We start from the raw sequence: 69,187 nt of genomic DNA, 5'->3' as shown, positions 1-69,187 counted from the left end.
AAAGGAGATAATAAAAATACTGAAGGAATTAAGAAAGGCTATTGATAGAAATGCAGATTACTGTAAAAAGGAACTAGAAACTATAAAGAGTAACCAAGTAAAATTAGAAAATGCATTTGCCAAGACAAAAGCTGAGTTAAAGGCAATAAAATAGCAAACTGAATAATGTAGATGAATAATTGATCTGCAAGATAGAATAATGGAAATCACTCAATCAAAAAGCAGATAGAAAGACAAATGAAAAAAAGCAGTATACGAGACCCATGGGATAATATAAAGTGTTCCAATATATGCATAATAGGGATGCCAAAAGGAGAAGAAAGAAAAAAGGGGATCAAAAATGTATTTGAAAAAAATTATGGCTGAACCTTCCTGAAATCTAGAGAAGGAAACAGATATCCAGGTACAGGAAGCACAGAGGGTCCCAAACAAGATGAACACAAACAGACCCACACCAAGACACAGCATAATTAAAATGGCAAAAGTTAAAAGATAAAGAAAAGATTCTAAAGACAGCAAGATAAAAAGAGAACTCAGTTACAAGGAATCTCCCATAAGACTATCAGCTGATTTCTCTGCAGATACTCTGAAGGGAGTGGCATGATATATTCGAAGTCCTGAAAGGGAAAACCCTATAACCTAGGATACTCTACCCAGCAAGATTATAATTTAGAATAGAAGGGATCAGGAATTTCTTAGACAGGAGGACCTTCAAGATGGTGGAGGAGTAAGACATGGAGATCACCTTCCTCCCCACAAATATATCAAAAATACATCTACATGTGGAACAACTCCTACAGAACACCTACTGAACGCTGACAACAGACCTCAGACTTCCCAAAAGGCAAGAAACTCCCCACGTACCTGGGTAGGGCAAAAGAAAAAAGAAAAAACAGAGACAAAAGAATAGGGATGGGACCTGCACCTCTGGGAGGGAGCTGTGAAGGAGGAAAGGTTTCCACACACTAGGAAGCCGCGGGCGGAGCCTGCAGGTGGCGGAAGGGGGGAAGCTTCGGAGCCGCGGAGGAGAGCACAGCAACAAGGGTACAGAGGGCAAAGCAGATTCCTGCACAGAAGATGGCTGCCAACCAGCACTCACCAGCCCGAGAGGCTTGTCTGCTCACCCGCCAGGGTGGGTGGGGCTGGGAGCTGAGGCTCGGGCTTGGGTCGGATCGCAGGGAGAGGACTGGGGTTGGCTGCGTGAACACAGCCTGAAGGGGGCTAGTGCACCACGGCTAGCCGGGAGGGAGTCCGGGAAAAAGTCTGGACCTGCCTAAGAGGCAAGAGACCATTGTTTCAGGGTGCACGAGGAGAGGGGATTCAGAGCACCACCTAAATGAGCTCCAGAGATGGGCGCGAGCCACGGCTATCAGCGCGGACCCCAGAGACGGGTATGAGATGCTAAAGCTGCTGCTGCAGCCACCAAGAAGCCTGTGTGCGAGCACAGGTCACTCTCCACACCTCCCCTCCTGGGAGCCCATGCAGCTCGCCACTGCCAGGGTCCCATGATCCAGGGACAACTTCCCCGGAAGAACACACAGCACACCTCAGGCTGTTACAACAACATACTGGCCTCTGCCACTGCAGGCTTGCCCGGCAGTCCATACCCCTCCCTCCCGCAAGCCTGAGTGAGCCAGAGACCCCTCATCAGCTGCTTCTTTAACCCCGTCCTGTCTGAGTGGGAACAGACGCCTTCAGGCGACCTACACGCAGAAGCGGGCCAAATCCAAAGCTGAGCCCCGGGAGCTGTGTGAACAAAGAACAGAAAGGGAAATCTCTCCCAGCAGGCTCAGGAGCAGCGGATTAAAGCTCCACAATCAACCTGATGTACCCTGCATCTGTGGAATACATGAATAGACAACAAATCATCCCAAAATTCAGGCAGTGGACTTTGGGAGCAATGGTTTGTTTTTTTTTTCCTTTTTCTCCTTTTGTGAGTGTGTATCTGTATGCTTCTTTGTGTGCTTTTGTCTGTATAGCTTTGCTTTTACCATTTGTCCTAGGGTTCTGTCTGTGCGGTTTTTTGTTCTTTTTTTTTTTTGTATAGTTTTTAGCACTTTTTATCATTGGTGGATTTGTTTTTTGGTTTGGTTGCTCTCTTCTTTCTTTTTTATTACATTTTATTTTTTCTTATTTTTAATAACTATTTTTTGGTTATTTTTATTATTTTATTTTTCCTCCCTCTCTCTCTCCCTCTCTTTCTTTCTTTCTCCCTTTTATTCTGAGCCGTGTGGATGACAGGGTCTTGGTGCTCCGGCTGGGCATCAGACCTGTGCCTCTGAGGTGAGGGAACTGAGTTCAGGACACTGGTCCACCACAGACGTCCCAGATCCATGTAATATCAAATGGCGAAAACTCTCCCAGAAATATCTATCTCAACACTAAGACCCAGCTACACTCAATGACCAGCCAGCTACAGTGCTGGACACCCCATGCCAAACAACTAGCAAGACAGGAACACAACACCACGCATTAGCAGAGAGGCTGCCTAAAATCATACTAAGGTCACAGACACCCCAAAACACACCACTGGACGCGGACCTGTCCACCAGAAAGACAAGATCCAGACTCATCCACCAGAACGCAGGCACCAGTCCCCTCCACCAGAAAACCTACACAAGCCACTGAACCAACCTTACCCACTGGGGAGAGAACCAAAAACAATGGGAACTACGAACCTGCAGCCTGTGAAAAGGAGACCCCAAACACAGTATGTTAAGCAAAATGAGAAGACAGAAAAACACACAGCAGATGAAGGACCAAGGTAAAAACCCACCAGACCAAACAAATGAAGAGGAAATAGGCAGTCTACCTAAAAAAGAATTCAGAGTAAAGATAGTAAAGATGATCAAAAATCTTGGAAACAGAATGGAGAAACTACAAGAAATGTTTAACAAGGACCTAGAAGAACTAAAGAGCAAACAAACAGTGATGAACAACACAATAAATGAAATTAAACATTCTCTAGAAGGAATCAATATCAGAATAACTGAGGCAGAAGAACAGATAAGTGACCTAGAAGATAAAATAGTAGAAATAACTACCGCAGAAGAGAACAAAGAAAAAAGAATGAAAAGAATTGAGGACAGTCTCACAGACCTCTGGGACAACATTAAAAACACCAACATTTAAATTATAGGGGTCCCAGAAGAAGAAGACAAAAAAACGGGGCTCAAAAAATATTTGAAGAGATTACAGTTGAAAACTCCCCTAATATGGGAAAGGAAATAGTCAATCAAGTCCAGGAAGTGCAGAGAGTCCCATACAGAATAAATCCAAAGAGAAACACGCCAAGACACATATTAATCAAACTATCAAAAATTAAATACAAAAAAAAATATTAAAAGCAGCAAGTGAAAAGCAACAAATAACATAAAAGGGAATCCCCATAAGGTTAACAACTGATCTTTCAGCAGACACTCTGCAAGACAGAAGGGACTAGCAGGACATATTTAAAGTGATGAAAGGGGAAAAACCTACAACCAAGATTACTCTACCCAGCAAGGATCTCATTCAGATTCGATGGAGAAATTAAAACCTTTACAGACAAGCAAAAGCTAAGAAAATTCAGCACCACCAAACCAGCTTTACAACAAATGCTAAAGGAACTTCTCTAGGCAGGAAACACAAGAGAAGGAAAAGACCTACAAAAACAAACCCAAAACAATTAAGAAAATGGGAATAGGAATATACATATCAATAATTACCAATAATTATATTGGTGATTATGTTACTTACCAATTAATTGGTAATTATACTATTAATTAACTGTATTACCAATTGATTGGTAATCAATAATTATCAATAACTGTATTGTAATGAAATACAAATGGATTAAATGCTCCAACCAAAAGACATAGACTGGCTGAATGGATACAAAAACAAGACCCGTATATATGCTGCCTACAAGAGACCGACCTCAGACCTAGGGACACATACAGACTGAAAGTGAGGGGATGGAAAAAGATATTCCATGCAAATGGAAATCAAAAGAAAGCTGGAGTAGCAATTCTCATAGACAAAATTGACTTTACAACAAACACTATTACAAGAGACAAAGAAGGACACTACATAATGATCAAGGGATCAATACAACAAGAAGATAAAACAATTGTAAATATTTATGCACACAACATAGGAGCACCTCAGTACATAAGGCAAATGCTAACAACCATAAAAGGGGAAATCGACAGTAACACAATCATAGTAGGGGACTTTAACACCCCACTTTCACCAATGGACAGAGCATCCAAAATGAAAATAAATAAGGAAACACAAGCTTTATATGACATATTAAACAAGATGGACTTAACTGATATATAAAGGACATTCCATCCAAAAACAACAGAATACACATTCCTCTCAAGTGCTCATGGAACATTCTCCAGGATAGGTCATATCTTGGGTCACAAATCAAGCCTTGGTAAATTTAAGAAAACTGAAATAGTATCAGGTATCCTTTCTGCCCACAATGCTATGAGACTAGATATCAATTATAGGAAAAAAACTAAAAAATACAAACACATGGAGGCTAAAAAATACGCTACTAACTAACCAAGAGATCACTGAAGAAATCAAAGAGGAAATCAAAAAATACCTAGAAACAAATGACAATGAAAACACGATGACCCAAAACCTATGGGATGCAGCAAAAGCAGTTCTAAGAGGGAAGTTCATAGCAATACACTCGTACCTCAAGAAACAAGAAAGATCTCAAAAAAACAACCAACTTACACCTAAAACAATGAGAGAAAGAAGAACAAAAACAGCCTCAAAGTTAGCAGAAGGAAAGAAACTATAAAGATCAGATTAGAAATAAATGAAAAACAAATGAAGGAAATGATAGCAAAGATCAATAAAACTAAAAGCTGGTTCTTTCAGAAGATAAACAAAATTGATAAACCATTAGCCAGACTCATCAAGAAAAAAAGAGAGAAGATTCAAATCACAGAATTAGAAATGAAAAAGGAGAAGTAACAACTGACACTACAGAAATACAAAGGATCATGAGAGATTACTACAAGCAACTATATGCCAATAAAATGGACAACCTGGAAGAAATGGACAAATTCTTAGAAAAGCACCACCTTCCAAAACTGAACCAGGAAGAAACAGAAAATATAAACACACCATTCACAAGCACTGAAATTGAGACTGTGATTAAAAATCTTCTAACAAACAAAAGCCCAGGACCAGATGGCTTCACAGGCAAATCCTATCAAACATTTAGAGAAGAGCTAACACTTAACCTTCTAAAACTCTTCCAAAATATAGAAGAGGGAGGAACACTCCCAAACTCATTCTATGAGGCCACCATCACCCTGATAAGAAAACCAGACAAAGATGTCACAAAGAAAGAAAACTACAGGCCAATATCACTGATGAACATAGATGCAAAAATCCTCCACAAAATATTAGCAAACAGAATCCAAGAGCACACTGAAAGGATCATACACCATGATCAAGTGGGGTTTATTCCAGGAATGCAAGGATTCTTCAATATATGCAAATCAATCAATGTGATACACCATATCAACAAATGGAACGGTAAAAACCGTAAGATAATCTCAACAGATGAAGAAAAAGCTTTTGACAAAATTTAACAACTATTTATGATAAAAACCCTCCAGAAAGTAGGCACAGAGGGAACTTACCTCAATATAATAAAGACCATATATGACAAACCCACAGCCAACATCGTTCTCAATGGTGAAAAACTGAAACCATTTCCACTAAGATCAGGAACAAGACAAAGTTGCCCACTCTCACCACTATTATTCAACATAGTTTTGGAAGTCTTAGCCACAGCAGTCAGAGAAGAAAAAGAAATAAAAGGAATCCAAATCGGAAAAGAAGAAGTAAAACTGTCACTGTTTGCAGATGACATGATACTACACATAGAGAATCCTAAAGATGCTACCAGAAAACTACGAGCTAATCAATGAATTTTGTAAAGTAGGAGGGTACAAAATTAATGCACAGAAATCTCTTGCATTCCTATACACTAATGATGATATATCTGAAAGAGAAATTAGGTAAACCCTCCCATTTACCACTGCAACAAAAAGAATAAAATACCTGGGAATAACCCTACCTAAGGAGACAAAAGATCTGTATGCAGAAAACTATAAGACACTGATGAAAGAAATTAAAGATGACACAAACAGATGGAGAGATATACCATGTTCTTGGATTGGAAGAATCAACATTGTGAAAATGACTCTACTACCCAAAGCAATCTACAGATTCATACAATCCCTATCAAACTACCAATGGCATTTTTCAGAGAACTAGAACAAAAAATTTCACAATTTGTATGGAAACACAAAAGACCCCGAATAGCCAAAGCAATCTTGAGAAAGAAAAACGGAGCTGGAGGAATCAGGCTCCCTGACTTCAGACTATACTCCAAAGCTAAAATAATCAGACAGTATGGTACTGGCACAGAAACAGAAATACAGATTAATGGAACTGGATAGAAAGCCCAGAGATAAACCCACACACATATGGTCACCTTATCTTTGATAAAGGAGGCAAGAATATACAGTGGAGAAAAGACAGCCTCTTCTATAAGTGGTGCTAGGAAAACTGGACAGCTACATGTAAAAGAATGAATTTAGAACACTCCCTAACACCATGCACAAAAATAAACTCAAAATGGATTAGAGACCTAAACGTAAGACCAGACACTATAAAACTCTTAGAGGAAAACATAGGCAGAACACTCTATAACATAAATCACAGCAAGATCCTTTCTGACCCACCTCCTAGACAAATGGAAATAAAAACAAAAATAAGCAAATGGGACCTGATGAAACATAAAAGCTTTTGCACAGCAAAGGAAAACATAAACAAGACCAAAAGACAACCCTCAGAATGGGAGAAAATATTTGCAAATGAAGCAACTGACAAAGGATTAATCTCCAAAATTTACAAGCAGCTCATGCAGCTCAATATCAAAAAAGCAAACAACCCAATCCAAAAATGGGCAGAAGACCTAAACAGACATTTCTCCAAAGAAGATATACAGATAGCCAACAAACCCATGAAAGAATGCTCAACATCACTAATCATTAGAGAATTGCAAATCAAAACTACAATGAGGTATCACCTCACACCGGTCAGAATGGCCATCATCAAAAAATCTACTAACAATAAGTGCTGGAGAGGGTGTGGAGAAAAGGGAACCCTCTTGCACTGTTGGTGGGAATGTAAATTGATACAGCCACTATGGAGTACAATATGGAGGTTCCTTATAAAACTAAAAATAGAACTACCATAGCAATCCCAATACTGGGCACATACCCTGAGAAAACCGTAATTCAAAGAGTCATGTACCACAATATTCATGCAGCTCTATTTACAATAGCCAGGGCATGGAAGCAACCTAAGTGTCCATCGACAGATGAATGGATAAAGAAGATGTGGCACATAAATACAATGGAATATTACTCAGCCATAAAAAGAAACGAAATTGAGTTATTTGTAGTGAGGTGGATGGACCTAGAGTCTGTCATACAGAGTGAAGTAAGTCAGAAAAACAAATACCATATGCTAACACATATATATGGAATCTAAAAAAAAAAAAAGGTTCTAAAGAATCTAGGGGCAGGACAGGAATAAAGATGCAAACATAAAGAATGGACTTGACATGGGGAGGGGGAAGGATAAGCTGGGATGAAGTGAGAGAGTGGCATTGACATATATAAATACCAAATGTAAAATAGATAGCTAGTGGGAAGCAGCCTCATAGCACAGGGGGATCAGCTCAGTGCTTTGTGACCACCTAGAGGGGTGGGATAGGGAGGGTGGGAGAGAGACGCAAGAGGGAGGGGATATGGGGGTATATGTATGCATGTAGCTGATTCACTTTGTCATAAGCAGAAATTAACACAACATTGTAAAGCAATTATACCAATAAAGATGTTAAAAGAAAGAAAGAAAAATTTAAAATCCAAAGGGGGAAAAAAAATTTCTGAGACAGGCAAAAATTAGAATAATACTAAACCTATGCTAAAAGAAATATTGAAAGACCTTCTCTAAATAGAAAAGAAGTAAGAATCTATAGGAAAGAGATAAACACAACTAGAAAATAAATCACTTAAATAAGCCAGTATACAGATTAAATAGAAAAAAATTTTTTTAATTTGTATATGTGAAAGTGATTATAACTACAATGAATAGCAAAAGGATCAATATGAAGATGTAAGAGGACATCAAAATCATAGAATGTGGGGGAGAGAAGTAAGAAAATGTAGATTTTTTTCTGAGATTGTATTTGAGCCTATATGACTACCAGTCTAAAGCAAGTAGATATAGTAATGGGTTAACATTCTTGAAAATCAGGGTAACCACAAATCAAAAACATAAAATATATTCACAAAAACCAAAAAGAATAGAGCAAAAGCATAATATAAAAGAAAACCATCAAACCCCAAAAGGAAAAACAAAAAGAAAAAGAAAGGAATAAAGAAGAAATACAAAATCAACTGGAAAACAAGGTTTAAAATGGCAGTAAATTCATAACTATCAATAATTACCTTAGGGACTTCCCTGGTCGTCCAGTGGTAAAGAATCGCCTTCCAATGCAGGGGACGTGGGTTTGATCGCTAGTCAGAGAACTAAGATCCCACATGCCGCAGGGCAACTAAGCCCACGCACCACAACTACTGAGCTCCTGGGCCTCAACTAGAGAGCCTGCGTGCCGCAAACTACAGAGCCCATGCACTCTCGAACCCGCGCACCACAACTACAGAGCCCACTCACCCTGGAGCCTGCATGCCATAACTAGAGAGAGAAAACCTGCACGCCACAACTAGTGAGAAGCCTGCGTGCCACAACGAAAGATCCCACGTGCCTCAACGAAGATCCCGCATGCCGCCAAAAATAAATAAATAATAGAAAATCTTTTTTAAAAGTAGCTTAAATGTCAATAGACTAAATGCTCCAATCAAAAGACACAGAGTGGCAGACTGAATAATAAAACATAACCTATAATATGCTGCCTACAAAAGCTCACTTTAGGGTGAAAGACACACACAGATTAAAGTGAGGTGATGGAAAAGGAAATTTCATGTAAATGGAAATGACAAGAAAACAAGGGTAGCAATACTCATATCAGACAAAATAGACTTTAAAACAAAGGCTATAAAGAAAGGCAATAAAGGACATTATATAATGATAAAGGGATCAATACAAGAAGAGGATATTGCACTCTTTAACATACATGCACCCTACATAGGAGCACCTAAATACATAAAACAAATACTAACAGACATAAAGTAAGAAATTGACAGGGATACAATAATAGTAGGATACTTTAATACCCCACTGCCATCAATGGACATATCTTCCAAACATCAAACCAATAAGGCAACAGAGATTCTAAATGATACAATAGAACAGTTAGACATAATTGACATTTTCAGGACATTACATCCAAACACACACACATACACACACACACACAGAATACACATTCTTTTCAAGTGCACATGGAACATTCTCCAGGACTGACCACATACTAGGATACAAAACAAGGCTCAACAAATTTAAGAGGATAGAAATTATTTCAAGCATCTTTTCTGACCACAATGGTATGAAACTAGAAATCAACCACAGAAAGAAATGAGAAAGAAACAATTACATGGAGACTAAACAACATGCTACAAAAGAAACCAATGGGTCAACAATGAAATCAAATAGGTATTTTTAAAATACCTTGAGACAAATTACAATGAAAACACAACCATACGAAATCTATGGGATGCAGCAAAAGCAGTCTTTAGAGGGAAGTTCATTGCAATATAGGCCTTCCTCAGAAAACAAGAAAAATCAGGAAAAATGATCAAATAAACACCTATCCTATTACCTAAAAGAATTAGAAAAAAGAGGAACAAACAAAACCTAAAAGTCAGCAAAAGAAAGAGAATAATAAAGACCAGAGAGGAAATAAATAAAATAGAAACAAAAAAGAAAAAAAAAATCAATAAAACCAAGAGCTGGTTATTTGAAAAGGTAAACAAAACTGACAAACCTCTGGCCACGCTCACCAAGAAGAAAAGAGAGAGGACCCAAATAAACAAAATAAGAAATGAAAGAGGAGAAATAACAACTGATACCACAGAAATACAAAGAAACCATAAATGAATACTATAAACAATTGTATGCCAACAAATTGGACAACCTAGAAAAAAATGGACAAGTCCATAGAAACATACAGCCCACCACAACTGAATCAAGAAGAAATAGATAGGAATTCCCTGGTGGTCCAGTGGTTAGAACTTGGTGCTATCACTTCGACATGTGGGCCCAAGTTTGATCCCTGGTTGGGGAACTAAGATCCCACAAGCTGCACAGTGTAGCCAAAAAAAAAAAAAGGAAGAAGAAATCAAAAGTCCAGGACCAGATGGCTTCAGAGGGGAATTCTACCAAATGTACAAAGAAGAACTTACACTGATCCTTCTCAAACTCTTCCAAAAGATCAAAGAGGATGGAACAGTTCCAAAGTCATTCTATGAAGCCACCATCACCCTGATACCAAAACCAGACAAAGACACTACTGAAAAAGAACATTATAGGACAATATCTTTGATGAATGTAGATGCAAAAATCCTCAACGAAATATCAGCAAACAAATCCAACAACACATAAAAAATGTCATACACCATAATCAAGCTACATTCATCCCAGGGTCACAAGGAGGGTTCAACATATACAAATCAATCAATGTGATACACGACATCAACAAAAGAAAAGACAAAAGCACACGATCATCTCAATAGATGCAGAAAAATCATTTGATAAAATTCAACATCCATTCGTGATAGAAACTCTCACCAAAGTGGTACAAAGCGAACATATCTCAACATAATAAAAGCCATTTATGATAAACCCAAGCCAATATAATACTCAACGGTGAAAAGCTGAAAGCCTTCCTGTTAAAATCTGAAACAAGACAAGGATGCCCACTCTCACCACTTCTATTCAACATAATAGTGGAAGTCCTAGTCACAGCAATCAGATAAGAAATAAAAGATATTCAAATTGGAAAGGAAGAGGTAAAATTGTCATTATATGCAAGATGACATGCTACTATATATAGAAAACCCTAAAGACTCCACACAAAAACTATTAGAACTGATAAACAAATTCAACAAGGTAGCAGGATACAAGATTAACATACAGAAATCGGTTGCATTTCTTTACACGAACAATGAAGTACCAGAAGTAAAAAAAAAAAACCCATTTAGAATCACATCAAAAAAAAAAAAAATACATAGGAATAAACCTGACCAAGAAGGAGAAAGACCTATACACTGAGAACTATAAAACATAGATAAAGGGAACTGAAGATGATTCAAAGCAATGGAAAAATATTCCATGCTCTTGGATTGGAAGAATTCATATTGTTAAAATGGCCATACTACCCAAAGCAATTTACAGATTTAATGTGATGTCTATCAAATTACTCATGACATTTTTGACAAAACTAGGACAAATAATCCTAAAATTTATATGGAACCATAAAAGACCCAGACTTGCCAAAGCAATCCTGTGGATAAAGAACAAAGCTGGAGGTACTGCCTTCCCAGACTTCAGACAATACTACAAAGCTACAGTTATCAAAACAGTATGGTATTGGCACAAAAACATACATATGAATCAATAGAAAAGAGAGCCCAGAAATAAATCTATACACCTAGGGTCAATTAATCTTCAACAAAGGAGGCAAGAATATACAATGGAGAAAAGACAGTCTCTTTAGCAAGTGGTGTTGGGAAAGCTGGAGAGCCAAATGTAAATCAATGAAGTTAGAACACTCCCTCATACCCTACACAAAAATAAACTCAAAATGGCTTAAAGACTTAAATATAAGACAATGACACCATAAAACTACTAGAAGAGAACACAGGCAAAACATTCTCTGACATAAAATTGTAGCAATGTTTTCTTAGGTCAGTCTCCCAAGGCAATAGAAATAAAAGCAAAAATAAACAATGGGACTTAAACTTATCAGCTTTTGTACAGCAAAGGAAACAATGAACAAAAAGACAACATGCAAACTGGGAGAAAATATTTGCAAATGATGCAACCAACAAGGGCTTAATTTCCAAAATATACAAACATCTCATACAGCTCAATATCAAAAAAACAACCAAATCAAAAAATGTGCAGAAAACCTGAATAGACATTTCTCCAAAGAAAACATACAGATGGCCAATAGGCACGTGAAAAGATGCTCAACTATGCTACTAGAGAAATGCAAATCAAAAGCACAATGAGGTATTACCTCACACCAGTTAGAATGGCCATCATTTAAAAGTCTACAAATAATAAAACACAGATGAACAATACAATAACTGAAATTAAAAATAGACTAGAAGGAAGCAATAGCAGAATAACTGAGGCAGAAGAACAGATAAATGACCTAGAAGACAGAATGGTGGAAATCTCTGCCATGGAACAGAATAAAGAAAAAAGAACAAAAAGAAATGAGGACAGCCTCAAAGACCTCTGGGACAATATTAAATGCACCAACATTTGAATTATAGGGGTCCCAAAAGAAGAAGAAAAAGAGAAAGGGCCCGAGAAAATATTTGATGAAATTATAGTCAAAAACCTCCCTAACACGGGAAAGGAAATAGTCACCCAAGTCCAGGAAGCACGGAGAGTCCCATACAATATAAACCCAAGGAGGAACACACCAAGACACATACTAATCAAAAAAGCCTACAAATAATAAATGCTGGAGAAGGTGTGGAGAAAACAGGAACTCTCCTACACTGTTGGTGGGAATGTAAACTGGTGCAGCCACAATGGAAAACAGTATGGAGGTTCCTTAAAAAACTAAAAATTGAGCTGCCATATGATCCAGCAATCTCACTCCTGGGCATATATCCAGAGAAAAGTCTAATTTGAAAAGATACATGCACCCCAATATTCAGAGCAACACTATTTAAAACAGCCAAGACATGGAAGCAACCCAATGTCCATCAATAGATGAATGGATAAAGGAGATGTGGTACATATATACAATGGAATATTACTCAGCCATAAAAATCATGAAATAATGCCATTTGCAGCAACATGGATGGATCTACAGATTATCATACTAAGTGAAGTCAGGAAGAGTAAGACAAATACCATGTGATATCACTTATATGTAGAATCTAAAATGATACAAATGAAAGAGAACTAGAGTCACAGACACAGAAAACAAACTTACGGTTGCCAAAGTGGAAAGGGAGTGGGGGAGAGATAAATTAGGAGTTTGAGATTAGCAGATACAAACTACTATATATAAAATAAATAAACAATAAGGTCCTACTGTATAGCACAAGGAACTATATTCAATATTCTGTAATAAACCATAATAAAAAAGATTAAAACAATATATATATGTATAACTGAATCACTTTCTGTGCACCAGAAACTAACACACTGTAAATCAACTATACTTCAATTTAAAAAATAAAAATAAAATAATAATAAAAAAATAACATAAAACACACAAGTAGGAAAAAAAATCTCAACAGTAAGAAAACAAATAGTTCATTTAGAAAATGGGCAAAAGACATGAATTGATATTTCACCATACAGAATATACAGATGGCACATAAGCCATGAAAAGATGTTCCACATCATTAGCCAGTAGGGAAATGCAATTAAAATCACAATGAGATATCACCACACTCGTATCAGAATGGCTATAATAAAAAATAGTGAGCACCAAATGCCGATGAGGATGCAAAGAAACTGGGTTACTCACATACTGCTGGTGGGAATTTAAAATGGTACAGTCACTCTGGAAAATAGCTTGGCAGTTTCTTTAAAACCAAATATATAACAACCATATGACCCAGCAATTGCTCTCTTGAGCATTAATCCCAGAGGAATGAAGACTTATGTTCACAAACCTACACACAAATGTTTATAGCAGCTCTACTTGTAACAGCGATAAAATGGCAACAATCCTTATGTCCTTCAATGGATGAATCATTAAACAAACTGGTACATCCATGCCATGAACTACTACTCAGCAATAATGAGGAATGAACTACTGATACACAAAACAACCTGGATGAGTCTCCAGAGAGTCATGCTGGGTGAAAAAAGCCAATCGCAAAAGGTTACATATGGTAACCACATTCTCGAAATAACAAAATTATGTAATTTGGACAACAGACTGATTGGCAGGAATTAAGGAGGGGATGAGGAAGGAGGAAAGTAGGTATGACAGTAAAAGGGAAACATGAGGGGACTGTTCTGTATCCTGACTATATCTATGGCAATATCCTGATTGTGTTATTGTTTCTTATTTTGTAATTTTCTGAAATTTGTCATTTCGCATTTGTTCATGATACTCTTTGCTATCTAATGTCTTTAGATTATATGAAGTTAAAACTTTTCCCTTTAAAAAACAATAAAGGGGCACAAATCCAGTTCTAGAACTGCAACCTGAGAAAATCCTCCATCCACTCCCCAGTGAGAATACCAAAACTGGTTTTTTTAAAAAAAATTAAAGTTTTTAGAAATTGTCCTAAGGGCACACAACAGGCGAAGAAACATTTATTCAAGAAAATCTACCAAATCTCAGTAAGAGCAGTGAGAGTTTGTGGCACTTAAGCCACAACCCATTTCTCCCTTCACCCCAGTTCAGCATGAGGGAAACTCCACTCTCCCAAGTGTGTGACCAAGGACACAGGAATAGCACTCCCACAGCTCCCAGTCAAGGGCTATGGTATCTCCCCAGGCAAGGCAGGCTGCTAGCATTTCTCATGCCCCTACCTTTATTTCAGAGGCTAAATTCCAGGAAAGTACAACCAAGAAAGAGGTCAGAGCCTCCCGTCCTCCACCCAACCAGAGGCCTGGGTGGAGGACAAGACAAAGGCTCTTCCCCAGATACAGCAGGCCAAGAAGCTGGAGTCCCAGTCACCTTTGCCCAAGCTTGTTCATAGGGTGGAGGTTCCATGCAGGGTAAAAAGACCAGCGGCTACCGCCCTACCCAGCACCACACTCAAAAAGCAGAGGTGTCGCTCTAGAAGTGGATCGCTGCCTCCACCCCCAGCTCCACAGCCGTGGCTCAGAGAGTTTGCCCCAGGAGGAGAGGCATTCCATAAGAACTAGGAGCTCTGAAGTTCTCCCTACCGATACTGATTTGTTTGGAGCAGAATGTGGAGAAGCTCAAGCCTAAGGGTGCTGTCAAACACAACAGAGACTTGGGGGGTTAGCAATTAAGAGGAGGCTAGTAGCTTGGTAAGAGCGACGAACTCTACTAGAGGACCACTATGTTGTCAGAGGGAACCAGTGAAAGAGACAGCTAAAAAGAGCCCTCCAAGGGTTAAAAAAAAAAAAATTAGACTTTCAGTAAAAAATGGCAAACTGGACACATATTTAGACACATATTTATCCTTTTTTTTTAATCCTTTTGAGAAGGACACACATGCTCCTTCTCAGAAACCTACTAAAATAACAATTTTATATTTTAAGACAAAGCTACAAGGATGAGACTAGGAGAAGAGGCCATTTTGGAAGCTAGAAAGCAGAATGGCTCTAAACTTCTCAACTTCTAGTGAAAGCTAGATGGAATGGAACAAGACTTTCAAAATTATAAAGGCAAATTATTTTTAACCTAAAATTCTATACTCTTCTAGCTTTGATCAAATTTAAGAATAGAATAAAGAATAGATCAAGAGGGCTTCCCTGGTGGTGCAGTGGTTGAAAGTCCACCTGCCGATGCAGGGGACGCGGGTTCGTGCTCCCGTCCGGGAGAATCCCACATGCCGCGGAGCGGCTGGGCCCGTGAGCCATGGCCGCTGAGCCTGCGCGTCCGGAGCCTGTGCTCCGCAACGGGAGAGGCCACAGCAGTGAGAGGCCCGCGTACCGCCAAAAAAAAAAAAAAAAAAAAGAATAGATCAAGAAAAGCTTCTGACACAGGAAATATGAGATCCAACATTGGACAGAGGCAATGAGAACCCCAGGATGGTGGTAGTGAAATGAAATACCAGGATGACAGCTGTGTATCAGCCCAGACTTGTTGGGAAGGCTCCAGGGGAGACTATCTTGGGAAGAGATCAAGTACCATGCCTACAAATTCCTTGAAAAAAGATATTATGAAGATTTAAGGGTTGGGTTAGTGTTAAGTACACAGAAAACCACGCAAACAAACAAAAAGTTAAGGTGAGTATCATCTCCAGAAAAAGACAAAAAATTATGCAGGAAAGGAAAGAAATTATCATTTTCTGTGTGGCTCAGCTACTATATATGGTATTTACACAGTTATAATATTGTAGACACTGAGTACCAATTTAAACAAAATAATAACCAATTTGGAAGAGGGAATTAGGACTTGTGGCACATGGGTCAGGAAGAAGAAAGCTACATCTTCATCTTCTACAGTTGAGAGTCAAAAGATTATGCCAGAAACTGAGAAATCAAGAAGTACCATTATCAGCATGTTACTTACAGAGCAGAGGTAAATACCTAAAGAATCAGGTAAAACAGACGAGGTGCTTACCCTGGAGAAGAAGAAGGTGCTAGTGCGGGACTACTGTTTTCTATAACAAACTTTGACAAATTCTTGACTCTTTAAAAACTATGTGCATTCTAACTTGAAATAAAATTCTTAAATGTATACTTCTATCTCTTCTATATTGTGTCACTTCATTCACCAGTGTTCGGGTTTCAGCGTGACTAGTTTATACCAGGACCAAAAAATTAATTTTATCTCTGCCTTGAAGGCATTATTATGAAGGCTAGACAAGATATTCAGAAATTCTGCTTTTAATAACAGCTACCATTACTGTGTGCCCAGTACTGTACTAAGAACCTTCATACATTATCTCCAATTTCCACAACAGCCATGCAAAGTAGGTATTGTTTCCATTTTACACATGAGACCCTGATGCTCAGAGAGGTTAAATAATTTACTAATCTGTAGCAGAGCTCCTTGATCCCAGAGTTTCTGTTCTTCCTTCCTATTAGATCACATCACCTACATCACCTCTTTCTAGGGTTTGAGTTTAAAAGAACTACAAAGGGGAAAAAATGTAGCAGTTCAAAGAACTCCTTTGAGGGAAGGCCAGGGAGGGGAAGAGGAACCCTGAAGGATTCAGCAATATTACTAGGTAGCTGTCTACTGACTTAACCGAGCTTAACCCCAAATTGGAATTTCCAGCTGGTCATGTGAGCATAGAAAGCAATTTTTAAACTCTGGCTAGGAGCCCCTATGATTACAAAAATAAAAGCTCCGTTCTGCTCTTATTTTGAAATAAGATATTCCAGCTGTTCCAGCATGGGCCTAAACACCCTGGTGAGGACACTAAGACGACAAGGTTTTGTGTCCAGGGATACCCAGTCATCCTACAAGGCTGATTTCCGAAAAGGAGGGGACAGATGCATAACTTCTTCCCCAGTGGTGACCTCGGTCTGGGATCTCAGACCAGATGATCTTGAGGGTCCCTTCTTAGTAAGATTCTAGGTTGTATTTATCTTGGTTTAAAACATTAGGAGTTTTGAGAGTGTCTTGGCCAGTTTCCTTTCTGGAATTGTGGTGTGATATAATCAAGACACTTGCCTGCCTCTTTAAGTCTATTGGTTGGTTGGTTCAGGTGTGGGTAAAGTGGCCAGTTTGAGGAACAACAATGTTGTTTACATTCTTTCTTTCTGAAAAGTCAGGAGCCACCGGCAAGAAATGAAAGTGAAATCAGGGGATAGTGTCATCAGTCAGCACAAATGTGACAAAGTTCAGAGAGCTGTTTACTTAGGCACAACTGCGCCTGCCAGCCAGTCATAAGCTCGGGGCTTATGCTCGGGGCTGCATCGTTCCAGTCTCCACCGGCCTCGTTTCTGGAACCTGACATTAGGACGCAGCGAGAGAGAAGAATCAAGCGAACATGATTTCCTGCTCCTCCTCTTTATGAGTGTTTTGTGGGTTCTGCATCTTCTTTTTGGTAAGTACCTACCCTACATGCCCCACAGCTCGCCCAGACGCCTGCCTCTCTGCAAGACAAGTCAGCTTTCCTCTCAGACCCTGCATTCTAGCCATGGGCCTGGGGAAACGACTGGTAGTCAGGATCTGGGGACCTTCCCCCCCATACAGACCCACCTTCGTGAGCTCTGCTCTTCCCTCCTTCTCCCTACTCCCTGCAGCATCACTGTGCGACTCTGGCCTCAGAAGGGGTGCAGGTAATGTCAGTATAACTGGTTAGAAATGCAGGGGAGAACTGTGGGCAGCAGGGTCTTGCACCGAGTCTGTACAAATAATGGTTTGTGACGCATGAAGTGGATTCTTCATCAGAAATAGGCCACCAAACAAAAGCAGATCACTGACTCGCAGTAGCTAAACTGGTAGTTACAGGAAACACTATGAGTTCTTAAAATACGCACTGTGGACTAAGATTGTCAGAAAGACCTGTGTTCTTGACTCAGAAAGAAGACAAGAGATTTTCAGACCCTGTGTTATTAGACTACATTGCTTTTCACACCTTGATGGAAATTCATGGCGGGATTTTAGTTCAGTTGGTGATCTTAAAAGATTTTTTTTTAATGTGGGCTATTTTCCTAATAATTTCCAATATGCTTCTTCACCTGTAAAATCAAAGGCTCTTTGGGAAGAGATAAATACATGTATTATGTGATTTGTCCTTCCTTCCTCCCTCATGACGGCTGAAATGCATTTTTCAGTACCTTCTTCCTAAACCTCATCTCTCCCAAAGTCCCGAATCCGTGCACATGACGTTCTCCTTTTGATTTTGTATATTCCCCTTTCTCAACACTCTTTCCAGCTAACCCCCTGCTTTATCTAGTCACTAAGATTGTTGGTTTTCTAAATTTCACTTTTACATAAATATAACACATGATTCTGGAAATATTTTTAATGTAAAAAGAAAGGAACTCTTACCCATGCCAGAGATATCAGGGCAAACATGAACATTTTAGAAAAATTCCTTAGTCTCTTTCTTGCAGTTATACTATAAAGTGTGATTTCAGACCTGGTTCTTCTAAAGGCTGCATAGAGTTTTAGTATCTTGATATGTCATAATTTGATTCTAATGTTGGGCATTCAAGTTGCTTCTCATTTTTTGCCAAAGTAATACTATGATGAACATTCCTGTATATAAATCATTGATTGCATTTCTGATTGCTGCCTTAGGGTAGACTCATAAGTGGAATTACTTGGCCAAAAGGTATGATGATTTTTAGGGTTTTCAGTGCCTTTTGCCATATTGCCTCCCAGAATGTTTCTAGGAATTTTCACATCCACCATCATTATATGAAAATGCTAGTTTTACTGCACTCTAGATATCAGTGTTTTTAGCTGCAGTTTTAATAGGGAAACTTATAGGTTATTTTACTTGGCATATCTTTGATTACATTACATGAGGTATATAGACTTTTTTCATGTTAGTTAATGTGATAGCGTGTTTTATAATAAGAAATATGTGTTTGGTCTCTGTCCCCATTTCTGGCACAGAGCTCCTAAAACCCTTGGAATTTCCTTAGTGATAACAGAGGTAAAGGTGTCTTTTTTTTATTCATTACAAACCCTTTTCAACCACATCTGAGTTGTTAACTTTTGGCAAGTCGCTAAGAATGGGGCCGGCTGCCAGGGAAAACCACCACCCCAGCCCCCAACCTCTAGGGAGGTGAGAGCGGCTGGAGACTGAGTTCAATCACCAGTGGCCAATGATTCAATCATACCTACGTAATGAAACCTCCATAAAAATCCCTGAAGTACAGGGTTCAAGAGCTTCTGGGTTGGTGGACACACGGAGATGCCAGGAGGGTGACAGGCCTAAAGAGGGCATGGAAGCTCCACGACCCTTCCCCCCACCCTTTGCCCTAGGCATCTTCTGGGTGGCTGTTCCTGAGTTGTATCCTCCTATGATGAATGAGTATTCTAGTAAGTAGGCTGTTTTCCTGAGTTCTGTGTGAGCCACTCTAGCAAATTAATCAAACCCAAGGAGGGGGTCATGGGAAACTCGAAGTTATCCTAGACTTGCACTGCGGGGGGCAGCGCTCGGCTTGTGGCACTGACCCCTTAACCTGTGGGATCTGATGCTATCTCCAGGTAGATAGTGTCAGAATTAAGTTAAATTATAGGACATCCAGGTGTCACAGAAACTTCCTTGGTGGGGAAAAACCCTCACACATGTGGTGGAGGGTACAAATAAACAGAAGAGCTTTTACAGTTAACTATTTTGCATTCCTTCTTACGTGAAATATCTCTTCATATGCCTTGTCCATTTTTATGGAGATTAATGTTTTTCTTATCTGTTTGCATGAACATTTGTTATATTAGGTATATTAACCATTTCATGTTTGTTGCAGATATTTTTCCATACTCACTGACTTTTTTTGGGGGGGCTGCATTGGGTCTTCTTTGCTGTGCTCTGGCTTTCTCTAGTTGTGACGAGCGGGGGCTACTCTTCGTTGCGGTGTGGTGGCTTCTCTTGTGGCAGAGCACAGGCTCTAGGCGTGTGGGCTTCTGTAGTTGTGGTGCAAGGGCTCAGTGGTTGTGGCTCACGGGCTCTAGAATGCAGGCTCAGTAGCTGTGGCGCACGGGCTTAGTTGCTCTGTGACATGTGGGATCTTCCTGGACCAGGACTCGAACCCGTGTCCCCTGCACTGGCAGGCAGATTCCTAACCACTGTGCCACTAGGAAAGCCCTCCATGATCACTGACTTTTAATTTTACATTTTGTTGTATAAAATGTATATTTTAATAGTTAAATCTGTACTGCTTTTTTCTTTGTAGTTTCAATTTGCTTTTAAGCTCAGAGCATTCTTTCTCATTCATAAATCAAATATTTACTTTTTTCTAGATCTTTTTTTTTCTTTTGTCTGTTTGTTCCTTACACTTCACTATCGGATCCATGTGAAATTTATTTTGGTATGTGGAGTGAGATGAGGCCCTAAAATAGTTTTCTTTTGTTTTAACTAATCAATTGCTTCAGCATTAGTCAATGGAAAACCCTTTCTTCCACTGAATTATAACACCAATTTTACGGTGTATTAACTTCATATACATGGCTTTTCTGAGACATTCTGCTCTCTGAGCTGTCCATCCAGTACCCCTGCCATTCTGTTCTATTGGGCCCACTTCCCCCTCAGTTATTTCTCCTTGGGAGCTGGACACTGCAATGACCTCAGTGACTCTAGCCTGCCTTAGGCCTCTTCAAGTGAACTACAGCTTAAGGTGAATTAATTAATATAATAAATACCTTTGGAAGTTTAATCTTCACATATGCATACACAGTATGTTCTCGCAGAAACTGAGACTTTTTGCAGGGCTTTATTCTATACCCCTAGGCTCACACCACCTCAGCTGTCTCAGTCCTGTCAAAATGACAGAACTGAAATAATTTAGTAATGAGTTTACTCATTCCTTCGTTCAAGGAAAAACAATCCACAGATCCAGGGAGTGTGGCGCCTCACAAGCGGTGGAGCATTCTTTCTAGGGATGTGGGACAGAGCGTTAGAAGAGGCAACGTGGCTTATGATGAAGCCTCGACCTCGTAGCCAGCAGGTCCTGTTTCCTGGGGAAGGTGAGCTGGCTCAGGCTGCTGGAAGACTGTGATTGGTGTATGTTAGGGTCCTTGACAGGTGTTTCCCAGGCAGGCTGACTTGGGTTTAGATTTGTGACCTGGGCTGGGCCACTGGGGCCGCCTCATTTTCTGAGTCCCAATATACAACTTAACTTTATCAGCCAAAAATCTAGACTTGAATAGACTTTGGGAGGGGACGCCCCCGATCCCCAGCTCTTCTGTGAGGACACAGATCTTCTGCCCACTCAGCAGCAGTAGGGAGGTGCAGGTACTAACAGCCAAGACCCTGGCAGAGCAGAGAACACAAAGGAGCAGCGACCTCGGCCCCTTCCTGCAGCATCCCGCCCACCAGGAAGCATCAGGCCTCAGTCAGCACCCCCCTAAGAGTGACCAGGGAAAGATTCACTTTCTGAGGGATGGAGGGAGAGGCCCCATAGCACCTGCTACTCAGTTTGCCTGTGATTTGCTTTCTTTGAGTTATTTTAGTGAGTTACAAAGCCATTTCATATGCGTTACAAACTCTCCAGGTAAGAACCGCATCCTCCTGTGTGGGGATGGAGGTGAAGTCCGAGAAAACTTAGCCTCCTTTCCAGCCAACTCTCAAAATAACTTTTGCAAAACTGAAGGTCTAAGCCTAAGTGACCATCTATCATGCTTTCCCTCCTCTTCTTTCCTTCTGACTGCTGGGGGCAAACTACGTTCACTAGTTTTCCAGCAGGGCTAGTGGGCAGAACCGCCAGAGACAATGCCTAGCACTGCTCCAACCCCAGCTCAGGAACTCTCCGCACCTTCAGCCCCGCCACCTGGGGCCTCGCGCCTTAGGTTTGGGGGAGCAGGGGCTCGAGTTAATGAAGCACCTAGTGAGGATATAATCCAAACCTCTCACCCTGGCCTCCAAGGTCCTCAGGGACCTGGGTCCGCTCACCAGTCCAGCCTCGTCCTGTCCCCTCCGTCACTGGGCTGTCACCCAGTGTCTGTTCCTCTCCCAACCCGGTATTTATAACCACTGCACTCTGTTTCTAGAAGCCTCTTCCCCTGGCTTTTTCACATCCCTCAGGCCTCAAATCAAATGTCTCCTTCACAGACAGGCCTTCCCTGACCCTCCAATGGAGACCCATCACTTCCTTCTACCAGGTTCTCTCCTTCACATCACCCTGTTTATTTGCTTCCCAAATCTCTTCAAAAATTATAATTATCTTTTTAAAAATACATGTTTGGTGTTTGTCTCCCCAACCAGAGTGCAAGCTCAAGGAAGGCAAGCCCCTGCTTTGCCCCGCATGTTACTGATTCCCCAGGGCCTGTGACTCAGGGAATCGTCTGGAGTCACAAGAGGAAACCCTGGCCTCATCAGTAGAAGGGGGGGCAGTGGCTCTCCAGGTGAGTGCAGGATAGAGGGCAGAAGCAGCATAATCGAGGGCGACAGCAAAGGCCGTCACTCTTTGCTGGTACTGTTATTTGTCTTCAAACTCTGCCTTGGGGCCTGTGAATCTTGGCCCCCCCGTAAACTGCACTGTGAAGTCCCCCCAGTAAAAACCAAACGAGGATGGGTCCCAAGGTGCAGGCGTTTTCTCATTTTTAAGGATTATTTTTCCCCGCGCTAAATTTTTTTTGACCTTTGTTCCCAGCTGGATCATCTGCTTACTAGCAGGGCTAATGAGCAACAAAACAACTGGACAAACAGCAAGTTAATATTAATGGAGCTGCTGAGACAGTCTATTGCGGTAGCTTGCTGGAGGTGGAGGGGGTGGCGAGTGCGCCAACTCCACGCTGCAGTCTCATGGTGTAGTCATGTTTCTGCTGGCAAAGCTGTTTTTATTTACATGGAAAAATTAAGTAAATCCAGACGTCACAGTGTTCCATAAAAAGCCACTGCTGGCCCGGCCATCCGTGCGGCATCTGAAACCCAGGCGGCTGCTTCCATCTTACAACATTTGGGAAACAGCGCTGTGGCCTCGTTTTCAAAAGTAAGAACCTGAGCTCACGTTTCTGCCAAAGCAAATATGACACATTTCCCTTTCTTCTTCCCTTTTTATTTTCGTCAGGAGCCACACCCAAACCACAAGCACAGTGATGGCTCAATGAGTTCAGCTAGACAGATTTTCGCCAGGGCTGGAGGCCCCCTCTGACAACCTGGCTCTCTCCTCTGTCAGATTCTGTTTTTCTGACTTTCTTCTGCTCGTATTTTCTTCCCTGGGCTTCGCTCCCCCCCATTCACGTCGCAGCCACGCCCTCCGCCCCTGTCCTGCTCTTCCCTCGTGTCCCCTTTCTCCCCTGGACCACAGCCTCCACCACGGCACCAGAGCAGGCAGCAGTCCACCTGTGCAGATCAAATTAACTCACTTCAGTCTCACAACAGCCCCCAGGGACAGGCCCGAAGGCGCGTTAAGGGCGGGGATGTAGACTCCGGCAAGCTCACTGACATGCCCAAGGTCACGCGCTATGAGCGACAGGACAGCAGCCTGAACCCCGGTGGTCTGGCGCTAAGGTCCACACTCTTCACCACCACATCCCTCACACCATCCCGGAGTCGTCCGCGCCAGCCACCAGTGAGGACAGCTTCCTGGAGTCCAGGTTCTCCAGGGAAGCTCTGTTCTGAACTCCAGTACTAGTGTCTCCTCAAGAATGTCACTTCTCTGAGCCTCAGTTTCCTCTCTATGATAATAATTTAAGTAACACTAGGTAACGTTCCACATGCTGCACATAAATCACCTCACTTAATTTCCATAACATTTACAAAACATGCTCTATTGTTATACCCATTTTGCAGATGAGAAAACTAGGCAGAGAGACATTCAGGTAGCTAGTAAATGGTAGAGCAGGGATTTGAACCCAGGACACACAGCTTCAAAGTCTAAGCTCAATGTCACCCCCATACAAGAGGAGAATAATGTGATGTCCACACACTGTGGCCGTGAAGATTAAAGGGGATGATGCACGTGAGGGCCAGACCTCGGGAGACAAGACTCAGGTTCTTACAGTGATTTCACAATTCTGCCCAACAGGCCTCACCAGGCTCACTTGGGGAAGTCACTGAGCCTCACTAAGCCTCAGTTTTCTCCTCTGGAAAGTGAAGATAATAACATTAAATGTGCTCTCATAGTGAAAACTTAAGAATACCTGCTAAGTGCTTAGTACAGGGCCTGGCGCAGAGTAAATGCTCAAAAAGATTTTGAGGTCAGTATTTGATCTTTAATAAGCCCTCAATCAAACTAGATTCTTTCTTAGACACCTCCAGTGATCATAAAGACTTCTCAAAGCAAGTTCTGCCCTCCAAGCTCCCCTATAGCTTTCTTAAGTCATTAATGAGAAGGAAGGCCGGGAGATGAATTTGTAGCCGACAAACTAGAAACCCATCCGTTTTTCTTTCAAGCTTCTGTTCCACAAAACTTGCACACTGTGTAGTGTCTGTCAGCAGCAAAATTATAACATCCAAGTTTTGCCAGGTCATGGCAGCAACTGCTCCTGCTGGTGCGGGGGCGGGGCGGGGCGGGGCCTCACCACACCTGAGTCCCTCCTTGCAAGGGGCCTCACAGTGTCCAACGCCTGAAGCTAGCTACAGGCTCACATACATGTCTGAGAAAGAGGGGACAAGCTTGAGGAAACTTACATTTAGGAAATGGGAAGCATAAAAAACAGAGAAGGAGGAGAACTAGGACAGAGATTCAGGTCAAAAAAATAGAAGCAGGGCTTCCCTGGTGGCGCAGTGGTTGAGAGTCCATCTGCCGATGCACGGGACGCGGGTTCGTGCCCCGGTCCGGGAAGATCCCACATGCCGCGGAGCGGCTGGGCCCGTGAGCCATGGCCGCTGAGCCTGCGCTCCGCAACGGGAGAGGCCACAGCAGTGAGAGGCCCGCGTACCGCAAAAAAAAAAATAGAAGGAGGCATTTACGAAGCTCTATGTGCCATGGCTGACGTTCACGAAACCATTCAGAGGTCACTCAGTGGATACTTACTACGTGCCCATAATGTGCCAGGTAGTCCTGGGTGTTGCGGATGTAACAGTTAAAGGCAGATTTTGAGAGAGACGGGCAGCCATAGATTTTTGTCTGATTTGCCTAACAGATAAAATTCCTTGCCCACGTGAAGTTTACATTCTACTGAGGGTTGTAGATGGAAGACAAAAGAAAACATTTAGCACGTTAGATGGTGGAAAACCGCAAGGAGGAAGAGCAGGGAAGCAGCACAGGGAGAGCGGTGCCGGTGCCGCGGAAGGGCTGCTGCGGCTTCAAAATGCCGACCAGGGATGGCGCCACTGAGAAAGGGACCTTTGAGCAGAGACCCAGGGGAGGCAGACACGTGATAACAGAGACCCAGGGGAGGCAGACACGTGATAACAGAGACCCAAGGGAGGCAGACACGTGATGACAGAAGAGCACTCCAGGCGAGGAATGCAAGTGCAAAGTCCCAAGCTTGCCTAAAGTTTTTGGAAAATGCGAAAGGAGCCAATGTGGCAGAAGCTGGGGGAGGGAGTGGAGAGCAGGAATAATGGGAGAAGAGGTCCAGGAGGTGACACGGGCACTAACAGCACTGGGGAGTCCTGATCCCAAAGAAGCAGGAGAAGGCCAAGTTATTGTTAATGTTGTCCCTGGAAAGTGGGCGCCCTTGGCGTCAAGAGTCATCCTTGTTAACAAGCTCCAGGACATTTACACACCTGCGGGCACAGCACACTGTACCATTCCCTGGCCGAGGAATTCAAACGTTCCAGAGTCTCGTCCCCACCCTCTGGAGCGGGAGCTCGGGCTGAAGGGGACACTTACAGGAACTTGCCTTCCTCTCCGATGGGCACCTATAAGGGCTCATTAAACACGTGATGAACGAAGCAGAATCTCCCGGTGGTGGACGAGTGGTGCCCTGATATGAGCGCCAGTGCAGGGTGCTCCAGGAGGCTACCCTCGGGGGCATCATTCGGGACAGAGGCGTGCAGGTGGTGAACTCGGGCAAAATGGCAAGAAACTAAATAAGCCCCAGCTATATAAAGTCTTGTTACTGAATATCATTAGACGCTCAGGCAGGAAGAATGAACTGAAGAAACAGAATGAGGTGGGTGATTTGGGAGTGGGTATTTTTGCTAAGTCAATGTAGAGAAAGGAGTTTTGTGGGGAATCTCGTATGTTGGGGTAAGATGAAAATGTAATATGTGAAGTCATGATTAGAGCAGTGACGAATCAGAAGTTATAAATAAGTGTGTGATCAACATCTGTATACAGCAGCCGCATAATGATTAAGCTGATAAATATTTTAGCATAAAAGAAAGAAGTGCTTGGGAGCTGGAGCTACAGACCTTCTCTAAAATGGAAACAAAAGGTCGACGGGCAGCAGTTTGCAAAGTCCACTTTGACCCTGGAACTCAAGAGAGCACGTGGTAGGCCTTCAGCCATCTGAAGTAAACAAGCCAGTGTCGGTGGCAAGAGCCGGCCTCCCCGCTCCATCAGCCCTTCTCAAGTGTCCCTTACAGTCAAGGGGCAGGCCAGGGGTGAAACCTATGCTGGGAAAAGCTCTCTGGTCACCCGTTCTCTGCCTGCCAGGTGTCCTACCCTCGGGGCGTGGGCGGCCGGAGGGATTTCCAGTGCAACAATCCGCCAGTGCTCCAACCCTCCCTCAGACACGACCTCATGCAAGTTTCCCTCTTTTAACATGAAGGTGGCAAGAACGTAATTTAGAAGATCAGGATACTATGTCTGTGCCTCTTTCAGCCATCATCCCATCAGCGTGAAAACTTCAGAGGTGCTTAAACTAGAAAACAAAAGCAGACAAACTGCCTCGAATGCACTGTCTGGGAGTGTTCTCCTTCTGCTTCTCTAACTGGGACCCTGCTGCCCTGGGCTCTCCGGTGACAAGCGTGAACACACTCCACACACTCACTCAGAGTCAAGATCTGTGTCTTGGTCCAGGGGCCCCACTGCCACAAAAGGGTTATGCTTTACGGTGACCGTTGTGACGACAAAAGGCTAGCAGCCTTTATTTATAAAGAGCTCATATACAGAAACCAAACAGAAACCAAAACTGAAAATGATAGAAAGAAAAAAAAAAAAGGAAATGACAGCACTCCCAAGAGAAGAAAACAGAGACGGTAAACAAACACTTAAAAAACGTTAAACCTTGCTCATTAAAAAGAAACAGTACAGCAATGCTGTGTCGTTTTTCATTATCAAAGATGAAAAGACAAGAAAATTCAATCTGGGAGGATGAGATGAGATAAGTACTCTCTTAAGCTGCTGGTGGAAGGATAAACTGACTCACAAACATAGTCACCCTGGCATTATTTTTAATATTATAAAACAACATCGTAAGACAGAATATATAAACCATACACAATAGAACAGCTAACGCAGCCGTTAAAAATATTGTTTAGGAAACACTTCTAGTGACAAAAGGAAATATTAATGCTATAATGATGTTTACAAAGCGGGATACAAGCACATATATTTACGTGGTCCCAACTATGTAAAACAACATTATAGAAGGAAATGTGTCGTTGACTGGTTACTTCTACAACCTTGAAATTATAGACGATTTTTAGTTTTGTCTCCATACTTTCGTGCATTTTTCTAGTTTTCTACAACCACGATGCATTACTTTATTATAAACAGGAAAACTTCACCTAAAAATAGCAACAGTGACTCAGCAGTGTCCCCTTCTGCCCTCTGAAGGAAGCTCAGGCTTATCATCTAAAGGGAACTAAAAAGCTCATTGTGGTGAGAACATGAATACTAGGATTGTTAAAAGCCAAAACAAAACAAAACAGGGTAAGCTCTTAGGAAGGCAGAGCAGAGTACCCTAGGGTTTTCCAACCAAATAACCATATCGTTTTACTGGGAAGTGTTTAGAAAAAAGAAGCTAGGACTAGCCCCTAACCTCTCTGTCCACATCCCAACAGGAAGCACGGAGGAGCCATCCCAGCACTGAGTATATATGAGACGTAAAACAAGGCCCCTCACCTCAAGAAGCTTTGCCGTCTTGTTAGATAAGTACATGCAGGACCTAAAGGGCGCTATATGTCATTTTCATTCAAAAAAAAAAAAAAAAAAGAGTTCCTACTGTGTATCACGCACCATTCTGGGATAAAACAGCGAGTGGGAGCATAATCTTGGCCTTCAGCTATAGCCGAGTGTGGGCTGAAGCAGTCTGAGAAAGCTGGTGAAAAATTAGTAGGACTCAGAGAGGCAGAGAACAGGGTAGGACTTGAGGAGGTGGAGTGCCTGAGCGGGTGGGCAGTCAGGAATGGGGACAGTGGGCAGGTGCTGGACTGAGCAAAGCAAGGGGGGAAGACCAAAGGGAGCTGGGCCTCACTGGAGAACCCAAGTTCAAGTTCTAAGCCATACCAGATCGTGGTGAGCCTCACGTACCAGGCATAGGAGTTGGGACTGAATTCTATGTGCATAAAGGGGTGAGAGGAAGTAAATCAGGGACTACCACCTTCTCCACACGCCTGCTCATGGGCTTCCTAGCTCCAATTTATTTTGTCTCACTCTCTGTTGAAAACCTCGAGAGAGAAGAGGAAGTCAGAAACAAAGGCCCTGGGTGCCTGGGGAGCTGCTGATTGACATGGCTCAGGCAGTCTCCTCTGAGAAGCCCCAGGAATCTTTTTGCATTAAGCTTAATATATATATATTTTTTTAGCCCAAGTGTAACAGGCTTGAAATAGGAGAAGTAAGAGGGAGCGTTTACACAAAGGCACCCCAACTCCCAACCTGGACCATGGAGGCAAGTCAAATCTCATTTCCCACTGCACCATGGTGTAAATCCGGATTCCAGTCCTGGAAATCCATCCTACACCCCGAAATACCTAAATGCATTAAAAATGGAGATACAGGCTTTTACAAACATTTGTTAATATGTAAAACCGTGCAAACTATGTTCCTGTTGGGAATTTTTCCCATCCCGTGGGCTGCACCGGTTAAAACTTACCGTACCAATCTAATACCGTGGACTAAACACACTCTTCTTATACCTGGTAAATCTTTCTGTCTCTGCCAAAGGAGTCACTGATAAATCTTTATTCTCATCAGCCACCTACTGCAGACTGAACATCTGTGTCCCCCCAAAGTTCGTATGTTGAAACCTAACCCCCAACGAGACAGTATTTGTAAGTGGGGCCTTTGGGAGGTGATTAGAATGGGATCGGTGCCCTTAAAAAAGAGGCCCCAGAGAGTTCCTGGTCCCTTCCACCATGTGAGGACACAGCAAAAAGCTGAGCCCTTACCACACTCCGAATCGGCCGGTGCCTTGATTTTGGACTTGCCGCCTGAACTGAGGAAGAAATCTCTGTTGCTGACGAGCCACCCAGTCCGCGGTAATTTGCTGTAGCAGTCTGCATGGCCTGACGCTGCCCTCCCCCTCAGTCTGTTCCACATCCTGCCCCCTCTCACCACGCTTTGTTTTTCCACGCGCAGGACAAGTGTGGGAGTGGTCAGGCAGACCCTCCAGCCAGCTCTGGGAAAGGTGAGGGGCTGCACCTCTCAAGGGGTCCCTCCAGAAATTGATCTCCAGGGCCACCACTGGCCACCACTCCCTGCACTGCCCACACCACGGGCAGCCCTGGCCGGGTGCACTGCAGGATACCACTCTGTGTTCTGGCCCTGTGCTCCTAGGCACTTCAGGATGGAAATGGCTGTTTTGTTCCATATTGGCAAATTTACAAATATGAAGGCATAGTATGCAGATTACTGTTTGAGAGGCCAATTTGGAGAAGTCCTTCTGATTAAAAACTTAGTGAAAACATTTTTCCAAAAAGATGACGAAGGTACATCCTATATATATCGATACTATATACTATGGAGGGACTAGAGAAGGCAAGTTTCCTGTAGATCAATTTGGCAAAATGCAGTAAAATCACTAAAAAATATTGCTACCCTTGACCCAGTGATTGCAGTTTTAGATATTAATCCTAAGGAAAAATCAGATTCAGCAAAGTCTCAGGCCAAAGGTCATTCAGTTATGATATTTCCCGCCCTCAAAGCTGCCAGGAGGGCCCTTCCTCCTGATCTCAACCCAGAGAGGCAGCTGAGGACTTAGCCCGTGGAGCCTGCCTGGAGGTTACCCCAGATGTCTTGGTTTTAGTTTGGCTGTCTTGAAGGGAGTTTGCCACAGGTTTTTATGGAATTCCAGAAGGGAGAGCAGGAGCTTGAGAAGAAACTGGGAGGGAGACAGGGAGAAATGGACACTCACGGCGTGACTTCCTGCAGGTACCCAGGAAGGCGCCCTGCGAAGCGCAGGAGAAGATGCCCGTCCTAAGGTCAAGGCGGAGTAACCAACTGCTGTTCCTGGGAATCATGACACTCACAGTCACAGTGATCTTCCTGCTGTTCTTTGCTCTCCTCTGGAAGGCCAGCAACCTTATCGACTTGCCCAACCTCAGAATTGGCTTCTACAACTTCTGTCTTTGGAACGAGGGCACTGGAGCCCTACAGTGTCACCAGTTCCCTGAGCTGGAGGCCCTGGGGGTGCCTCGAGTTGGCCTGGCCCTGGCCAGGCTTGGCGTGTACGGGGCCCTGGTCCTCACCCTCTTCGTGCCCCTGCCTCTCCTCCTGGCCTGGTGCAACAGTAACGAGGGAGAGTGGCAGCTGGCCGTGGGCTTCCTGGCCACGTCCTCCATGCTGCTGGCCAGCGGCCTGGGCCTCTTCCTCACCTACACATGGAAGTGGCTCCGGCTCTCCCTCCTGGGGCCTGGGTTTCTAGCTCTGGGTGTTGCCCAGGGCTTACTCATCCTCTTGCTTATGGCCACAGTCGTGTTCCCTCAGAGGGTAAAGGACAAGAACTTGAGAGCTGCTAGCTCTAAAGGCTTACGTGATTGCAAGGGTTCTGTTTGAACTATGCTCAGAGAAGGTGCCAGAGGATTCACGGGCTGCTGTGTCTTCTCGGCCATCCTGCTTCATAGCTAATGCTGATCTCAAGACTAGCAGACGGGACCCACCGCGGAGGGAGTAGGGCACCTGACATCAAGGACAGGCAGCAAGGGCGGCCAGGGCTCCCTCGGCCACTTAGTGTAGGGTTGTGCGTCCTTTGGGACTTTTAAGGTTCCCAAGGTCACCCTAAAACCACACAGCTCATTGTCACAAGAATTCCTGCTTTAACTAACTGATCTGAGCAAGCCATTCTTACTTTATCCTCAGAACAATGGGGAGATAAGGCTTCCTGTCATGGGGCCAGATTTCCAGTACAAGTTGCCAAACGCCAGACTGGAACCCAGTGAGGGTTTATGAAGAAACACCTCAGGGTCCCTGGGGGCCCTGCCTGGCAGGCTCCCCATCTCCATCCAAGGCGGGTAGAACGCGATGAGCCCCTCACCTCTGACAACGCTCCCAAAGGCCCAGGAATAACCTGAGGGATTCACCGAAGACAGAACACATGGGCACAAAGAGCAGCCTCGGTGGCTTTGACGGTTCCCCTGAAAAGGCTCCCGGCTCCCTGAAGGCTCCCTGAAGGCTCCCTGAAGCCCGACAGAGCAGGGAGTCAGCGGGCAGATCCCTCCCAGCACGTGACCTGGGAGTTCAGGAGCCGAAGACACCGGGTCCCTGGTCAGGAGAGGAAGGTGAACAGGACTGAACGGTTCCACATCCACGTGAATGCTGCATCCCCTCACCTCTCACCCCGGGCCCAGAAAGGATACAAGCACAACTCACGCACTGGGGAACTTTGTGTATTTTTCAGCACCTATATATTGAAATCCTGTACAGCACGTGATTGCCTCATCCTATGCCTGTCAAAAGCCACACTGAATACAGAAGCAGAAACACGGACTCTAGTGTGATGTCTTGTCCTTGGTGTCTCCTTTGGGTTCCTGTCCCACTCTTGCTTTCCGACTGTCCAGGGACCAAGGCTGAGGCCACCAAGTGGAAGAAAGGTGGCAGCTCGGGGGGAGGAGGCCTGATTGGTCAGGAGGCTTCCCAATCTGTACGCTGAGCCTCAGGTTCCTGGACGGAGCCCAGCACTGTGGCAGGATGTCTGGTTCAGGGCTGGATGAGCAGGGGCTCACAGACTGATCGAATGCCTCGTGATGAAGGCTATTTTTAAAATAGGCTTCCTCCTTAGGGAGGCCAAACAGTAGGAATTCCAGTGTACTTAGCAGCCATACTTGTTTTTCTTTAAACATTATTAAGTTGACTCTTTGGTTCCAGTAAATTGACCACCACAACCTCATCTCCCTGGAACCAGGTAACTGAACACAACAGACTGTGGGGATCCCAGACCCTCTGAGCAAGGAGAGAGCACAGTGCAGGGAGGATCTCTAACGGGAGCTCATTCTGATTCCTCACTTCCCAAGGTGAATCTGTGTAGCCCAGAGAGGCGCAAAGCTGGGAGCAGAAGCCGTGACAGTCTGAGGGCAGCGCCCAGGCCAAGAGGGAAACCCCGCTTCCTTCAGCCACTCTGGGCAGAAAGTCCTGGAAGTTTGTCCCTTAGCTGAAAAATATCTCTCTGACGTATTTTAGCGCGTCCTGGTCCTCCTCGAGTTCTCTGCCGCAGGCCGAGTCAGAACCCGCAGGCCCCGGAGGAGGGCCGTCTTCCCCACAGTCCTCGTCCTCGCTGTCCTCACTTCTGCTCCCGCGGGGACTCGGGGACGGCGGCGCTGAGCTGGCCGGGGACTGCTCTGGCTTATCAGCGCCTGCCAGAGGCAGCTGTTCCAACGGCTTTTCCTGTTTTCGGCCCTGCTGAGTAGAAGCAATGGCAGGCAAAACAGACGGGGGTTTACTTCCCTAACGTGCTGGTTTATCTGTCGGTGACGCAGAACATGCCCAGAAGCAACTGTGAAGCCAGCACCGGACGAGTCAGGCCCTGCCCCCAAATCACAGATGGCCCCTCCCTCCCTTCACCCGACCCCTCCCCTCCCCGCCACCCCTTCTCAGATGGTGCAGAAGTAGAGACCAGCTTGGGAGAGCAGCGGCAGGGGCCTGAGGAATAGCGCCACAGGAAAGAAAACTAGAATAAATGTACGTGGAAAGGCGGGGGGACAGAATGCAAGGAGCACAGGAGACGAACCCCGAGTGCGGGTCTTAGCCTCTCCCTTACTGGCACCAAATCACTTATTGTAACTAATAATAATATCTATCAGCAGGTTATTGCAAGGAATAAATGCGATAGGAATATATAAAAGTCCCTGAGCAACTATCAAGTACTATCAAGTACTACCAACTATCAAGTACAACTCTAAAGTGGGACAGTTATCATTCGCTTCCGGAAGCCAAGACACTCAGCGGCGTGGTGCTCCGTACGGCGCTCAGAAGTCACCTCGCCTGACTGAGACCCTCCAGAGAACATGAGCAGTTAACGACTTCTGTCCCGTCCACACGCCACCAGCACAAAGTCACCCAAACAGAGAGGGCTGCCCTCCCTCGCACAGCTGCGCCCTCCCAGGTCTCCAGCCCCAAGCGGGTGCCCACCAACCAGGGAGCGGGCTGCGGATGAGTGGGCTCCTGGCCACCCCAGCAGGCAGGGCTCCTGTTTTATTAGCATGAACCAGGCCCTGGTCTAGTTTCTGCCCACCAAGAGTTTCTGGTCATAAGAAAAGACACAGCTGACTTTACCTCAATCAGGATCCCCAGAGCAACGTCTACGATTTCAGCTTCATTCATGCAGTACACAGTCCTCATGGCAGGAAGTCTGAAAGAAAAGCACAAAGCTAGAGATGGCACGGAATCACCAGGAGGAGAGAACGAGAGCAAGAGCTGCATCTCAGGGCCTGCCCACCAGGGGTGAGAGCAGCAGCTTCCGCAGGGCACCAACGTGGCTTCTGCATCCTTGTAACCAGTGACTGGCACAGGGGGTTCTCGGGGCAACAGTGTGGGGCTTCCCAGCCTCCACCAGCTCCCCTGAGGATCTGGAAACAGGGCACGATGGCCGGCTTCTGAGAGTCAAACTCACACACACGGTGGATGCGAGCAGATCGAACAAGCCAAGACACAACCCACCCCCCTCCCACCGCAGTGCATGAACACAGTAAAGGAGGGCGGCACAGACCAGAAATCGCGGCTGGCCAATGAAGAAAACTTAGAAAGGGAAGGGCAGAGAGGGACAGTGAGCGCCTGGGACCACGAGGGGAGAGGGCAGGGACATCCCCTCCGTGGCAGCCCAGAAACCCCCGCCATTACCACCATTCAACTAACCCACCCCACGGCCTCTGATCTCAGGCCAGCACAGTAACCTGCAGCTTGTCCACCTGTCCCTGAAGATCTACCCGCAAGGAGTCGGGACCACCTCGTCACTCATCTTGCCCAGTGGATGGTCACAATTTCTGTGGCAAGAGAAGAGACTGGCAATTTGGACAACTGGCGTCTGAGAGCTTGGCTGGTGTGTGTGACCCGAGAGGGGGAGCCGCTATCCAGGAGCTGACAAGTAAGGGTCTGGCGGTGGAGATTCACCAAGAGAGGCAGAAGCCGGTGCCAGTCTGGGAGGGCACAGCTCACTTCCTGTGCACCCCCCGAGAGCTGATGAGAGGTCTGTGGACTGAAACACCCCACCTCACCGTTCTGCCAACACGGGAAGAGTGGGCCCCGGCAACTGTGATGTCCCAAATCCCTCCCCCTGTCCTAATTCCCCAGGAGGACCAGAAGCTGCCCCACCTTGCTGCAGCCACTGGCACCGTGGCTGTTCTCCTCTTGGGGGTCTTCACCTGCACCGTCCTCTTTTCAGCCACCTGGGCTGTCATCCATGCGGGAAGCACCCTTTTTTTATTCTCAGATTTTAAGTCTTCCATCTCCCTAGTCTCTCATGAAGAGGAACCAGGGCCCAAGCTTAATGACTTCAGGACAGCAAATCCCACTCTCTCATCACACCAGGAATTATAGGTCTGTTTGTCCTGAATGGGAGTCCAGCTTTAATTCCTACAAAGAAGAACAAAGACCAGTGAATTCTAATCAGCGAGTATACTCCCAGGCATCAGCCGAAATTACTGGTCAGGGCAGGGCCCAGGAGACGCAGATGTGCCGTTCACAGGGCATGAAGGGGCAGGCGAGGGGCTCAGGGAGAAGCAGCCCTCCACGCAGGGCCCAGGGACCCCACCGGCAGCCAGGCCCAACGCCTCCAGGAGCCTCTGCACTGAGCCATTCCACACGGGAGGAGTGGCATGAACACCCTCCCAGGAGGAAAGAGGGAGGGAGGTGCCCCTGCTCCTCTCCACCGCAGAGGCTCACGGTCCCCAGGGTGTCCAGACTACCCTACCCTTAAGACACCTCTCCAAGATCTCTCCCCTGTTTCTCCCAACCACAGACTTCTCATTCCCTCTTCTGGGAGCGGTTATAAGAAATTCCAAGGCCATTTTGATTCACAATGAGGTTTCACCGGCCAACACCCACTCCCTTACACCAAAGATACTTCTGACCCGTCAGATTTCAGCCAGCAGTAGGGTCAGGAATCCAGAAGCTGGGGCGCCGGGCTGGGGGGAGTGTCTCACCTTACCGGGCCTCTCCCCACCCGCACTGGATTCCTTCCACCTCAGCCCCTCCTCCTAAAGCTCAGCCCCGACCCTGTGTCTCAAAGGGTGCAGGGCTCCACCCTCCACTTAGCAGTTAACCCTGAAGGCAGCTGCGGGCGCCTTCTGCCTAAATTCAAGCGCTGCTAATACTCATTCCCACATCTAACGAGCACCGCTAACCGCCCGGCACAAACAGCGCGGCGGTCGGTGCATACGCTGATTTGACCGTGAGGTAGATATGCTGAAGCGTATTTAACAGATAAGGAACTGAGACTGAGCAGTATGCACAAAGTCACAAAAAAGTTTGAAATGGCCGGCCGGGACACGCACCCGGGTCCTCCAGACTCCGCCGGCTGGGGGTGGATGAGGGCCTGGGACGCCCCGGCGCGGCCCCGCGGGCGCGTGCCCAGCCCAGAGCTCCCGATTCTCAGCCGCCGCAGCCCTCGGGGACCCCGCGCCGTCCTGGCGCGACCAGACCGGTGCCGACCTGTAGGAGGAGGGCGAGGTGGGACGCGCGGCAACCACGCGGAGCCTCACCGGCAACAGCACCGCCCGCGTCCCCGGCGCTCCTCCAGCAGGGCTTCCTGCCTCCGGGCCCGCGCCCCCTTCTTGGCTTCCGGGGCGGGTCCGGGAGTCTGATTCTGGGCGGTAGTAGGGAACTCGGAGCCCGGCCGGCCGGGCTCAGACCCCGCGCGCACCGTGACCCGACCCCGCGCGCACCGTGACCCTTCCCCCGGCTCGGCCGCATCCCCGCACTTCCGGCTTCCGGCCGCCCGCGGGCGCGGAGGCCCTGGCGCGCTCCCTGTCGGCAGATCGCGTTGTCTGCGCCCTCGGCTGTAGAGCCCTGACTCCCCAGCTGATGGGAGACGCCGGCCCCGCCGTCCCGGGTCCTGACAGTCTCTCCTTGACCACATCCAGGTCGGGCTCCTCTCTGAACTCTTCTCAGCTAGGCCCTGCCTTTTGGACTTCCGTGTGCATCTCCAAATTGTCCATTTTTAGCAAGAATACTGCTAAGTTGATCTAACCAAAGTCCACCCATCCGCCGCATCTGATCATCACCCGCCACCATCTTCCAGGTGGTGTCTAATCACCCAGCCGCCCTCAGGAAGAATCCTGTTAGATCAATTTAGCCAGAATCCCCTCTTACTCCTATGTTTCCTGTTAATAATCATCCATCCACCGACCCCCCCCACCCTGCCACTTTTCTTTGTATTGGGAGTTGAGCACAACTTCGCCCCCACTGCAAAACCCTACTGAGTAGCCCCCTCGAATAAAGTTTGCCTTACTTGTCTTTAACAAGTGTCATAAATAATTTTCAACAATATTTTTTCTTTAACAGTCCCCAAACGTGGCTCCATTTGAGGCTTGCTGGATAGACTCTGTTAAAGTGTCAATTCCCAGCCCTCGCCCCCCACCAGAAATTAGGGGGAGGGGATCTGCATTTTTGAAAGCTCTGCTGGGGAAGAGCAGAGGCGCAGTGCTCCCTGCTGGAGGCGTGCACTCCCAGGCAAGGGGGGTGCAAGGTGAGCCGCCCACCCCCGGCTGCAGGAAGGGAAATTAAAGATTCTGTTTACATTTCAAATTGGCCAGAGGTGTTCTGTGAACAGGGCTGCTCCACAAGGCTGCCCAGATGTCCTCACTGCTTTGCTTTCAGCCTGATGCTGAGCACTGCAGTTTACACGTGGAGTTAGCATCTAGTTTAACTTAGAATCACACAGGTTGAAGTAGCTTAAAAGACAGACAAAAAAAAACCCAGGTGGCACACATCACTAAAAACACAAGGACAAGTGCAGATGGTGAAACTTCTACCACATTTTGAGGCAAAAGGATGATCAGAACCAACCATCTACCCCCCAAAATGCAAAATTATCAAGACAGCCATTTGAAATGTGACTTACAACAAATCAGCTAATAATAGAATAATTACTCTCCATATGCTACAGGTGCAGGATAGGGGAGTGTGATCCAGAGTTTGGAGAATCCAGAGCCAGGAGTTCTCACTTCCAACTGTGTATGCCTTTGGTTTCTGCAAAGCATTTTCACCCCATACTAATCTTCAATCCTAGGGAAGTAGGCTGGTCCAGCAAAGTTTAAATCAATCAAGGCTTAAGGAGTAAATCAGTGATTTCAAGTCACAAAACCAACCTGCTGTGCATTGGGGTAATTTAGCTGCGGGCTGAACCTGGGCTCTGCCTCCAGCCTCTTCAGGAGGCCAACCCTTCCAGGCAGGACTTGCTTCTCCTCTGATTCCCTAAAGGTTCCAAAATCACTGACCTCTAGGGTCCTCCGCTCCCACGGTCTGTGAGCCAGGACAAATCCAAGTCTGATGGGTGGAGATGCATCATTTTGTTTTAATAAAGGAACAGAGAACACTTGCCATCATGAGAACCACTCCCTCCACCTTTTTCTCAAAAACCTCCTCCCATAGCCAACCGAAAAATGGGGTCTGAGGAGCAGGAAACCCATCTGCATAAAAAACATAAAAAACTGTGTGAAAGGCCAAATAGGGATGAGAAACCCCAGCTGTGGGATTTGAATGGGTGGGAATCAGCTCCTGAAGCATTTTGAATGCTGAGTTCAGGGAGTCTGAGGTCTTGGAGCAGAAGCAGGCAAGCGCACACAGGTCCCAAGGACGAGGGGAACGCACCTCACTGTTCTCGTGCAGCCCAGCCCAGAGCCAGGCTACACCTGCGCAGGCTTGGGGGCCTGAGGCTGGACTGGCTTGATGGTTTTCATCTAGTTGCCCTTGCCCAAGCTAGTGGAGGAGTCTTGCTGGCATTCTCGGGTAGATGTCAAGCAGGTATTGTGAAGATGTGAATTTTTTTTTTTTTTGGCTGTGTTGGCTCTTCATTGCTGCACGTGGGCTTTCTCTAGTTGTGGCGAGCCGGGGCTACTCTTCATTGTGGTGCGCGGGCTTCTCATTGTGGTGGCTTCTCCTGTCGCGGAGCACGGGCTGTAGGTGCGCGGGCTTCAGTAGTTGTGGCTCGCAGGCTCTAGAGCGCAGGCTCAGTAGTTGTGGCGCACGGGCTTAGTTGCTCCGCGGCATGTGCGATTTTCCTAGAGGTCAAGACAAGGGCTCGAACCGGTGTCCCTGGCATTGGCAGGCAGATTCTTAACCACTGAGCCACCAGGGGAGTCCCTGAATTTAAGTTTTTGTTTTTGTTTTTTTTGCAGTACGCGGGCCTCTCACTGTTGTGGCCTCTCCCGTTGTGGAGCACAGGCTCCGGACGCGCAGGCTCAGCGGCCATGGCTCACGGGCCCAGCCGCTCCACGGCATGTGGGATCTTCCCGGACCAGGGCACGAACCTGCGTCCCCTGCATCGGCAGGCAGACTCTCAACCACTGCGACACCAGGGAAGCCCTGAATTTAAGTTTTGACATGCGTTATTGGAGGATGAGAGCTCATCTTGGAGGGGTGAGGAAGTGGGACAGGGAGGAACACCAGGATGAATGCATGCTGACAAGCACTCAGGATGGGGTGGAGGTCAGAGAGAGATAGGCCAGGAGGGGACAGGGTGGCCCGCTGCACAAATCGTACTTGCTAATTTCAAAAGGTCAGAGGTTAATGGTGTTTTGGTTTTGTGTTTTTAGGCAGCTTCAAAGTGATGTGGAAGCCCCACCTCAATCCCTCCTGGTGGAGCCTCAGTCACATCAGCTGTGAGCCAAGCTCAAAACAAGAGGGAGACAGGTATCCAACCCAGAGCATAAAGGAAATGAGAGAAGAGACAGCTCTTCAAGTGTTTTCTACAAACCTTAAAGACATTTCAGCAAACTGTGGAGACCGTATTGAGAGGAGAGAATGGGCAGTAAGACAGAAACTTCGAGATGGAGAGAGGAAAAGCTAAACAATGAATTCTCTCACTCAAATGAAACACATGACCACTTTTTAAATGTCCTACAGAATCACTGGGAGAGATCAATAAGGTTGCTCATTCAATGCAGAAGATGGGAAAAATTATAAATGGAAAAGTCTTGAGTTTGTTCATCTGAAGGAGGATTACCAGGTGGAAATGGGTAACAATGTGTAAGTGACTACTTATCACTAAGTCTCTGGTGTTATCTCATAATTGAGCCACATAAACACCTCCCTGCTTTCCTCCCAACTCCCAGCAGATCGGAGCCAAAGCTTTAGTACCAATCTCTTCATGATTTTCCAAAAGTAGGTAACTGGGAGCACTCCCACAGCAGACCTGCACCCCGGATCTGGGCTGGAGCCTCTGCAACAACTATTCTGAGCAGCTTGGTGACAAACTGCCCCTGTCAAGTGTCAGAGCCCGAGGTCCAGGCCTGAAATCCCACCGCCTCAGGTGGAAATGCAAGTGGGAGAACGGAGTCATTTTCTTGTTCCTCTCCACCCCATGAGGGCATCTGCCTCTTCAAGGTCCCACCCCAGCCAGGGAGCAAAGGGCCGGGCTGTGGACACACGCGGATGGTGTGAACCCTAGGTTCCAGGCCGGCACCTGGCCGACTTGCTCCTGTCCTCTGGCCACTCACCAGCAGAGGGCGCTGGAGGCCGGCTTTGTTCAAACTTAGGGAAGTGAAGTTGAAAGAATGGGAGGAACCACAATCACCCAGATGGAGAGGGGCAGATGCCTCAGACCTTGCACTTGTCCTAACAAAAGCTGCCAACTCTCAAGGTAAAAAAGACACCATGGCCTCCTTGACATGAGCCCAAAGAAACGGGAACGGCACAAACCTTGGTTAGCCAACGGAGCAGTAGAGAGAGGACGTCCTACATCCGTGGCAAAGCAACAAGCAAACCTCCAATAAAGGTCAGCCCCATGGCTGGTGAGGTAAGAGCTGGGGCGCGGGGCCGAAGCTCACAGTGACCATCGCCAGGGCAAAGGGTGAAGGGAGATGCTCTGCTGCACGCGTACGTTCCAAAAAGAGACACCAGGTGACCACAATAACATTCTTTTTTAAAAAAAGAAAACTGAGCGAATATATACAAAATACTTTCAATCTCTTCTAGGCCAACAGAGCAGCCACCACAATGTTTCTCCTGCTTCCTGAGCTTTCCTCCCACCGTCTGGAGCCTGCTCCTGGCAGAGGCCAGCGTGCCGATGTCTGGGGAACACGTGCCACAGTTCTACGTGGCTCCTGTTCTCGTCAGGCGGCTGGACAGTGCCCGAGCCCCCTGGGCAGTCTCTCCCTGAAGACTCCCCACCCTGGCAGGGAGCCGGAAGGGGAGCGCCCTGTCTTCCTGAGCCATCTCTGCCTGCCTCCCAGGATAATACTGTTGCCGTGGGTGGCCCTTGGGGCGGGCCCCATCAGACTTTATGGGCCAGGAGGGTGGTCAGCTTGATCTTGCCGTCCATGGAGGCAGTGAGGCAGGTCCCGCAGTCCACAGCTGTGCTCCAGTCCACGGTGACCACAGGGGCGCGGTGGCCACCCAGGCTCAAACAGCTCTCCAGAACCTTCTCCTCCCCGCCCAGCTGCAAGGGGACAGGAGAGATGAGGTTGCATCATCAGGCACTGCTCACAAACACATCCACTTTATCCACTTTCGGTGGCCAAGCTGCCTCGAGCCTGGGGGCTGCCACCCCAAGCTGAGAACATGCCCAGGCACACAGGTCCCCCTTTCCAGAAAGTCTCAGGTTCGTTGCTTGGACCAGGAAATATCTTCACTTTCCCGACTACAGTTACTCCTTCAGCTGAAGTAGGAAATAAGTCCCTAATATGCTCTGAAAGACACAATTTTCCCTGCCACCTTTAACCTGCTGTGAGCCATGTCTCCTGCTTGTGCCTGGTGTTCTCTTCCAGCACCATCTGCCGCTCCCAGCTTCATATCATGTATCTGCCTCTCTGTTTTACATTTGCTTCCCCCAGGGAACACCAGCGGCAGGAGGGCAGGAGGGCAGGAGGGCAGGGTCTTGGTGATTCCCTGCCGTGCGGCCGGCACACACCCAGAGAGCAGTGCTGGCACCGGAGGCCCTGGGTCAGGGCACAAACACGGCTCTCCTCTGTGCCGCCAGCACCTGCTGTCCGGGACTCATGTGCACAGGTGTGAGGGGTCAGAAGGTAATAAGGAAGGGAAACCAGGAGCAGACTGTCAATCCAGCTACATGTAACATCCATGAGCAAGAAAGAGGAAGTATTCAGCCTTCACGGAGAAAACATCTTTAACAATCATGAATTATTTATAGATTGTAAAAATGGGACCTGAAGGTCATTATATTCCTTAAGTAATTAGACCCCATTTTTGACATTTTTTAAATGACAGAGGAAAATCTTTCAACCCGTTAATTGGTTATAGAGAAAGTCTGACTGCAAACCATATGAACTGATCAGGACAAATGATAAAGCCTGCACGATCAAAAATAAAATAATATACACACATACACACACAATCATACAGAGAGCAAAGGAGAGCCCACCTGAAACTCAACTAAATCTAAATAATAAAATAAAATGAGGCTTGTGAACAGAAAACGTTTTACAATACCTCCCGATAGCAATTACAAGAAATTATGGAGCTTTTTATGAAACCATCACACTGTACCCCTTAAATATATACAATTTTTGCCAACTGTACCTCAATAAAACTTTTAAAAGATTTTTAAATGTATATATTTAAATAAATAAGTAAAAATAAAGTGCGGAACTAATTTTTAAGGAGCGGTCAAGAGCCACCCAAATCATCACCATCTGCGGAAAAGAGGAGCCTGGGCGACAGTAAACCCAGGCCTCCTGGTGCCACACTCAAGGTCAACAGTCCAGAAGCCTCGTTACTTGCCACTTCAGCAGCCCCCTTCCCCCTCGCCCCACCGTTTGCCCTTGCTCCCCTCTGCCCTGTGGAGCCCCAAAGCCCACCTTCCTCCACATCCTCCCAACCCCTCCTCCTCCAAAGGCCTCAAATCCACAGACAGCCCCCCTGCCCAGTCCTCCCTGAGGACTCGGCCCCCACCCGGCTTCCTCCCCTGGGGGCCCTCAGCTCTGTACTGTGGTCACTGTTGGTGCTCGCTCTAACTTGAGCGTGAGCCCCAGGAGAGCGGGGCCACACTCTCCGTCTCCTGTGTGCACTGCCCAGGGCCAAGGACACGCCCGCAGGCAGCTGCCGTCCAGAGCACCGGCTGCCCGCCGGCTGTGAGCCATGCGAGGCGAGCTCGGGGAGCCCCAGAGAAAGAGCATCCCACTCCATGACTCTACCTGCAGACGAAACACCGCCAGGCAGAGAGCTAACACCGAGGCTCAGAACTGAATCCACGTGGCAACGTGGAACCAGACCATGTGCTTAGGCCACGACACAAATCCTCATCCCTAGTCTATTTGGTAGTGCTAGTAAAATAGGAGAGGTTTATAATTTCATTCAATCATACATCCAAAAAAAAGTACATGAACCAGAGAGGCTGTGACATGAGAATTAAAATAAGCAGATAAACTGAGTGGACAGCTTACATCCCGTGTGACAAATCACACCCCCTGGATTTCTGTCCCAGCCGTGGATTATAACGTCCTTGACCCACAGGACCTCCCATAAACAATAAACCTACACCAGATTAGAGTACCTGGAACAGACCACCTAGGCACCCTCCTGTTTGGGGTATGTCCCCCCAAACCAACCTATAGCCCTTCTCCCTAGCTCTTGAGGTTTCTATAGTTGGTATTATTCCCAAGGAGGGAGGCAGAAAAGGGACAGAGTCTCGTCCAAGGACAGTGACGGGCGAGCAGAGAGGATGGACATGCCACACTCATGCCCACTCCCGCCTGCTCCCTCGAGCTGGCCTGCAGCCGGGAGGCCCAGGCGCTGTCCATCCCGGGTCAAAGGCTTCTCCACGGCCATCGGGGAGGGACAGAGATTGGGACAGAGACAGGGACAGAGGCTCGAACTCAGCCGGGCCCAGACCTCCGAGGAGGAACCTCCCTGCCACCACCCGCCAGGTACCTTGTAGATGACGCCCCCTGTGGCAGAGCACGTCAGCATGTAATTCCCCTCCGAGTCAAAAGCGAAGAGTCGGCCCCGGGGGACCTGGACCTGCTTGTAGCCGCTGTAACCCGACAGCACGAAGGGGCCCGTGGCGTCAGTGGGGAGGCCGTACTCGGACACCTTCAGGCCGCTCTTGTGGATGTTCCACTGGATGAACTGCAACCGCAAAGCACAAGCTCGGCACTCTCAGTGGGCCGGCAACAGAGCCCAGGTCCGGGGGGAGGAGAGAGGACAGGCCCCAGGAAAGAGGAGGTGGGTCCACAGGCCCCGGGAAAGGTAGTGAGATGACCACCCAGTCCCGACTCTCCCCAACACAATTTAAGCATTTTCTTAAGGGAAGAAAATCTAGAAAGAGTCAGCCACTTCATGTCAAAGCCTGAACTTTCTCTCTGGCCTGACTCCAGGAAAGGGAAGAGGCAGGCAACAGCCTTCGCCTGGATTCCCATCTCTCAAGCAAGGGCAACGCTCCAGTGATTGTTATTATTACTGTTGTTGTTGTTGTCATTATTAATATTACTATCAGGGTTAGAACCCAGCTAGATTTTTCTTAAAAATAGGACAAGTTCCAAATACACTTCCAGTTTCTCAGCAGTGCAATCAGTGCAACATGAGCAATGAGGGATAAGCTGAGCTTCACGTTTTGTAGTGCAAACAGCCCTTTAGCCCACCCAAGGGACAGGCTACCTGGGCGTGGCCACCGCTTAACCGAGAATCCTACTCAAATAAATAGGAAGTAGGGCTTTGATTTAGAAATCCCCTCTCATAGTTTTCAAAAGAAGAATTCATTTTGTAATTACTGTCTTCACTGGATAATACAAGTGGATGGTATACAATCCAAAAGGTACAGGAGGGCACACGTGAAAAGCTCGTTCTTCTCCCCGCTCTGCCTGCCCCGGCTCCCTTTCCAAGGACCCTAATGAATCTTTCCAGGGAGAATCTAAAGGGGGCACTGATTTTTACTTTTTTCCCCAGCTTCCTTTTTACATTTCTTGACTCTGTTTGGGCGAAACTGTCTGCAGCCCCCAGCCCTGGCAAGCCCTACATATCCATGCTGTGACCACCCGATGACCAAGCTCACTGAAGTACATCCTTGCACCCCTGGGAGCCCACCGAGTCAGGTGGGTCAGTGAGATGAGTCCTTTTTGCTACAACCAGGAGGAAGGATGTAGGTCTTCCCCTTTCATAAGAACAGTCAACTCCCACTGAACTCATTTAAACCTCACAAAGACCCTGTGAGACTGGTTACTATTTTCATCTGTTTTACAGATGACAAAACTGAGGCAGAGGCCCAAGGTCACAGAGATAGTAAGAAGTACAGTCGGGATTGGAACCCAGCCCGTCATGCTATTCTGGTGCTCTCTAGAATCTCAGATGCCTAAGCCAGAGGAAGGGAGCTTCCTGACCCAAATCCCATTCCCACCTACCTTCCCGTCCTCGCCAATGCTGTACACGGTGTTCTCATCGTAGCTGAACTCCACAGAGCAGACCTCCCCGCAGTGGGCCTTCCAGCTCATAGCGCACTCATGCTGCTGCATATCTGAGGCAATGAGACGCCACTAGGATTCCCGCCCAGGCCCTGGGGAGACATCTGCCCACGGCAGGAGGTACCTCCCACCCTCCCTCTGCCCCATGGGTGGCAGAGGGCCTCCCAGACCGACAGGAGTCCCAGAGCTGACCCCCGGTGAAGAGTGGGCACTGGGTGCTTCATTTTACCAGTTCTCTCCCCCACTGCGCCTAGTCCTCTGCTAACCAATCTTAAACGGAAGCTTCTTTCACTGCATCAAAAGTCAGGTTCAGAAATCCCTGGGTGGAGCCTGAGCTCATCTGGGGAGCCCGTAAGTCTAGGAGGACACGAAAGTCCTTCCTGGGAGGGCGCTGTAACTTCCCACCAGGGAGCCCTGGAGATCGGTTAAAGATACAGTCCCCAGGGCCTTCCCAGACCCTCTGACTCTGGTCTCCTGGAACAGGCCTGGCGAGAGGAGCTTTAAACAGCACGCCAATGACTCTGACGCACACCGTTCTACTGCTCTCACGGGGACAATGAAGTGGTCACACCAAGAGGACAGGACGGCATTACTCTCTCGTACCCTCTTGGATCTCACTCGGGCCACGAGGACTCAGATCCAAAAGCTCAGGACTGGAGGACTGCTAAGCTCCACGCCGCCTCCCCGTGTCCACGGACACGGACCACGTGCAAGGTAATTAGGGGGTCCTGAAAACAGCAGACTCTGACCAAAGTTAAGTTCTATTACAAGCATCTTGAACTGGGGTTTTGCAATAGCCTCTAGTCCAGCTGGCAAAAATCCAACTCTCTTCCCTGGGGCATTTGAGGAGGGGACCAGGATGGCCGCGAGCACGCTTGCCTACCGAACAGCCGAATGACACCATCAGCTGCCCCCGTGACCAACAGGTTCCCATTGTGATTGAAGGCTGTGCAGTTGATGGCAATGGGCTCCGGATCCAGGGAGAACTGGAGCTAGAAAAAGGACAAACTAAATTTTAAAATGTACGGTGATAAACCAAATTTCAAGACAGGTTCTGTTTGAAAGGGGGAAGGAGACCAAGATTGAGGAAGGGCACACCAGGGCATAAAAAGTGTCGGTAATGTCCCACTTTTAAACCGTGATGGTAGGTAGGTGCTCATTTCACGGTTCTTCTCATTATTCCATACACCTATGATTTCAATATTCTCTTCTATGTATTCGATATTTAACGAAAAGTTGAAAAATAACAAGTGAACATAAAATTACAAATCATGACAAGTTCTTAGCACAAACTAACAAGATTAAAAAGGACCTAACCAGACTGGGTGGGTATAAAGGGGAGCATCTACAAGATGCTGGAGGACAGATGTCAGCCGGATGGAGTGGGGTAGGAACACTCTCGAGAGGGGACAGCATGCAGAGAGGGCGTGTGGCTGCAGGATGAGGAGGACAGGAGGCACCAGGAGGCTGGAGCAGCAGGGAGGGCCAGGCCAGGCACATTCCAGGGGGTGTGGATGGGAAACCCAGAGGAGCGGGAAGGGGCAGGACCTGCCTCCGTGTCTGCCCATCACCCAGGCGCAGTGTGGCAGGCGGGCGCCATGGGGGGCGCTGTCCAGCAGCTGTCCAGCTGAGGGGTGCTAGCGGGCATGTCCCCGAAATGGAGAGGAGTGTTCAGACTGGAAACAGGTTTTGGAGGTGGAACTGACAATGTCTGCTCCTGGACTGACTTCAGGGTGAGGGAGAAGGCTGGCTCCAGAAAGACACCTGGTTTCTCAGTGGGACGCATCTGCCAGGACGAGGGAGCTAGAGAGCAAGAACTGACGTGGCAGGGTGGCCCTGACTGGCTGGAGAGACCTGCGAGGCTTCCAACTGGGAACAGGAAGGCGCAGAGAGGCACAAACGGAACACTCGGGACCCAGCCACCAACAAGACAGGGACACTTCAAGTGTCCGGTACCAGCAGGAAACACACTGCTGCAGGTAAGGGCCTGACCGCAACTGATTCTCCCAAGAAACACCACTGCCTTTTAAACAGGTGAGTGTAAAAAGCACTGGAGCTCTCGGGATTCAGGGTCATAGCTGTAAGCATCTGCTACTGTTCTGGGTGGGAAGGCATCCTCTGCTGCTGGGGAAGGTGAGTCACAGGCCCCGTGAGCAAGCTTTCTCAAGACTGTCATTTCTTAAGAATACGCATGTGTCCTCACTGCTTCTAGCTGCTGCTGCAATTTTTATGCAGTTGTAAGTTAAGAGGCAGTCAGAAGGGGACTCTAGTTGTGTCCTGAAAAATAAACCACTTGAATGCTTAATAGTAAGTGAAAGAGGCCAATGTGAAAAGGCTGTCTGACTCCAACCATATATTCTGGAAAAAGCAAAACTATGGAGACAGTGTAAAGATCCACGGCTGCCAGGGGCTGGGGGCAGCGGAGACTACATGGAGCACAGGGCGATTTCAGGGCAGTGGAAATACCCTCTGTGACACTGTGATGGTGGCTACGTGTCATTACACATCTGTCCCAACCCTTAGCACGTACACCACTAAGACTGAACCCTGATATAACCATGGACTTTGGGTGATTATGATGGTCAGTGTAGGTGCATCAGCTATAACAAATGTGCCCCTCTGGTGGGGGATGCTGACAGCAGGAGAGGCTGTGCGTGTGTGGGCAGGGGGTCTATGGGGGATCTCTGAAACTTCCTCTCAATTCTACTGTGAGCCTAAACTGCTCCAATAAAAGAAAAAAAAACTTGGGGCTTCCCTGGTGGCGCAGTGGTTGAGAGTCTGCCTGCCGATGCAGGGGACACGGGTTCGTGCCCTGATCCGGGAAGATCCCACATGCCGCGGAGTGGCTGGGCCCGTGAGCCATGGCCGCTGAGCCTGCGCGTCCGTAGCCTGTGCTCCGCAACGGGAGAGGCCACAACAGTCAGAGGCCCGCGTACCGCAAAAAAAAAAAAATAAAAAAAAAAACTTTAAATATTAAAAGAAATTAAATTAAAAGATTTTAAATAAGCCAAAAGGGCCCGATAAGAGGCTGTGTGTGAATCCTAAATTTGTGGCATGATGCTGAACGACTTCAGTTGCTGGCAATCTGCCCCACTGGAGTATTACTATTTTTCAACACTTAAATGTTGAAACCTCCTCACAAATCAAAATCTTGACGAGCCCAAAGCAAAGAGGGAAGAGACCTCAGAAACAGAGGGCAGCACAGGCTGTGTGCCTGCCCGGGAGTGTGACCAACCCCAGGGAGACCACGGGGCAGGCCCGCACCTGCTGCTTCATGGTTTTCGTGTCCCACAGCAGCAGCTTGCCAGGAACCTGGTTAGTGCCCTTGCTGCCGATGTCTGGTGCGGACAAGTCCACCTGGGCAGCAAGGCTCGGAGCTGCAGCTGAACAGACGAAAGAGGCCCCGCTGGGGCTACACGCGAGAGACAGAATCCTGCAACACACGTGGGGCCGGGTCAGTGCTCCGCCTGTCCACAGAGGGAGGGGGAGCGGGGCTCGGGGGCTCGGCCAAGGCCAAGGTAGGCCCGCTGAGCACAGCAGTTGAGGGAGCGGCCTCCAGCGCACCTGGGCATATCATCGTTGATGCTGATTTCACAGAGGTTCTTCTTGGCTTCCGTGTCATAGAGGCGCACCGTCCCCACACCACTGCCCAGCAGGAGCTGGAAGGAGAAAGGGCGGGAGATGCAAAGGACAGCTCTGGGTCAGGCCCGCTCAGGGAGGCCCACTGGGGAGCCAGGCCCACCCCTGTGCAGTGGGCCAGGCTGTGGGGTGAGGCCTGCCTCCACTTCTCCAGCTAGTTCAGGGGAAAAACCCGGCTACAAAGAACCTCATTTAAAACTTAAAGACGTCACAGGTGACCTTGAACAGAAGCAAAACCACAAAAGGAATGTGTGGAATAGAAGCTCTATTGCTACCTCAGGTAGAGCTGGAAATGAGACCCTCTGCCCACCCCCCCCCGCTTCCAGTTTAAATCCCAGCTGTCCCAGTCCTGCCCTCTGGCTCCGGATCCACCACCACTTCCCTGGGCAGCGGCCCCAGCTGGTCACTGGGCTGGGTAACAGCCCCATTTGTGTATCCTGGGGACAGCTCTGGCTCTGGGCCTACAAAGGCCTCCAGAAAAAAACAGAGGCTATCCTTGTGATTTATTTGGTGAAAACTTCAAAGACAATAACGAGGACCACCAGAAGAAAGCAACAGAAGCAGATCTGAGGGTGTCCCCCAGGAATATTCCCTGGAATATGGCCTCAGCATTCACCTAGCAAACTGACACTCGTACAGGGAGAGCCCCGAGATCCTAGTGCCATAAGGATAATTCCTGCAGTTGTCAAAAATTATTTAAAAACAAGGTCTGGGCTTCCCTGGTGGCGCAGTGGTTGAGAGTCCATCTGCCGATGCAGGGGACGCGGGTTCATGCCCCGGTCTGGGAAGATCCCACATGCCGCGGAGCGGCTGGGCCCGTGAGCCATGGCCGCTGAGCCTGCGCGTCCGGAGCCTGTGCTCCGCAACGGGAGAGGCCACAGCAGTGAGAGGCCCACGTACCACAAAAAATAATAATAATAAAAATAAAAAAATAAAAAATAAAAAAACAAGGTCTGCTCCTTGGGCTGCTGAGTATGATCCCCTCCAAAATGGAATACGGTGAAAAAAAAAAAAAAAAACACTATCAATCAACTTTATCTCCTTAACTACAAATGCTATGTCAAATATGCTAACACCACTGTGGAAACCCCAGGATAGGACACACCCCCTCCGGCCTGGCCAGGGAGGGGTCTCAGCAGGAGGGGGCGCAGCTGAGAACGCTCGTGGTGCGCTGTCAGAAATGTGCAGGGATGGCAGGAACTGGTGGGGGAGAACAGGCAGGGAGCCGGTCTCTCTGCAGGAAGACGAAAAGCAAGCCAGACCACCCCACGCAGGAAGAAGGCCTCTGCCATCGGACAGGGTCCCACTGCAGCCTAATTCCAATTCCTGTTAATCCAGTAACCTCCAGATAGGAGCCTGCTGGGACAGTCCTGGATGTGTGGTCCCTGCCTTCCCAGTGAGAGAGAGAAGGGAGGGGGTCATCTTGGAGGCCCCCACCAGGCCTGTGGTGCTGGAGCCACTGGGGAGAGCCCTAGCGAGTTCTTCACTTAGACCACAGGTCCAGCAACAAGTAAGACCACTCACCAGCCTGTCCCGTTTGGTGGCCCACTCTAAAGAGAGAAGTGGCGACTTGGAAATGGAGGATGCCTTGGTCTGCATGATGGGGTTGAAGGACCACACTTTGATGACCCCATCTACGTCTAAGCTGGCGACCCTCCTCCCCGAGCAGTCCACTCTAAGATGAGAGAAAGGGGGACGCTGTTAGCACCCTTGCCTTAGTCCGCCGTCCTCTTCAGCGCACCCAGAGGATTGCTTTTCTGACTCTCCTGCTGAGAGTCAAATGCCCACACTCCAAGGACGGGCGTGAACTACTTCTAGAAATCTTCATTCGTTCATCTGTCTGAGAACTACTTACGAAGCATTTATTCAATATTATGTGCTGAGCCCCGCCCTCGGCACGCGTGTGGTCTCTAGAGACGGAGAGCCTCCGGCATCACGGCTCCAGAGCCCATCACGTCCATCAGAGCAAGGGATCACCTACCCTCTGGGCGTTACACCCCAGGATCAGGAGCGAAGAGGCTGACCCGGCCAACGGCAGCTCTCGGCAGGACCCCACCGGCAGCTGTCCAGCCCTCCTCTGACAGTTCAGGGGTGACCACGGTCCCTCCGGGCCATCCCACCCTCCGCATCTCTGTTACCTCTCATCATCCTGCTTGCCACACCTTCACACGCACAGCCTGAAAACCGAGGCTTCCCGGGGAGCCCAAACCCCACGCCATCAGCCTTTCCCCCAGAGGGCCCTGGCCCCGGCCGGCCGGCCCGACACCCACCTGCAGTGCATGATGGAGGAGTGGTGCTCTGCGTACTCCTCCTGCCCCAGCACGATGAACGGCTGCTCAGGCCGGACCCCCCCACCCTCAGGGCCTGCGGCAGGAGCCCGCGCCAGGGTCTCCAGCACCTCCACGTGGAGCTCCGGGCAGGGCTCTGCCTCCGGGCCACCAGCTTCGGGCTTCTTCTCTGCACACTGCACCAAGCAAAGGGGGCACAAGTCAGCTGTGAGGGGTCTGCACCGGGCCCAGCCATTCCCCACGTCTGGGGACACACTGCGAGATGTCTGGGACGCAGGCCACAGCCCTCGGGGAAGGATCCTGGTGGTCTCAGGGTCTAAAAGAAAGAGCTCTGAACTACAAGAGCCTGCTCTGCTGGCGGCCCCTTCCTAGAGGCCCTGCTCCTCTCACAGGCCCTGTGGAGGGAGTGTGGGCCACAGGCTCCCGGCCACAGCTGAAGAGACTCGGGACACGCACCACCTTGACAGACCAGGCCAATGATAACAAGAATCAGTGAGTGAGTGAGTGCCTACTGCATTCCAGGCACTACGTGAGTATGATTGATTGCCTCATTTAATGCTCCACCCAAACATTTCTGATCCTACTATTAACACCACTTTACAGCTCTGGAAAGTAAGACTGAAAGCAGAAGTTAAATAACTTGCCTAAGATCAAGAGCTGGCCCGGGGTAAGATGCTGATGTGAAGCCGGGTCAGCCAGAGGCAAGCATGGCCCCTTGCCAGTGCGCTGCCATGTCAACCAGCACCTCCTCCTGGGAGAGGGGTACTGAGAGACTGGGGCGACGGGCCAGGCACAGAGATAGACCTCAGCACAGCAGCAGAGCCAGAGCCAGGCGGGGCACCAAATGGCACCCCACACACCCTGCCACCCGGGAGGGCGGCAGCCGCCCGTCTCTGCCTCCCTGGGACAGCAAGTGTTGGCCATCATGATTACTATCTGCTCACCCAGACGTAACCCAGGCCAGGGGGCACCAGCCAGGGCACTCTCTACCACCCGCATGGTTCCTGAGGCTCCTCTAAGCACTCCTTGGGGTCCCAGAAAGAGCAGTTCTACAGCAAAAACGGAATGAAATGGAATGGAATGGGATGGGATGGGATGGAATGGGATGGGGTGGGATGGGATGGGATGGGATGGGATGGGATAGAATGGAATAGAATGGAATAGAATAGAATAGAATAGAGTAGAATAGAATAAACAGAGAAACAGAGACCTCCAAGCTCAGAGAGGTACCTTACGGGAGTGGCTGAGCTCGGGTGCGCCTCTAATCCTACAGCACAGAAGGATTTGAGATCCGAGCCGTAAGGGTCTACGCTATCGAACCAGAACCAGCACAGGGCTGCTAACGCCAAAAAATGCCTTTAAAACAGGCAAGTAGCCTCAATTAGGAGATAAATGGTCAACAAGGTGACTTAGGCAGTAAATCCCTTTTGCCTTCAATCCAGAGTATTTGACCGAAACAGAAGCAGCTTATACCACCAGGAAGAGCAGACCCCAACCCACATCCACTAGTGAGAGGAGTCCCTGAGCTCGCGCGGCAAGGGCCCTGGGCCGCAGCACGACGCTGCGTGGACACGTGGCTCTCAGGGCAGCGGCTCCAGCAGGGAGTGCAGGAGAAAGTGATCCTGTGATTGAGCAAGTCTGGGAGATGCTGGGTTAAACCAAGGGAAACAGGTCTCTCTCCCACCGACTCTGAGCGCCCGTGACATGCTAACACGCACAGTTAACCTAAGGGAAGGACAGAGCATGCAAGGGGTCCAAAACCAATTATTCACAGAGCTCACCTTCTGGGAACCTTTTCAGAGGCCAGCATTTTATGGCCCCTGTTTAGGGAAACACTCCATCGGGAAGAGGGATCACTGGAGAGCCAGGTGGTTTTGGAACAAAACAACCAAAGTGCAAGCAATTAAACCCAGTTAGGCAAAACCACACTCTACACAGCAGAAGAAATCAAGAGAGGTAAGAGCAGGCCCTACAAGGCCCCCCCCATTTTCCATGGCCCTCCACCATGTGGCCACGTGGTGTCCCTGCAGGCGGTCGTGAGACGCCAAGGCCAAGCCATACCTGCAGAGTCATGGAGAAGAGCTCCTTCCGTTCCTTGCCATGGTCCTGCAGGCGCCGCTGGCGGTGCTGTGACCAGCTGGACTCCCCAGTGGCCAGCCCGCTGAAGAGGCTCTTCCCGTCCTTGGGTGCACATGCTGGCTCCCTACCCTTGGTGCTCTGGAGGATGAGACACCAGGCTGTGAAAAGTCTCTTCCTACCTGGGCCCAGGCCATGACACCTGGGCCAGGAGGGGAGCAGGGGCCAAGGAGTGGACTCTCCTCTTACTCCTGGGTAAGGTTCCTCCCTGGCCATGCTGAGAGGTAGTTAAAATGTTACTATGTCAGCCCATGAGCAAAGTCAAGGGCAAAACATAAGCAGGCTGGACCTCCTCCTTTCTGTTCCCCACTCCCCCATCCTAAGAGGACAGGTCCCTAGCACTTCTCCACCTGCCACACCTATCACCTGGAGGTAATACATATATATCCCCTTGATCTAACTGCAACTGTTAACTTTATTTAGCTTAGCACTTACTAAGTGACAATTATGAGGCAGATCAGGCCCTACGCTGGGTGTTACAAAGATTTACAAGCAATTATATGTTTGGGCAATACAGCAAAAAAAATTATACAAAATAAAATCACCCCTCTGGAGGGAAAAAGGAACACAGCACCCTCTTGTTTTGGGCCAAGTGCATGACTAAACCAGCCAATGTTAACAAATATTGAGGTATTTGGAAATGATTACTAGGCAACCAGAAAGTCTTAATAGAAATTGTTGGAAACTCAAGGCCTTTTGAGCAAGATAAATTGGACAAGAGAGAAACTGGCATCTTCTGGCTCCTTTTCATAGCAAGTGAGATAAAGTCAACCAAGGTTACAGCAAATGAACTCAGTAATTCCCACTCCTATAGAGACTGAAGATTCCTAATCTAGAGCTTTTTAAAAAGGAGCTGCCACCTCAACACCTTTCCAAATTATCTGGCTGGTTCCTTTTATTCCACCCTTATTCCCACAAGTTGTGATGGTCACACTCCTACCCCCCCAACACACATCTTTTTTTTTTTTTTTTTACACTCTTAGCAAAGGGATAAGATGCAAACAGCCGCTATGGTTTGAGACCAACCTCCTCACAAATCATTTGTACACAAGTCCTAAGTAAAGAGAATAAACTGAACCAAAGTCTATTTGTGGGCTTCTAGTTCTTCTACTGGTTATTTTTTATGTGAACACTAAACAACTTAAAATGATTCACGTATGTTCCTTGGGACCCCGGAGTCATGTGAACAGTTAAGAAAGGAAATTTTAAAGGCTATTAGTTTACCTGGAGCCTAACTGTGGCTGACCTACACAGGATTGGTTATTTTTGGTTTTCTGACGAGGCGACCTCCATTGGTATCTACTTGTGCTTGTAACAGATGTTTTCTCTAGAAAGAGTATTTGATTCTCTGAATTCTGACTTATTTGGGGAAAAGTAAAGATCTTAGTTAAGATTTTTTTTAAAAAACCTAAGAAGAAAACCAACAACAATAATAACATCAATATATACTACTCATTGAGCATTTACCATATGTAAGGTGCCATGCTAAGAACCTTACAAACACTCCCTTAAAGATGAGGCATTATTTTAACATGGGGAGCAGAGGTTTAGAGAGGTTAAGTTACTCGTTTAACACAGGGAGAACTTGACAGAACCGGAATTTACATCCAGATCTGACAGTGGCCCCAAACTCTGAGAAACCTGAAGAAAGAAAAACCATGATGGGAGCACATGGAAGAAAGTAACACTGAAGAGAAAAGATAAGAAGAAATGTCATAATCCTGGAGCAAAATAACAACCAAGGTAAGGCCCTTCTCTCAGTGCTTCCAGCCATTCTTAAGAAGTATCCCATGGTCCATGAAACACTGAATAGGTCCCACAGTTTTAGAAAGTGGAAGATGACTCCTGTTACCTTCCCAAAAGTAAGAGGTGGTCCTGAGGTAACCATGGTCCCTCACACGGTCCCGGGGTGGGTAGTGGGATCGGGGGTGGTTGACTCCCTAGGAGGAGATCCAAGGATGCCAACCTTCATTACACAAATCTATTAATTCCTCCCTATATCTACTGATCCAGAGGGCAAACTGCTCAGACTAAAGAATTCCACAGGGGAGGCTATACTTATATCAGACAAAATAGACTTTAAGCCAAAGACTGTAATAAGAAACAAAGAAGGCCATTACATAATGATAAAGGGGTCACTCCAACAAAAGGATATAACATTTGTTGGGCTTCCCTGGTGGCGCAGTGGTTGAGGGTCCGCCTGCTGATGCAGGGGACACGGGTTCATGCCCCGGTCCAGGAAGATCCCACGTGCCATGGAGCGGCTGGGCCTGTGAGCCATGGCCGCTGAGCCTGCGCATCCAGAGCCTGTGCTCCACAACGGGAGAGGCACAACAGTGAGAGGCCCGCATACCGCAAAAAAAAAAAAAAAAAAGATATAACATTTGTAAATATTTATGTACCTGACATCAGAGCACCTCAATATATAAAGCAAATATTAACTGACCTGAAGGGAGAAATAGGCAGTAGAAAATAATAGTAGAGAACTTCAATACCCTACTTTCACCAGTGGATAGATCACCCAGACAGAAAATCACTAGGGACACACTGGACTTAAAACTGCACTTTAGACCAGATGGACTTAATAGACATTTACAGAACATTCCATCCTCAAGCACACATGGAACATTCTCCAGGATAGATCATATGTTAGGCCACAAAACAAGTCCTAATAAATTTAAGGAGACTGAAATCATAGCAAGCATCACAATGGATGAAACTAGAAATCAATTACAAGAAGAAAACTAAAAAATTCTTAAATATGTGGAGACTGAACAACATGCTCCTGAACAACCAATTGGTCAAAGAAGAAATCAAAAGAGAAATCAAAAAATATCTTGAGACAAGTAAGAATGGAAACACAATATACCAAAACTTTTGCAAAAGCACTTCTAAAAGGGAAGTTTGTAATAACACCTACATTAAGAAGAAAGACCTCAAGTAAACAACCTAACTTTACACCTCAAGGAACTAGGAAAAGAAGAATACATGAAGCCCAAAGTTAGTAGAAGGAAGGAAATAACAATGATCAGAGTGGAAAACAATGAAATAGACTAAAAAGTCAATAGAAATGATCAATGAAACTAAGGGCTGGTTTTCTGAAAGTTAAACAAAATAGACAAAACTTTAGCTTGATTTACCAAGAAAAAAAGAGGACTCAAATAAAATTAGAAATGAAGAATTCCAAAACACGTCTCCAAAAGCTCTAACATTTTGATAGACAAGACAAAGGAAGAACTGACAGCAGAGGCCATGTTTTCTGGACTTCAAAGGTGGCTATGGGAACTCCACAGTTAGCTATAAAAATAGTGCTGAGAGGAGGAGGAGTTTCCAGGGTTGACGGCTGTTTTCCGAAATAGTGGGATCCTGGCAAGCAAGGAAGTCTCGAACAGCCTGGCACAACTATGATTCAGGTTTGACAGATTTATCAGCCTGACCAAGAGATCTTTAAACTGGATATGTGAGAAGGAAAAGAACCCATTTAATATTGCATGCATTCCCAAAGAAAGTACACAGACCACAGGGGTATCCCACCTTGGAACCAAAGGCTGGGAAGGCTGCAGAGCAGGCACAGGCACTTGGTGGCACACCTGTCTTTCCTTACTCACCTGCTACACCTGATAAGTGGTGTTTTTTCCTCTTCCAACACGTGGTTTTAAGGGTGCTCAATTCAATTGGCCCAAACTGATGGAACAGAGAGGCTTAGGATAGACTTCAAATTTCTCTAGCTGACACAAATTTCTCTAGCCACTTGTAATCCTTCCCCAGCAAATACATTACAACATTAAGAAGAACAAAAGCAATGCTACCCTGTCAAGTCAAGATGGCAAGGAAGTTGTCCAGTTTATCATTAGGTTGGGGGCTGGACGGTACTCCGAAATGAAAATTCACACAGGCATTAACATAAGGCACTGCAATAAATTAAGAAGAACTGTCTTTATAATGATAGGGTAGTTTATACCAAAAGAGCTATAGACCTAAGTGTGACCTATCAGATCCTGCTTAGAGAGAGCTTCTCCTTAAACTATATCTAAGTTATTTACGAAAGAAGGGTAAACTTCAACAAAAAATAGCACGCTAAAATCTGATGAATGCAGCCATCCACCAAACACCTAAATAAGTAAGTTAAGGTAAACTTGTGTCTAGCTACACATGCATATAACTTAAGTAAATGTTCACTGTGATACAACTGGTAATTGAAAGTTTTATTTTGTTTGAAGAGCAAACCTCATAAAAATCTTAACTACTGGATTCAGATAACATTCCAACAGTCCAAATTATATTGTCATATTCTACCATAATCTACCTGTCTCCTACAGTTCAGGAGAGGTATCTTAACCTATGTTTTATCATTTGACCTTCTTGCTTCTCACTCTAGGGAAGGATCTAAATTCATTTTCGGTGGCCTGAATAGAGCTTACCAGGCAGTCGTCCAAATGGAACAGAGAACAAGTTCCAGTAATTTAGGCTCACCTGAAGCAAAATAAAGACACCCAGAAGACAGGCCCTAGTAACAAAGAGATTACAGAATGAAAGACGGGGAAGAGGGCTCCCTTTTCCCCATCCTGCTAAGATCCATGGAAACAGCCCCAAGGGCAGCATTCTTACTGCTGATGTCACGGGAGCTATGAGGTAGTTTGATACTAATAAGAGTTACAAACACAGAAGTCTGTGGTCGCTTTGCTTTCTTTGCATTACAGCCGATTAGAGGTTATCTCTGTAATAACCACAATTCCCCCTCACAGTCCCAAACGGACTGAGTAGTTATGGAAGGAGTGGAATTATAACTGGAGAGGAGGATGGGGTAGAACTGCAGTGGGGGAGGCTGCTGAGGAGATGCCCACAGGGGCTTCTGTCACAGAGATCCCAGAAGAGCTTAGAAATTGTGGTTTTACAGCTACTTCCATGTGTTTCTAAAATTTTGCCTCCGGATTCATAGTGAAAGCACAGAGAGTGTATCGCCATAACTCTACATCTATAATTTTATGAACTTTTCAGTGATAACAACAACAGTTACAATGACTGATCACAAGTGGGTAAAATGCTGATGTGATTGAAACTTACAATGCTATGTATAAATAATATTTAAAATAGGAAAGCCTCTCATTTTATGTATTGCTAATGTTTTTTTATACTTTTTTAATTTTTTTTTTTTTTTTTTTTGCGGTATGTGAGCGTCTCACTGTTGTGGCCTCTCCCGCTGCGGAGCACAGGCTCTGGATGCGCAGGCTCAGCGGCCATGGCTCACGGGCCCAGCCACTCCGCGGCATGTGGGATCTTCCCGGACCAGGGCACGAACCCATGTCCCCTACATCGGCAGGCGGACTCTCAACCACTGCGCCACCAGGGAAGCCCAAATTTATTTTTTATTTATTTATTTTTGGCTGTGTTGGGTCTTCGTTGCTGCGCGCGGGCTTTCTTTAGTTGCGGTGGGCGGGGGCTACTCTTTGTTGCGGTGCATGTGCTTCTCATTGCAGTGGCTTCTCTCGTTGCGGAGTGCAGGCTTCAGCAGTTGTGGCACGCAGGCTCAGTAGCTGTGGCTCGAAAGCTCTAGAGCGCAGGCTCAGTAGTTGTGGTGTATGGGTGTAGCTGCTCCGTGGCATGTGGGATCTTCCCGGACCAGGGCTCGAACCCGTGTCCCCTGCATTGGCAGGCGGATTCTCAACCACTGCGCCACCAGAGAAGTCCCTGTATTGCTAATTTAATAACACAACTCATGTTGTTTTGCTTATTAAGAGTAAAAAAGAAAGAAGGCGCTCTGGCATGGCAGTAGTGAGGAAAAGACTACGAGCTTAATATGCACTAACGAAGCCACGTGGCTGATTAAAAAACCAATGTCATTTTCTATTGCGTTAAAAGCAGTATAGCATTAAAATCACAGGAAGTGATCATACAGCTAACTGCATTTGGTATTGGTAAGAGAGCATCTTGAGTTGTAAACTCAAATTTGGCCATCGATTGTAGAGAGGAATTTAAAACTTAGAATGTCCCCCCTAGAAGAAGAGAACCAGAATGGTGAGGGGTCTAGAAATCATGCCACACGGGTAAACAGTTGGGCAGAAAGGAAGGAATGAACATAGTACTTAGTCTGGAAAGGACAGGAAGGGTTGTCCTAACCAGAAGTCTTATTCTCATAGCTCGAAGGCAAAGCTAAGATCAGTGAGTAAAAATCATAGAGGTTTCAACTAACAACTTTCAAACAGGCAAACATCCCACATGTACAAGCAGTGACCTCCCCAGCACAGGAGGCAATCAGTCACAGGACGTGCCCTCTCTCAACAGGAGGGTGGGGCAGGTGACCTTTAAGCTTTCTCCAACTCTAAAATTCTGTGATTTTTCTTGAACCTCAAATATACTAGTTATCTTTAGAACTGAAACATCACTGCTGAGTCAAATATATCAGTAAACAAACAAGTGACCCAACCACTGGATTTTTCAGATTGCAGACATTTATCAACTCCATTCAGGGAATGGAAAGGCTGCCTCTGCTCTGTTAACATGCCACACGGTGATCCAAGCTTTGTTTGAATATATTTCAGAGGTAAAGGAAGGCATGTTTTCTGCAAATTACACATTCTTACCTTTGTCTCCTGAACAAGAGCTATACAAAAAATTTCCAATCCCATTTCACCCTCACCATAGGACACCTTAGCACCTGAACACGTAAACATAAGGCCACAGGCTTAAGCCCAAAGACCCCGTCTCCATATTTTCTTTTAAGTTAATGAAATTGAATTTCATCATTTCATGCACATTTTAAGGGACGTAGCATTCCATACGTCATCTATTACACTTATAAAATCTTGCACAGTGAAAGAGATTTGCAAAGCAAACCGTAAAACTTACTCAACCATATTCTACAAAACTGCAGTTCTAATTTTAAGGTTTGAACTTGAAAAAAACAGTCGTAGAAAAACCATGACTGATTTTTGATGCCCCAGACCCCCCCCGCCCCGATGCTAAGGTTGCAGTCATTTTGCATTGCTGCCACTTTAGGTCTCAGAACTGACTTAGGTACCCAGGAGGCCAATACCTTCCCAGCTACAACAACTACAACTAAAATGTATCACGTGCTTATAACCTGCCAGGCACTGCATATACCAAGGGCTCTCATATCAGCTCAAATAACTCTACCCCTAGGGAGTGAATGCTGTTCTCATCATCCCAAGTGAAGTGGGATGAGTTTAAGCAATCTGAGCAAGGATGATAAACAAGGTACAGTTGCCTGACTCCAAAGCCCATGCTCTTTCTTCCCTGGTGTCCTGCTCAATGTCTGCACTTCAACAACAGTACTAAACCCAAGTGCTGTGCTAAAAGCCCCGACGTCCCGATGGCAGCCTTGGGGCGGACCCCTTTCTCCCCAAGCGGCCCCACGCTGCTGCATCACTTACACCTGTCCTCAAGCCAAGGGTGGCAGGAGAGGAAGGCAGAGATGATGACAACTTACTGTATCTGCGACTAATAAAAATATATTAAAAGGGAAACGGTCCCTACCCGAGCAATAAGGCATAACTATGGGTCTGTTGAAGTTTCACTCTGGCCAGCACTTCTGAAAGCAATGAATTCTGACCATCTCTGCTCGGAAAACTCCTCAATTTTGGACATATGCTGGCATAGAAGAAATTCTCTTGCAAGCTTCTATAAAAGTGAAAAATAGCAAAACTGCTTCGTAGAATCAGGAAATAACAACTTGTAAAAGAAATACTACACTGGATTTAGAAGTAACTTTAATTTAGTCTTTATCGACATGCTACTTTATATCACCAAAAATCTAAAAGTCCAGGATTGCTTGAATTCACGCTTGAGTCAACAAATCACAGTCATAAGCGCTCATGAGTTAGAGGACATTTACGAGAAACGGGAAGGGGCCCTTCAGAGCATACTTCCTCTTGTCACCATCCACCCTCCACCTGCAGGTCCTAAGGGAGGGTGGACAAGTCTCCGCCTGACGAGTGGGATGTCGGAGGCCTCCTGGCGAGAGTTAGAAAGGCAGGACTTGCACTAACCTGGCCGCCAAAGGACTCCTTCTTGGCCGAGCTCTGAGCCTGAGGGGGGGCCTGGGCAGGCAACAACCTTGAGGGGCTCTTCTTACTCTGAGGCAGCAGCGAGGACAGGAAGCCCACACGAGGCGACTGGGAGAGGGAAGCGTTCCTCTGGCTGCACACCATGGCTCTGGACAAGCAGACAGAGCACAAGGTCACAGCGCTGGAGGGGGAACCTGGGAGAACCCAGAGCACAGACCTCCCAGGCTATGGACGCTGCCAGTGACCAGGGCCTTGGCCAGGTTCGCACGCCTGGGCCTTAAGGCGGCGTGATGCTTGGTGCTGTTCTCGTACGAAGGGAGCCAGTAGCCTAACTGGCACAATGGTGAAGGCTGAGGTTCTCCTTTGAGGGCCGTGGTAAAGCTCAGAGCAGCGCTAATAGCCACTGGTCACATGTGGCACTGAGCACCTGAAATGTCTTTAGTCCAAATGGAGATTGTGCTGGAGGCGTAAAATCCACACTGGGATTCAAGGCTGAGCATGAAAAAGAGTGTTAAATATCTCATGAATACTTTGTTTATGAATACAATATTTTGGGAAAGTTGGGCTAAATAAAATATATCATTAAAATATATCATTAAAATTAGCTTGTTTTTCCTTTTTTTAACATAGCTACTAAAAATTTTTAAGTTAGATTTTTGGCTTGCACTTTATTTCCATCCGAGGGCGCTAGCTCAGAAACTAGAGCAGTTTCATCTGCTGCAGTACTTGGCCACATGCAGGTTTGGAATCTGACTGCCTGGGTTTGCATCCTGACTCACCAATCGCTAATTCTGTGACCTGTGGTGCCTACGTCTCTTCAACTGCTATTATTCTCATTGCCTGGGTGTTCGGCTGTAACTAGCTGTTTTTTAAGGTTGCTCAAATACCTCTCTTCCAACCTGCCTACCTTTCCAAACCCTGAGACAAGAGCATGCTTCTACGGAGAAATGTATCCAACCTGTGGTTGGCAATCGTGTCATCCAAGAGGCGCTCCTTTCAGGGCACAGAAACTTCCCAGGGCTTCACGAAAGCGGCTGTGATTATTAACCCAGGCTGCACACGTCTGGATGTGCAGGCCCCTGGAAGAGCAGGCCTAGAGGCTGGGAGGTAGGGGACAACTAGAGGACCAGGGGACCTTACTCAGAAAGCTCAGACAAGAACAGTGAGCACCGGGGAGGCTCCTGGCAATTCCACGTCATCGCCGGGAGGAGGGGAGAGCACAGGGGACAGAGGCGCGGAGTGGGCGCAGCACACACTCACAGTTCCGAGTCCCCCAGGCGGTCCATGTTGGAGACATAAGAAGGCAGTCTGTGCTGGACTAAGGCCTCTTCCTCTTCTGGCTGTTGCTCCTCTTTCTTCAGTCGGTGGATTTCAGCTTGCAGTGCAAACAGCTGCATAGAGGTGGGACGAGTAAGATGGGGATCTCACCCAGCCTTCCCTCCCCTGAGGAAGATTAGACTCACGTCACATCCAAAACCCAACCACACTGGCTCAAAGGCCGCTCGCCCTCAACCTCGGAGTGCCTCTCTCACTCTCTGCTGACTGGAAAAATGGGTGAGGCTGCTGGTACTTGACTACAGGGAGGTGAGAAAACTAAAAACCGTTAGATATAAAAAACCCACTTTTTTTTTTTTTCTTTTTATCATTTGACTCGCTTCTTCCTGAATTCAGTGAGAAAAATAGTTCCACCCAATCCTGCTTTGCTCTTTGGAATCTACAAAATCAGACTTTGGAACTCAAATGGAAAAAAGAAATTTTAAATGAAGGTCAGCAATTTTGACCTTTTGCCTGAAAGAAAATTATACACACACACCCAAACCCAAGAATCTTAAACCCCCAAACCTAAACAGCTTGTAACCTTCCTTTTTCTAAAAAATCCTCCCTTTTCTGAAGATGTGTCAATCTCAAGGTTAGAGAAATGCCCCTCAGGCAAAATGTAAAGGCAAATGTGGGTCCCCTGGAGCTACCATTTTACCAAACTAGAGAAACCTAGTTTAGCTTAGCTGAGAACAATTAAATCATTTCTGGGCTGTAAACAATACAGATGTGGGGACAGGTGGAAAAGGACTAGAGGTGGGAAGCAGACGTATGAAAGCAGGTTAGATGTAAGGTGACATCAATGCCTAGAGTCTTTTTCCTCTTAAAAGTTCACTCCTGTTACTGTGTTGTTCGCACTACGTGACTTACAACATGAACCTCACCTCTGGTTTTCAAAGACTTGTCACATGGCCCCCAAATCCCCAATACTGCCTTTCTGGTGACTCACTTTCATCTGAGATCAGTGCTTTCCTCTACTGAAATCAGCCCTCCATGGCTACGACCTAATTTTACACATGAAAAGCAGAAGTACTTCCCAAGGAGCAAGCATTGTTCGCAACAAACCTTCTGGCGCAGAACTTCATTTTCTTCCTGAACCTGGTTGGTCCGCTGGCACTCTGCGTCGAAGTTCAGGATCACGGGAACCGGTGCACCAAGTTAAAGAATAAACCTGCCTCTTAATCAACTTGACTGGGGTGATTATGTCACGATGTGTACGCACCCCGAACCATCAAGTTTTATACCTTAAATATATACAATTCTTAATTGTCAATTATCCTCCAACAAAGCTGGGAAAAATAGCCGATTAAAATAATTCAAATCAAAAAATATATTCTATCACAAACTCTGCAATAAGATAAAACAATTCAATATAAAAAAAAGAAAGAATAAGCCTGCCTGCAAAACGATTAAAAGCCCTTCCCAAACTCTTGACACCACACCAACACCCTTGAACATGACACAGAGTAAAAACTCTGTGCTGTGGGCTCTTCACAGCTTCATGAATAGTCTCTCCCTTGACACCGGGCCTGGCCTGACTTCCTTCAGAGAGACTCACGGACACATGACAACCCGCCTGGCTAGCCCACAGAGAGGACATAAATCCAAATCTGACGCTTTCTCCCAAATACCAGCAGTAGAGGGCTAGTATCCTGCGGGCTTCACAGCCAGCCTAAGCTTTAGTGACACGGAGCAAAAAGCCAGCCCAGCAGCCAGTGGCTCTGCGGGCACACCGTCCGCTGCTCCACCAGCTGGGCAGAAGGGCTGGCCACTCGCCTTTCCCCTCCACAGGATGAGCCTCTCTGGCAGAGGTTCAGACTGAGAAGCAAGCTTTCTGCAGACTGCCACCCTATGAGCACCCACATTCTAGGTCACGGTGTCAGTCTTGCCTTACCACCTCAAACAGCTTCAGTCCAGAGGAGCACAGAGCAGGCAGGGCCTCAGTACCGGGGAAGCAAACTTCCCTAGAGGGCCCATGGGGTCAAGCCGTAACCACCTCTGGGCTGGGCGCCCTGTTAGTTTTGTTTGAAAGCCCTGGGAACGAAGGGCAGCAGCAGAGGGGAGAAAAGGCCAACCTGGCAAGGACGTAATTCACACTCACCACAGCACAAAAGGAAACACTCCCTTCCTACCTCCACCAGAAGACGTTCCTCCCAGAGCCAAAAGGAGATGGTGTGGGCCTCCCCACGTCCAGTTTATCAGTGACTCACCAGACAGCCCCATTCAAACCAGACTCCCTTCTCCTCCCGTGGAATTCCTGCTAGAGAGCAAGAGTGAGCGAGGAGGATGTCCTGGGCTTTCCACGACAAAATGGTAAATACGGTCGGCTGCAAATTATTCACATCCTCTCTCTCTTAAATATCCACCTATATTCTTAAAGCTGCTCTGTCCTCTGACAAGTCAAGGGATCCTAAGGTCATTACAAAGACAGTGACCCAGGCACTAACACAGGGAGGAAGTTCCAGCCCTAGAAGTGTTCTCACCTGCTACCTAATCCCAGCAAAGGCAAGTGAATCCTGGGGGGCACAGGGCATGCACAAAGGGTGCTCTCGGGGTTGGCCGGTTTCGCTGCAAAGCAGTTCTGCACTGACCCCTGCCTTTGCTGAGAGAGGCCCTATTTGAGGGCTCCTATCCCCCCACTGCTAGTACAGTCCCCACCCACACATGTCCGCTATTCAGCAGCAGAGCTGCTGAACAACTGTAATAATGATTACAATTCCCGACCTACGATCTCTGGCCTACTGATCAAAATAACCACAATCTGTCCAGCCCCCTCACGTGACACATGACAGTGATCCTCGGGCATTTTGTAGAATAAACGATTGCATGAAGAGTAGCCTGGGCCCCCAGCCCCGAGCAGCTGAGAGGATATGCATGCACTGAAACAGGACGCTCAGGAAGTTGTGCAGGGACACGATGAAGGTGTCGGCCCACTGGCGAGAAAAGTAGGTAGCAAAGATGGGGTTGGTGTCTGGGGATGGCAGGAAGGGCAGGACAAACCAATCCTTCCACTCGGCCTGGTTCTGGAGCTCCGTGGCCTGCTTTGCAAAGAACTCCTGAGCCTTGTCACTTCTGTTTGTCTGCCAAGACACAGAGGAGGTAGCAAGGAAGGGGGAGAGACAGAAGTCCACAGGTAAGATTCTTCACCACCGCACAGCAGACAGCCTCTGAATATTGGCCTGCTGGGTAAGTGGCCAAACATGATCTATAAACTCTATAAAATCAAAAGAATCATCACACTCAAGTTTCTTGTAACTTCAAAGAAGCTGGTTTAAACTAAAGTCCTGAGGGACCTCCCTGGCCGTCCAGTGGATAAGATTTCGCCTTCCAATGCAGGGGGTGCGGGTTCCATCCCTGGTCAGGGAGCAAAGATCCCACATGCCTTGGGGCCAAAAAACCAAAACATAAAACAGAAGCAATATTGTAACAAACTCAATAAAGACTTTAAAAATGGTCCACATCAAAAAAATCTTCAAAAAATTAATAAGTAAAATAAAATAAAGTCCTGATGATAAATACCATCCTAAAAATTAATTCCTAGTTGATTTTCAAATAATCTAAGTGATTTACTCCCCCAGGTCAGCCATAATCTTTATTACTCAAACTTTAACCCAGCTACTTATATTCTTCAAAACTCCACCCAGGCTTACGTGCTTAAAACAAGAGGGGAAATAGGAATGAGGAAGACAAGTCCAATCATCTACAGATGAGGAGAAAAAAAGTAGGAAAACAGTCAAAAATAATTTGCACTGTGACTGTTTCACCCTCTCCCAGGAGTAACAGAGAGAGCTGTCCCTAGGCGTTAAAAGAAAATCTATCTCTGGACCAAAGAACTCTCTCCACCAAGAAATCCCTAAACCAAAAGCACCTGGATTGTGTAGACGAGATAAAAGCGGAACAGGCTGGTTTTCAGCTTGTTGATGGTGGGTCTATACATATCCTCCAAACGGCTGAAGAGCCGACGTTCCAGGTAGTTCCAATAATCCCGAAGGGCAGCCAAGTCATACACCTGCATTAACTGCTGCAGCTGGTCCACAATCTTGTCCACCTGATGAGAGAAAGATGAGATGGAGAAGGCATTGAAGGACGGAAGGGAATTCTCTCCTCGTTCCAGAGTTAATACAGCTTTTTCCTCTTGCTGTGGCTTCTGGATGTTAAATTTTTTTTTCTTTAAGTTAGCAATCTATAAAACTTTCAAAACACAGTAATGTAATAGCTTTTAGGTTTTTTCCTGATGTAGGTATGTGTTTTGACTCTCTACCAAGCATGGAAATTGCAGGTGTAAAAGCACCCTGGCCCAGGAAGGAGGAGATCTGGGTCCAGGGCCTGGATCTGCCTCTGACTTACTCAGCCACCTTGGCAATGTCACTTCAACTCTCTGGTCTCAGTTCCTAAGCAAAAAAAGACAGAGTGAGACAATCTCCATGCCCCTCCTCCTAACTCCTCCATTCCAGGATTCCAAGGCTCATGGTGAGATATACTGTCTCCTTCAAGTCCTCAAAGCACTACCAAAGTCCTGGCAGTTGCTCAGAGTGTCAGCCAAAGGAGTCACCTCCTTGTGAGGAGCAATCATACCAGAGTACACAAGAAGGAAAGGCTTTTGAATATTGATACCATTCCAACACACCCATTTTATAGATCAGGAACACTGAGGCTCGGACAGCTGAAATGATTTGCTTTTGCCACCACCAAGTAGCCACTAACTTCGGCAAGACAAGAACCCAGGTCTCCTAACTCCCCTCCAGTGTTCTTGCTGCTAGCTCACTGCCTCTCTCAATTCACCTGCCAACACCAACTGAAGCCAGCAAATATACACACAAATCACACACATATAAATTCCAAGAACTTCTCAACAGAAAATCATGTCTGAGCAGGGGAAGTATGTTTTCAAATGCACAAGGTCTTCCTCAATAGTGGAGCAAAACTGCCAATGAGTCACTGATAAAGCCGTTTCAAACAGATACTTGAACTCAGCTAACATGTTGGGCCGCAGACCCCTTTGTTCCCGATGCCACTGGAAGCCAACTTCAGAATACTTCTGCTGCCAAAACCCCAAACATCTACCCCACGTTAGCTCCTAAAACCTCATCGCCATCCTGACCAATGACTGGCCAGCACCTGCTGAGAGGCTGGGGGTGGAGAAGGGAGCCCCGGACCAGGAGTCAGGGCACCTGAGCTCCAGCCTCGGCGATGCTCCTAACTCGCTGGGTAACTTCAGGCAAGTCACGTCCTCTCTCAGGGCCTCAGTTCCGCATCTGTCAAGCGACTGTCGCACGCGCTGATGTCGACGGTCCCCCTGGCGCGGTGACAGCGCCGCTCCCGCCCCGGAAGGCAGTGCTGGGGGAGAGCCAGCTCCGGGCTCCCTCGGGGCCGCCTCTGCCCGCGCCGCACCCGCCGGCCCCTCACCCGGAACCCCTTCTCCTTGTCCGCCTTGATCTCGGCGTCCAGCTGCCGCAGCGTGTGCGTGAAGCCGCGGAAGAGCAAGTACTCGCGGACCAGCTCGTCTGTGCGCTCCACTGCCTCCGCCATCTCTGCGCCAGCGCCGTGAGGGACCGCGGCGGACCAGGGAGGGAGGGGCGGGGCCTAGGCCGTGCGGGGCGGGGCCAGGCGCGGTCGCCGATCACGTCACGCCGCGGCCGGCCTACCAGCCCGCACGCACCGCTCGCCGCGCGTCTGTGGACCCGCCCCGGCCCCGCCCCGCGACACCATCACCCAGCTCCAAGAGCGAATGAAAGAAGCACTGCCCGCCGGGGTTTTCTGGCAGCGCTGGCAGCGGCTTTGTCATCTGAGTTATTGAAAGTGGCGGCTGCCGTCCAAGTCAAGTAGGGCTGGACCTTGGAGATTATCCCAGATCGTCACGAGGCGGGCGAGGGGCTGAGGTGACCTGCTTGTTGGCATTACCTCGCGGAATGCTCTGTGATCTGCCTGCCCTCGTTTTACAAATGGGGGAAACTGTAGTCCTAAGAGGCAAAGTGACTTGTGTGAAGTCACACAACCAGGTGTTGTGTTACCAGAGAGCTCTAACTCCCCAAAAAGCCTGCTTTCATTAATAAGATTTATTAACACAGCACGATAACCAAGGCACACCGTTCTGAGAAAAAAGGCAAGTTTCAGAACAATATGTATAATACGGTCCCAGTTTCTTGGGGGGCAGAAAAAAGGTATACGTATGTGCCTGTGTGTACATTTTTAAAATTCAGGAAGATTGAACACTAACCGCCTGTAGTTGTTTCCTCTAAGAGGTGAGACTCTGAGGGACTTTCACTTCCTATTTTTTATGGTTTTTTATTTGACATTTTTATAAAGTGCATATATTTTTGTAAGCAGGGAAATAGTCAATATCTTTGAGCCTCACTTTCCACCTACCTTCCAGAGTAATAATGAAAATGTATTTAATGTATCAGTATGGTAAACG

General features: G+C 47.1%; 3 protein-coding genes across 8 annotated transcripts; 1 reads left to right on the top strand and 2 right to left on the bottom strand.

Moving 5' to 3' along the window:
• Nucleotides 1–17,293: 17,293 nt before the first annotated feature.
• TMEM140 (transmembrane protein 140) lies at nucleotides 17,294–31,366 on the top strand. 2 transcript variants are annotated; one of them, XM_082661493.1, is made up of 3 exons: nucleotides 17,294–17,314; nucleotides 17,676–17,954; nucleotides 30,736–31,366. In XM_082661493.1, the coding sequence occupies exon 3, from the start codon at nucleotides 30,772–30,774 to the stop codon at nucleotides 31,357–31,359; it is 588 nt and encodes a 195-aa protein (XP_082517619.1). In that variant the 5' UTR covers nucleotides 17,294–17,314; nucleotides 17,676–17,954; nucleotides 30,736–30,771; the 3' UTR covers nucleotides 31,360–31,366. The 2 variants fall into 2 exon arrangements, with proteins under 2 accessions (XP_082517619.1, XP_082517618.1); XM_082661492.1 differs by lacking the exon at nucleotides 17,294–17,314 and adding an exon at nucleotides 17,325–17,470.
• Nucleotides 31,367–32,939: 1,573 nt separating this feature from the next.
• Nucleotides 32,940–36,697, bottom strand: CYREN (cell cycle regulator of NHEJ). 4 transcript variants are annotated; one of them, XM_082661494.1, is made up of 4 exons: nucleotides 36,288–36,697; nucleotides 35,107–35,367; nucleotides 34,072–34,147; nucleotides 32,940–33,198 (listed from the first exon to the last, which is right to left on the bottom strand). In XM_082661494.1, the coding sequence occupies exons 2-4, from the start codon at nucleotides 35,238–35,240 to the stop codon at nucleotides 32,947–32,949; spliced, it is 462 nt and encodes a 153-aa protein (XP_082517620.1). In that variant the 5' UTR covers nucleotides 35,241–35,367; nucleotides 36,288–36,697; the 3' UTR covers nucleotides 32,940–32,946. The 4 variants fall into 4 exon arrangements, with proteins under 4 accessions (XP_082517620.1, XP_082517622.1, XP_082517621.1 ...); XM_082661496.1 differs by having other exon boundaries at nucleotides 36,445–36,697; XM_082661495.1 differs by having other exon boundaries at nucleotides 36,495–36,697.
• Nucleotides 36,698–39,576: 2,879 nt separating this feature from the next.
• WDR91 (WD repeat domain 91) lies at nucleotides 39,577–68,330 on the bottom strand. 2 transcript variants are annotated; one of them, XM_082661490.1, is made up of 15 exons: nucleotides 68,179–68,330; nucleotides 66,641–66,820; nucleotides 65,646–65,852; nucleotides 63,838–63,921; nucleotides 62,716–62,846; nucleotides 61,438–61,603; nucleotides 53,357–53,512; nucleotides 51,278–51,471; nucleotides 50,532–50,682; nucleotides 48,933–49,027; nucleotides 48,633–48,801; nucleotides 46,252–46,360; nucleotides 45,309–45,421; nucleotides 43,843–44,040; nucleotides 39,577–41,392 (listed from the first exon to the last, which is right to left on the bottom strand). In XM_082661490.1, exons 1-15 carry the CDS (start codon nucleotides 68,299–68,301, stop codon nucleotides 41,228–41,230), a joined length of 2,241 nt encoding a protein of 746 aa, XP_082517616.1. In that variant the 5' UTR covers nucleotides 68,302–68,330; the 3' UTR covers nucleotides 39,577–41,227. The 2 variants fall into 2 exon arrangements, with proteins under 2 accessions (XP_082517616.1, XP_082517617.1); XM_082661491.1 differs by having other exon boundaries at nucleotides 66,782–66,820.
• Between the last annotated feature and the right edge of the window lie 857 nt (nucleotides 68,331–69,187).

The sequence above is a fragment of the Grampus griseus genome (assembly GCF_964374135.1).
Source record: "Grampus griseus genome assembly, chromosome: 9".
In the NCBI taxonomy this organism is placed as follows: domain Eukaryota; kingdom Metazoa; phylum Chordata; class Mammalia; order Artiodactyla; family Delphinidae; genus Grampus; species Grampus griseus.
This window is presented reverse-complemented; position numbering and strand designations above follow the sequence as displayed.

What these genes read in the sequence shown, in the direction of transcription:
- TMEM140 (XM_082661493.1), top strand. Translation starts at nt 30,772, where the DNA reads ATGCCCGTCCTAAGGTCAAGGCGGAGTAACCAACTGCTGTTCCTGGGA.
- CYREN (XM_082661494.1), bottom strand. Translation starts at nt 35,240, where the DNA reads ATGGAAGACTTAAAATCTGAGAATAAAAAAAGGGTGCTTCCCGCATGG. An exon ending in GTGCCAGTGGCTGCAGCAAG is followed by an intron (nt 34,148 to 35,106) that starts GTGGGGCAGCTT and finishes CTTTTCTTTCAG; the next exon opens with ACTTCCTGCCATGAGGACTG. An exon ending in CTCTGGGGATCCTGATTGAG is followed by an intron (nt 33,199 to 34,071) that starts GTAAAGTCAGCT and finishes GCTTCTACTCAG; the next exon opens with CAGGGCCGAAAACAGGAAAA.
- WDR91 (XM_082661490.1), bottom strand. Translation starts at nt 68,301, where the DNA reads ATGGCGGAGGCAGTGGAGCGCACAGACGAGCTGGTCCGCGAGTACTTG. An exon ending in ATGAAGTTCTGCGCCAGAAG is followed by an intron (nt 62,847 to 63,837) that starts GTTTGTTGCGAA and finishes ACCTCTATGCAG; the next exon opens with CTGTTTGCACTGCAAGCTGA. An exon ending in TGGTGTCATTCGGCTGTTCG is followed by an intron (nt 45,422 to 46,251) that starts GTAGGCAAGCGT and finishes TCATTGCCTCAG; the next exon opens with ATATGCAGCAGCATGAGTGC.